This window comes from Papaver somniferum, chromosome 5 (assembly GCF_003573695.1).
Source record: "Papaver somniferum cultivar HN1 chromosome 5, ASM357369v1, whole genome shotgun sequence".
Classification (NCBI taxonomy): domain Eukaryota; kingdom Viridiplantae; phylum Streptophyta; class Magnoliopsida; order Ranunculales; family Papaveraceae; genus Papaver; species Papaver somniferum.
Window position 1 is genome coordinate 134,254,576 of NC_039362.1, and position 61,802 is coordinate 134,316,377.

The 61,802-nt window shown below is 35.8% G+C and overlaps 3 protein-coding genes across 3 annotated transcripts; 2 read left to right on the top strand and 1 right to left on the bottom strand.

Moving 5' to 3' along the window:
- The first annotated feature begins 29,730 nt into the window (after positions 1 to 29,730).
- Positions 29,731 to 41,210, top strand: LOC113282795 (pre-mRNA-processing-splicing factor 8A-like). Its single transcript, XM_026531894.1, has 24 exons — positions 29,731 to 30,002; positions 30,428 to 30,551; positions 30,665 to 30,757; positions 30,966 to 31,356; positions 32,036 to 32,519; positions 32,621 to 33,411; positions 33,494 to 33,762; positions 33,866 to 34,180; positions 34,266 to 34,570; positions 34,660 to 35,114; positions 35,229 to 35,355; positions 35,732 to 35,973; positions 36,080 to 36,203; positions 36,315 to 36,504; positions 36,595 to 36,702; positions 36,844 to 37,097; positions 37,390 to 38,006; positions 38,103 to 38,209; positions 38,348 to 38,602; positions 38,698 to 39,171; positions 39,280 to 39,639; positions 39,765 to 40,043; positions 40,178 to 40,420; positions 40,663 to 41,210. Exons 1-24 carry the CDS (start codon positions 29,731 to 29,733, stop codon positions 40,855 to 40,857), a joined length of 7,074 nt encoding a protein of 2,357 aa, XP_026387679.1. The 3' UTR covers positions 40,858 to 41,210.
- Positions 41,211 to 42,460: 1,250 nt separating this feature from the next.
- LOC113282796 (PTI1-like tyrosine-protein kinase At3g15890) lies at positions 42,461 to 46,160 on the top strand. Its single transcript, XM_026531895.1, has 4 exons — positions 42,461 to 42,717; positions 43,008 to 43,155; positions 44,901 to 45,163; positions 45,268 to 46,160. Exons 1-4 carry the CDS (start codon positions 42,671 to 42,673, stop codon positions 45,905 to 45,907), a joined length of 1,098 nt encoding a protein of 365 aa, XP_026387680.1. The 5' UTR covers positions 42,461 to 42,670; the 3' UTR covers positions 45,908 to 46,160.
- Positions 46,161 to 46,630: 470 nt separating this feature from the next.
- LOC113277834 (transcription factor MYB23-like) lies at positions 46,631 to 47,890 on the bottom strand. The gene is made up of 3 exons (XM_026526817.1): positions 47,652 to 47,890; positions 47,419 to 47,548; positions 46,631 to 47,331 (listed from the first exon to the last, which is right to left on the bottom strand). Exons 1-3 carry the CDS (start codon positions 47,785 to 47,787, stop codon positions 46,830 to 46,832), a joined length of 768 nt encoding a protein of 255 aa, XP_026382602.1. The 5' UTR covers positions 47,788 to 47,890; the 3' UTR covers positions 46,631 to 46,829.
- Between the last annotated feature and the right edge of the window lie 13,912 nt (positions 47,891 to 61,802).

Here is a 61,802-nt window from a genome sequence, read left to right on the forward strand (position 1 = left end):
CAAGCTTGTTACATGAAACGCGCCAAACCCAAAACAAGCGGTCCCTGAGAGAAATAATTGAATTCCATGTATCTTGGGAAAATCCAAAGAAGGTTTGTACAAACTCGACACATACATAAGAACTTTTCATAAAGCTTTTGTATTCTACAAATTGAAAACCATATTGTGTTCTACATAAGCATTTGTTTGTAACACGTCCCATAGGATTTGGTTGCAGAAATCTTTACAATGGTAAAACAACTCTTGGCAGCGGATTCTGATAGGTTATTCACATGCGTTGACCAAATTATTTGATTGGCAGACATGTTATAGCTTTAAAGATTTAGAGGACAAAAAGTAAGTTTCCTGCTTCCTCTTCAGAACCATCTAGATCAAGGTATTGAAAACGAGAAGCTAGCAGAGCGTGATTCGTTTTCTATTTTTGAGAAGCGATGCGTAGGTGAATCGTAGAATATAAAATTTAATATATTATAAATAGGTATGAAAATATTTATAAATATAAAATATAGCCAAATATTATCCTAAATAACCATGTAAAAAAGTGGTTGAGCATTCACATACGACACATGAGGTGGTAGGTTAGAATTCCACCATTCTTTTTATAATTTTTGGAACATTATTCTTGAAGTCTGACCATTTTGCGCTTCTAACTTTGGTCAAAATCATTGACTACGCGCTTCACAATCAGAACGCTTCATAGGTACGCTTCAGAGCCTTTCTGGAAAAAAAAATGAAGCGAAGCGTAAAGCATACGCTTTTAAAAACCCTAATCTAGATATATTAGAGTGTCACATCTGCAAATATTACAGATATGACACTCTAATATCGTTGCGAATTGATAAGCCTGAAATCATATTCAACTCTATAGCTTTTTAATTAGTTTTGATGTTTTTTTTTTTTTTTTTGCAGTTGGAATTAACAACAAAGTTGATAATGAATCTCCATATCTCAAACCTTTTTGAATCTTGAATCTCTCAGTAGAGCTTATACTTCTAATGAGATAATGCCAGTAGATGAGGCACACCACATTAACTAGTTGATCCATTTTTGTCCAACGCACATGTTTGACAGTGAACCAACTAACATTATCAAATGTTTTTTGTATATGAAAAAGCGGGAGTATAACAACCACACCCAATAATTCGCTCGACAATCTGTATGGACAACCTATAATATAATTCCGAGAGCACCAACTTAACACTGAGCTCAGTCAAGAGATATATCAAAGAGCTTTATCTCTATTTCTCAATCCAATCAGCAAATCAAACAGATAGAAATCCGTGGGCCTGATTGATAAAAGAAATAACTTGGACGGTACCAAAGACCAATGCCCAAGTTTCAATCAAGTTATATCCAACGAACAAGGTCGGATTTACCAACTGATTGAACTACGCACAACCTGTGATATTTCAATTATATAAACAAATATAATGCGGAAAATAAATAACACAGACACAAGAAATTTGTTAAAGAGGAAACCGCTAAGGCAGAAAAACCCCGGGACCTGGTCCAGATTAAACACCATACTATATTAAGGCACTACAGACACTAGCCTACTACAGGTTAACTTCAGAATGGAATGTAGTTGAGCCCTGACCAAGTCTCACACTGATTAAGGTACAGTCGTGTATCTTACGCCTCTAGAACCATGCCGAATTCTACGCACTTGATTTCGTTAGCTGATTTCACCCACAACTAAGAGTTGCTATGACCCAAAGTCGAAGACTTATAAACAACTCTGTTTCCCACAGATATGTCTATTCTCTATTTGATTTTTGTTCCGCCTTTTGATAAATCAAGGTGAACATGAACCAATTGATAATTCGGTCTTATACTACTCCTAAGGAGTAGCTTAGAAATATCAATCACCTCACAATAACCCAATTGATTAACAGAAAAAGATATTGCGGAATCACAAGAGTCTGAGACGAAAAATTATTGTGATTACTTTTTATATCTTACCTATCGGAGATAAATCTTGAGCAAATCTTAGAGAAGATAATACTCAACACGATAGAACAAGTAAGATCAGAATACACAACTACATAGAAAATAGTTGGATCTGGCTTCACGAATCCCAAATGAAGTCTTCAAGTCGTTAACCTAATATGGTTTTGGAAAAAAAATAGGTTTAAGGAGAATCGGCTCTAGTTTGCAACTAGGACACAAGAAAGTGTCGGGATTAGGTTTTCCAGTTTCTAGAGTTCTCTCTTATTTAGTCTTTCAAATCATGGTTTGCTTACAATCAAAGCTAAGATAGCTTAGTAACAAATAATTCAATATTCACCGTTAGATGAACTCCTGAATTAATATCCAAGCTATGTTTGCTTTAATATAAAGCAATCAATCTCCATCGTTAGATGGTCTTAGCTTGTTACACACAAATGAATATACCTTCATTTAGATATGGGTAACCATACCTAAACGTGTATATTGAGTTGGCTCAGTAACAGTTAACCGAAGTTAGCCATATAAACACTTTTGTCTTAACCACATTCATCTAACATTTCTAGATCAAGTATGATGATCAATCAATCATGAAAGATAATCAAATGCATCTAATTGTGTTCCAAATAGAGTTGTCCAATTGTTCACTATCTCATAAAAATATACTAGGGTATCACCCAGGCCTTCGACCTGGGCTCAACCTCTCGTGCGCCGGACTCATGGCGTTGTATACAATGAAGAGTTTTGATGGACTTCTTGACTTCCTTAACAATTAAGGTCAATTCTTCCACTACTTAAACTTGGGTTCAATGTATTTCTGGCCGCCTTTCCAAATCATTCCGGCCCTTAGGATATTCCACAAGATATGAACCCGCATTTTGCTAAATACTAAAAGGGAATAACAGAATATTTAGTGTTTTCAACCTCAAAAAAAAAAAAAAAAAACTAAACTACGTGTACTATAGGCATTAGTTTCTTCTGAAAACAAGAAAAAAAACATTATCCATAACTGCCAAACACAAAAACTGAACAGAGAAGGAATCGTGGTTTCAGTTGGAAGTACATTTCCCAGGTCACAATGATAACAACATTAATATGGGCAAGTACACCTAGTGGATAATAGATTTGAAATATACATGTATATCAAACAGGCTAGCATAATCCTTAGAAATTACATGTGAAGGCATGAAATTTCAAAATTACATTCAAAGGCAAGGCCATGAAAGGCATAAAAGTGCTAAGCAGTAGTGCTTTAAGGTCTGATACAGTTTTTTGTTTCATTAAACGATCGTCGGAAAAGACATCAAAGTGCAACAGTACATAGTCCACATTAAAGGCAAAAGTGTGAAAAGAAGAAAAAACATCAAAAATGATTGGTGTACCGCAGCTGTGTACCGTGCGACTGTGTGAGAGAGAAAAAAAGGTCGTGGACCCCACCATTAACCTCAACCCCTGCAAATCTCTCCCAGGGGTGCCCTACGAGCCGTTAGATCATTTCACGGTGCATATCACGGTATATAGTTGTGGTACGTGTATCATTGCTCAAAAAACATAATAAAACAGACTTCATGAAAATCTCTGCCCCTCATGTCAAAGCTACAATGGGTCCACCTCCTTTCCAATTAGATGGCATTGGCGGTGATTGGTGTAACAACAAAAATAGGTATCAATTATTGATACTGCATCTTCCTGCATGAAACATGCAGTCTCGTGTAAATTATTCACATACCATAAAAAGCTCAACTACCCCTGAAGCCATCAATCTATTTACCTGTCCAAGCACAAAGTAGACACTTTTAGGAAGGGACACATCCGACATCATATTGAGAAAGAACAATATAAATGGGAAAGTCACAATAAACAGGAAGGACTATAAATTCCCATAACAAAATAAGATGGACTATATAAACTACTGGATATTCCCTAACTATAAATTCGGTTCACCTTCAAATTTGCAATACACAAAGATCCCAAACAATTTAGCCAACAACCTCAGACTACATGACTTGAAAGTTTCAAAGGACATTAGGCAAAACCGTTCACGTAGCACATTATTCCATCTTATTTAGACATATCAGTTTAGACTCTGAACTGAAGTAGATTTCCTTTTTTGTTGCACTTCTTAATTAGAAAGTGCATTCTAATAATTCACGATCATTCACTTTTGAATAAGAAGATTTTGAAAATGACATCATGTAGGATGTTTGCGAAAATTATAAAAATATTTCTATACATAGGAATATTCCTCTGGGCCATGTAATAATTGTGTTAATTATAGAATATTGTTAAACTATGTCGTTTACCATTTCTGGGATTATTTCCTTTATATCTCTTATTTGATGGACAGTCGAGATCTAATGACATAACTAAAACCCTAGGAACATGGTCCTCTCTCTACCTGTGAAAGGTAAACAATAACCATTACTATTGTATCCAAGGATTTCACTCATTACGGCGAAGGTCAAGAGAGAGAAACCATGACCTCCACAAGGTATTACACTGCTACAAAGATGATGGGTATCGTAATACTGATTAGCGCTATCAGGTATGCTTCATTAACAATTCTTACATTTTTTATCTTGTGATTATCATGAAGTTCAACGATCCTAATAAACGATCTATAAATTAAAACTTATAGTTGGTATCAGAGCTTGTGTTTAGAACTCATGATCGTCCGCCAATCATATGCAATAATAAAATAAAATTGGGTTTGATATTTTTTTTTTCCTTCTGTGAACATAATCGTTCTTATGGAATTGCATTACTTTTCGCATCTAACTATCATGACCCATATCATGCTCAAACTTCATGTTCATGTGTGATATTCTATTATCTCATCAAAAGCAAATCAATTGAAAATCATGGTATATTGTACAATTTAAGATCCTGTGGCCATTATTGCTTATGATTTTCTTTTATATTACTCTTTCTTAATTTTGGAAGAAAATATATTTCATCATTAATAACCTACTTAATTTTGGAGGAAAATATATTTTAATTTAGTACTAATGTCCTACCCTTTATTTCATGTAAATAAATTAATATTTCTTGCTTAATGAGTTTATTTTTGGCCTAATGATTTTATTTTTGGCATGTAAATAAAAGAAAAATCATTGTAAAAATATTATTTTTAAAATAATGGTATATAATGAGCATATGAGGTAATAATGAACGTAATAATGATGATAAATGAAATGAAATAATGTCGACATCATGTAGTCATAAACATGCAGAATTGTTCCACTAAAGGCCATATATTCTACTTGTCTCGTATGTGAAAGGAAGGTAAATTGGAGATATGATATAAATGAGAAAATATTTATTAGACATTATATCTTTATGGCATGAATCAATAAGTGCTCCAAAGCAAATGAAGATAAAGAGAATATTTTCATCACATGAATGGTTATTAGGACATTAAAAATTTTTTTGGAAACTTTAATATTTTCTTGTTGGCATGTATACGTGTTACTTAATATTAAGATAACGATACAATATTAACTTTAAAACTTATCGAAACACCAAAACGATTTTTTTATTGAGTTTCATTATAAATTTTATGATCAAAACTATTTTTTGACACCATTAAATTTGTGTGTGCATTATGATATGGTTTGTGTGCTTGTGCGTTATGGTATAGTTTCTCTCAAATTATTGTTTTTCTTTAAATTTTATGGCATTATACTTAAAATTATTATGGACTCTTTAGTCATCACCACAGTGATACTAGAGTGTTATATCTCAGTATAATCATAATGTTATTATAAGCATGAATTGCAAACCGTAAAGTGTAGGTTTTGCAGTTATCGACATCATGTGATAATGATATTATTTTAGCTGATTGGCTATCACCCAGTGATGTCAAATCACTTTTGGTCATGATCACAATTTTTTCAAATGCTTGTAATCTTGCTTTTCTTACATATATCAGAACAAAATTTACCCACAGGGAATTGGAGTTCACATATTTAAGAAAACATTGACTGATATGATTGTTGATCATACATTATGGATATGAACTGATTTGAATCTTGAAGGTGTCTTGTGTCATTATGTTTCACTTTTCTCCCAATGTTGATGATAATTTCATTGTACGTATAAAATTATCGTGCTTAAGATTCTTAGGTCATAATTCTTTAGTTATCACCACAGTGATACTAGAGTGTTTTATCTTAGCAATAATAATTTTATTGTAAGCACGAATACGCCAAGCCTTAAAGGCAAGGTTTAGTAGTTATTATGGCATTATTTTTGAGTTGTTTGGCTATCACCACAGTGATGTCAAATAATTTTTCCAGTCATAATCGTTATCATGTCAAGTGCTTATAATATTATTTTTCTTAAATTATTAGAATAACAATTACCCACAAGTAATTTGAGGTCACATGTTTAAGATAACATTGAAGTGTACAATATCTGATCATACATTATGGTAATTAAATAATCAACACATGATTTTACGTTATTTCTTAAAAGTGCATGAAAGAAAATTTACATAAATTAACTCATTACCGAGTTGAGTAACCTATTACGAATTTTTCATATTTTCATGAATATTTTTATTATGTTGTCCAAATTTTATTGCATCCTCTATGAAATTGAGGTTTTATTTTTGATATATTTCTCCATATTTCTGAAAATGATATTCATTGACTATTTAACACCTTTCATATTAATTCATCATATATCCCCTATTTATCATGATCTTTAAGTTTGTATCATATTTAAATGAGCGACGCATCAAAGAATTTTTCTTCAACGAAATTTCATTATTGAATTATATTTATAGACTTGCTTCATGCTCGATTTTGGTTTAAGAAAAAAAGTTCATTATGTTTGGATATTTTTCGATTATAGGGTGTTGATATTTTTTGACAATTTATGTATGGCATGCTTTTGAATAAATGTTCGTGATTGATGTTTTAGGGTCACTCATTATTGTTTATAATCGACTAAATTTACGATCAGATCAAGTATGTCCATATCATTGAGTGGGACTGTGCAATATCACAAGAAAAGTTAGTGTGATATTTGCAATTGTACATGTTTGTTGGATAGTTTAGTTATCACCACAATGATGCTATGCTCTTATCTGGTAAGTGTTGTATATTTTGAGTCATCTTAGCTTGATTTAACGATTAGAACAATGCTGCTCACACGTAGTTTTGGTTCACACTTTTAAACAAGCATTAAGTTTATCTAAATGTTTATATACATGTAAAATAATAGCTACCCACAGGTGACTATTATTCTGATGTATTAGGTTGAACATTAGAATTATTTGAGTTTTTTAATACATGATAGGACGAGATTCTCCCACATGAGATTCTAGTTGTGGTATTAAACAAACATAATGTTGTGTATGAGAAGGTAAAATATGTACTGATGTTTTTCATGTCTCACATTGTTCCTTGATAAGGTTTTACCCACAGGAGAATCTTATTGAAGGTATGTAACTATTGTAAGCTTAATTGTCATTTATCTCTATTATAAATTTCAGCTTTTGTTCTTATTAGTTGTAGATTATGATTATTTTGTAGACTTTTAACGGTCCAATCTCTGGAAGATAAAATTGTTTATCACCTAATGATTTTTCGTATTACTGTATAAATTTATCGATTGCATTATGAATCTCAATCCATGGATGTTTTATCGAACGTTCATTATTGAAATTGAGAGGCAATTATAGATTAAATGAAAAATCATATAGTCTGACAAAGGTGGTGAATATGGTGAAAGGTATGACAAAACAAGATAATATCCTAAATCTTTTGCATAGTATCTTAAAAAGTTTGGAATTGTTGCTCAATACACAAGACCAACTTATCCTTGGCATAATGGTGTAATTAAAAGGCTAAATTATACTTTTATGAAAATGGTAAGAAGCATGATGAGCCATGCATAATGGTTATACATTTGTGAATGTTTGTTCTTTCTGCAACTGTGTAATTTAAATAGATTTCCAGTAAAGCAGCTTCAAAGACACACTTTGGACTAGAAAAGATGGAAACCTAGTTTAAATCACCTTTAAGTTATGGTTGTTCAGTTGGAGGTGAGGGATTACATTCCAAAGAATGAAAATTGGATTTGGAAACTATTATTGGTTCATTGGTTTTCCTAAAAAATCCAAATGGTATTCTTAAACGTTCTAGCCGTAGTATAAGACTTATTGAAACCGAAAGTATAAATTCGTTAATGGTGGCATAATCAGTGGGAGTACGTGGATATATTTGTTCAAGAAATCATGATAATGATCCCTTTATTTAAGATTTCTACAGATATTGTGAATCTTTTCATTATCAGAATGTTAGATAATGAAAGACCACAAATTACTGAACCAATACTCCATAATATAACTACTGCCAATAAAGAAATTTTTTGATAACAACATGAACCAGCATTAAGAAGGTCTCAACAGAGATTGAAAGAAAGTTATTCATGTTGTTTCGGTGATTTTATTACAAGAATTTATTACATTTTGAAATGGAATGGCAAAGACTCGGTTTCCGATTCACAAATATTATTTGTAATAATTTTGATTAATTGATTGATGCTACGTGAGCAAAATCATTGGTTGAAAGTCAAGTCTCGGATATTGTTTAATTGCTCGAGAGGCACAAATCAGTTGTATGAAAGTGGGTCTTTCTGACCTAATACGACTGTAATAGCAATTTTAAACGGTATAAAGCAAGAATTATTACCAAAGATTTTACTCTGAAACGATGCACTGATTATAAATAAGTTTTTCTCTCGTGTCAAAGAAAGACCTATTCAGAATTATCATAGTATTATTAGTAGCTCAGTATGACCTAAGAGTTGCATAACTAAATGTGAAAATAGCCTTTATTAATGATAAATTTTAGTCTACAAATTTTAGAAATCAAAGTATGAAATTTAAGCAGGCTCCCGTAATGGTATATGAAATTCAACAAAACTATAAATGTTTCAAGTTTTGGATGAAATCATTACAGATTTATGCATATACTTCAAGATCAGTGGGAGAAATTCATACTCTTGGTTTTGTATGTTAAGACATACTACCTACGAGTAGTGATCTTTACTTTATGCATATCTCTATATTTTTTGAAATAAAGAATATCAATGAAGCTTACCATGTGATAGTAATATCATATGAATTACTAAAGCTCTCATATAAGGCATATATCAAATATTCAAGGAATTTTGAGATAATAACATATTTAACAGATTTTATTTCATGTTGGATAGAAGATATAAATTTAATCTTCATCATGTCTTAATTCTGATATGAAACTTATAACAAGTTGTTGATATGTTAACTAAATGCCTAAAGAATCGAAGAACAAATTACAGGAAAGCTATCAAGAATTTTGAGATACTATTTTAACTTATGTCTTATAATTAGTTAACAAACCCAACAAGAGTTGATTGGGTTTTCAGACTTCAATGTTTGTGGATGTATGGATTCTATAAAGGAAGAATCCATTATTACTAGTCCCACAATTGAGTTTGAATATTTATGACAGCAAAACTTAGAGAATTAAAGTTTATCTGTACATTGCTGAAATTTATCGTCTTAGCTTCGCAACATCAAAGTACGATATGATACAAAAGGAACAAAATACATGAAGCTTGAGTATATATGCGTGAATTAAGCAATTCAGAAACAATAGTTGTTCATGTATCACTAAAGCACAATTGCATTCGGAGTTGCACTTAATGAACAATTACCTTTTAAGACCTCTTAAGAAAAGATTAAAATCTTAGGTCTGTGGAAGTAATTGATTACTGAATCAGCTAATTTATGTGCTTCAGTTTGAACACTTATTGAGCTCTTATTAATGTCATTCTGAATTATTTTTGTATCCATGTTTTGTATACATTTATGTGAATGGATGAATGTAAACAGAAATTGTCTTTCTTTTGAAGACATCAGTGGACCATTATGATATCCCAACTTAAGGCCTAGTTAAGTAAGTTATTTTTGTTGTGGTGCATGGAAGGGGGCATGTTGATAACAGGACAATGTGCGACCGCCATGACTCGCATAAGTGATTTACTTGGTTGAGGTATTATGTTTGAACCATTAAATTTTATTTATCAATTATGCGCGCTTATGTTTTTCTACGATTAACCGTTAAATAATTATCACATGGACCAGTGGGAGAATGGAAGAATATTTCTATAGATAGGAATATTCCTCTGGGCCATGTAATAATTGTATTAATTATAGAATATTGCTAAACTATGTCGGTTACCATTTCTGGGATTATTTCCTTTATATCTCTTTTTTGATGGACGGTCGAGATCTAATGGCATAACTAAAACCCTAAGAAATTGGTCCTCTCTCTACCTATGAAAGGGAAACAATAACCATTAATATTGTATCCAAGGATTTCACTCATTACGGCGAGGGTCAAGAGAGAGAAACCATGACCTCCACAAGGTATTACACTACTACAAAGATGATGGGTATCGTAATACTGATTAGCGCTATAAGGTATTCTTCATTAACAATTCTTACATATTTTATCTTCTGATTATCATGAAGTTCAACGATCTTAATAAACGATCTATAAATTAAACTTATAAAAATACAATAGCCAAACTGAGAATTGAAAATGAAATCAATAATTGGAAAATACACACCTTTATTTATACATTTTTCTGGAACAACATAGTCTCATGATATTTTCAAAGAGACCGAGAATCAGCCATAAGAAGAGAAAGAAGAATTAGAGAGTCTGAATAAAAGTTCCAGTCAACAGCAATTTGGTTTGCATAACACATTTTCTCCTTCTCTAATTTCTTATTCAAGTTAGTTTGAATCAATCACAAACAACAATAAGAAGATTATAAAGGCCTCAGATTAGGGGGAGTACATTTCTTCACTTGAACACCATAGAAACCACACATAATCGATTGAAGATCCTAAGAAGAAGCATCACCAACTCCAGCAGACCACCATTGAATCCAGAGAAGAAAAAAAACAATGCATAATAGAGACTTGAGAGGTAAGAATCCAACATAGAATACATGGATCCTCAACAAAGAATATGTAGATAATTGGATCAGATGAAAATATATTCATTCACACTATTGCTTAACCTTGGCCATGGCCACACACAATCGATTGAAGATCTGATGGTTTTCCAAAAGTTGTTGTAATAGTGGTAAATAATAGGTTCTTTTCAGACTTGTGAAGGAAAGAATTTTTAGATTTAAATAAATATTGCAGATTTGATTCAAAAAGTGATGTCAAGATTTTGGAGAAACTGGGGCTAAGGGTTCCACTATTCTATCAATTCCAAAGTGATATTATTATTATTATTATTATGCAATTTCCCATTTAAAATTATTGCAAAAATAGATTTTATAAAAGAGCAATTGTAAGTTGAAAGCATGGAATATCAAGAACTCAAAGTTAAGCATATACCATCAATTAAAATAACAATTGCTTAATAAAAATCATTGGAAAAACTCTTTTGTTCTAGGCAAAAAATCATAGTTTAAATTGCATAAATTATTTAAAATAGAAATTACCACTTTTTCATTGTCATAATAACTTCCTCCGTCGCCCCAGAGGATGGGTTTAGCTCCTCATATCAATCATGGTCTCAAAAGATTGGTCTATGGCTCAAAAGATGATCAAAAGAGTGAAAAGGTATGAAACTGTGAGTTTGTAACAGTTATAATTGTTACAAAACTCGCTGTAACGGAAGAACGAAAGTGAACTGTTGCAAACTTTATTAATTGTTGGAATAATTGTTACAAAACTGTTACAAAGAGTTTGGATTTGAAAGTTTAGGCCACGGTTTCTGCGACTGTTTTCAACTATCGAGTTCACTATTCACCTTCTTCCCCGGCTGCAACTCGGCAGTTTCTCTGTAAAAAATTTTCTTTGTTTCTGAGCTTCCCTAAACCTCCCTAAGTCTCGACAGACCCTCTCTGAGTTCCCAATACCCTATATATACTCCACATGGCCAAAATATCTCGCCATAACTTCATATAATCTTCCATTATTCTTCACTGTCTGTTTAGGAAATAATTTAGATATTTGATTTCTCCACGAGTTCTGAAGCTGGCAAATTACTATATTTATCTCCTTCACACTCCAGATGGTTGTTAAAGTCATCCTAACATACGCAAACTCATTCCAACTCATGCAAATCCCGTGACAGTCTCCATACAATGACGTGCTCCCTGTTTTGCTCCACAATTTGATTCAGCCAATTCTGGCCCGAGATAACACCTGAAATAGCTTAATATGGTTATATCACATCTTTCCACAAAGTTTCAGCGATTGAATCGCACAAAATCACGTCCAAAAATCGATCGAAACATCTGCCAGTTGAAGAAGAAAATTTCCTGCCAAAATGAAAATTCAAATTTTTGAAGATGGTCCCCCCTATCCGATCCCTGGGTGCGAATAGCATCTGCCTTTTTTGGGTGACCTGGGTTGCCCCTTAGTAACTGAGTTCCCCTTAACCAATGATGAAAGTCCGAATAACAAATGTCCTCCGGGGGTGCTCCGTGCAACTTTTCGAGCCGAATTTTCCAACAATAATTATTTTCCAAAAATACCTACAAACACACAAAACACCATAATAAGGACGAAAACAAGTACTAACAATACGAAACATTGAGGACAAATTAGACACATAAATGCGTCTATCAAGATCCTAAGAAGAAGCATCACCAACTCCAGCAGACCACCATTGAATCCAGAAAAAAAAAAGCAAAAAAAAAGCAATGCATAATAGATACTTGAGAGGTAAGAATCCAACATAGAATACATGGATCCTCAACAAAGAATACGTAGATAATTGGATCGGATGAAAATATATTCATTCACACTATTGCTTAACCTTGGCCATGGCATCCTGAAAATAAAATCGAAAAAAAGGGTTAAATCCGTTAACTTAGGATGACGAACACTTTTAAAAGAGTTTGAACAACATGATTTTGAACGAAACAAAATACAAAAAGATTTCACAATATTAACAATCTAGTAGTCTAATCTCAATTTCGAAAATGGGTAAACGTACCTGAAGAGAATCGTCTTTTTTGGATGGTACCCAAAATCAACACTGCACACAACGTGTTCTAAGATTTATAAGAAAGACAAGAGTGCGGTTAGATAAGTTATTAGTTGGTTTCGGAGGAAGTTAGATAAACACCGACAGGTTTCACTTCTGCAGATGGAAAAAAGTAGAAAGTCACATTACACAAAAGAACGGCGGATCAATGCATACCATTGGAAAAGAACCGAGGACACCTTCTCCTTGTTGGGTTACACAATCACGATCACTGTTTGTCTTTTCCAGAATTCATCCCCACCGCTCTTTGAACCATACCAAGATCACCATTAAAAATGCTTAGATGTGTTAAAACAAAATCAAAAGCAACCATTCATAAGTGCAAACAAATTTAAAAACCATAGAATGGAAAAAGAATTCATACTGATCGAAACAGAGATGAAAATGAAAAATACTCAAAGAAACACGATTTGGAATAATTAGGGAGTGAAACTAACATGTTGGAAGAACAAACTAATTAGGGGGAAACTAATTGGACCTGATTTGCAGTTTTGGTCTGTCTCGTTTGGGAAGTTATACGGAGTTATGATTTACAAACAACTTGTATAAGAGACACATAAGGAAGATAGGGAGGAACAAACGGATGTTGTGCCACATACCCGCAAACTGCATTGCAGCGGTATTAGAAACACAAAGGACGGTGGATTAGTGTATAATTTTGGTAACGGACGGTGTAAATCTTTTCCTATCACACTACCAAACCTATCACACTACCAAATCCTGACCACCAGTTAGCTTTCCCAAAATCCATCCCGACCACTCTTTGTATCCCCCAAAAAGGCAACTGTGTCATAGTTAATTGATATAAACAAATCAAAATAAAATCGGATTGATTTGTAATTGCACAAAGTACTTAAACAAAAATCAATTCATGAACATTAAGCCATGGTTTGCAAAGACTTCATTCCTTAATTCATAAATGTTTAGTTCATGAGTATGAGAATCATACTTAACCGATTTTAGAACTTAACCACTCTTTTCGCAAACCAGGTAAACAACAGCTATGGACCTTGGTCTTGTCTAGTCGTTCCCAAACCAGGTATGCAAACAGCCATCCAGGACCTAACTCAGGTGAAATTGTTCGCATACTAGGTACGCAAACAAGGTTCTCAGACCTTTACAGGTAAAACCGTTCGCAAACTAGGTATACAAACAACATTCTCGGACCTGAATTATAACAATACAGTTCGCATACTAGGTATGCATACCGTGTTGTATCCAGACATGGTTAATTGTTCTAAACTCCCATTTCAATGATTGAAACATCTTCAGAAGACTACATCCAAGTCGACATTGTCTCACACAAATCATGTAAGATGTTTCAAGGAAATTTTCACATGATCATATTTTGACTTAATATTTAGTTTCCAACAAATAAATTTGTATCCAACTAAACTCGTCAAGAATAATGATGAACATAGTTGAAGCAAAAAGCTTCCAACACATATTTCGAGAAATAGATAAGCGAGATAAACTCAGCTCGAAATATCAAATGTGTATAATGTAAAAGTATATATAGTTATATAACTTAGTCTCATTAGAAGATAAAATATAATAAACTTCTGAGTGATATATAAGTTTTAGTCTCCATATACCTTTTGTTGATGAAGTTACTCCAAGATCTCCTTAGTAGATCTTCATCTTCAATCGATGAACGCAGTGAAGTCTAAAGCTCAACTACACATTCTATCATAATCCGAGACATAGCTATAAGTATACTAGAAATAAAGTATATAGTTTTGATCAACTAAACTTGACAAACAAACTTGAGATAGCAACGCTTGCGAGTTCGACCGAGCACTGCTCTAATAGTATGTACAACTTACAAATAATACCAAGTACCCCACTATTGAGTCTTGAATTAATCAATTTTCATGCACATAGGATTACATATAGTATTTGATTATCTTTGATAAATACACCTTGAATTTCACTTATTAACTTATTTAGGGAGCATTGTCTTCAATCTTTATGTGAAAACCTTTGATAAAATCTCGTACACACTGCTGACTAGATTGGTTGTCATAAAGTTTCGAGGACTGCCAACATGTTCCTTCTTTGGTATTAAAATTATGAAAGAATAGTTTTTTCTTCGATCCATTTCCCCTTTTAATGAAATTTCTTGACTACTTTCATGAACATTTTGTATAAATCCATATTTTACCCATTTGGACCTGGAGATTTGTTGTTCTTGGAAGATTTGTACATTCAAAACTTCCTCTTCTTCGATTTCTCTTCCCAACCAACCACTTTCTTCTTTTAAGATTGTTGAAAAAAGCTCCCCAGTCATTTAAGGTATCACTTTGTGTTTATCTTAAAAAAAATGAAAGAATTAGCTGGATATTTCTCCACTTATGTCTGCCAGCCAAAAATCATCCTCCCCATTTATCATAATATTTTGTATTTGTACTTCTTTACTTAGTCTTGTGAAATTCACAATCTCAATTTGATGATGTTGGTAGTGCCAGATTTAAATGAAATTAAGTTAAAAAAACAAATAATCCTAAAGTGGCGAAAGAAAAGTGGAAGAAAAATAGTGGAGATGCATTTAAATTCAAATATGTTTTATTAAGAGAAACAAAGGGGTTATAATTAATAAAAACCTTAAACCGAAACAGAGGAGACAAGGTTTTCTTTGATTTTGAACAGACGAGTTATAATTAAGAAAGGCTTTAAACTGAAACAAAGGGGACATGGTTTTATTTAATCGTTTCCGGAACTAAAGATAGCATCCGGAGATTACTAATCAAAATTAATCCTGAAAATCTACCATTACAATAGTGTATAACTCCATTGTAGAATTAAAATATTAAGAGCATATACATTAATCACACTGATTCAAAACAAAAAATTAATAATCAAACAAATGGTAGTTTGCGGTTTTTATGTATTGAAGTGGTCGAAGCCATAATTTTTCTTGGGCTTTTATGTTGGTTGATTGAGAAATTTTGCATTCATTTATTGGATTGCTACTAAAAACCCTTTATATTAGCAGAAGTTATGATTTGCGCGACAAAGACAGTTGCGTCTTCGTCAAACTAAATAAATAATAACAAGTTAATTTATGTAGTTTCATACTGTTTGGCGCCATTAACTATTAGTGTTACATTTTTATAGCAAAACAGTTAGCATATTTTAATTGGTTGTATTTCGTATTGTTTATCAACAATATTTTGCTTCAATATGATTTTATAGATATTGTTTTGTTTGCTTTTGTTCAAAACTTGAAATTATGTCCCACGGTTAGCTTCGTCTAGAGTTGTTCCTTGTGTTCTTAATTTTATTGAGTATGTTGTTTTGTTCCATTGTGTTATATTTACTAAATTCGATCAATCAGTAAATTGCAATACAAAGTTGTTATCCTGGAAAGTTCAGGGGATTGGAAAACCTCTCACTAGAAATCACTTGAAAAGTGAAATTAATACAAATTCTCCAGTCCCTATATTTTTTTCTGAAACTAAGCATGGTTATAATAAAATTAAAGTAATTTAAAGGAACTTCGTTATCCCAATTTACTAGAGACAAATTTTTGTATGGCTAGATGGAGGCTTATGCGTGTTGTGGAAAGATGGATTTCAAATACAGGTTATCCATGAAGGGAAAAAATTAGTTCTGTTTCTGCTTCAAAATGATGTCTCGGTAGGAAACTGGTTATTAACTTGCACGTATGGGGCCATCAAAGATAATGGAAAATAGATTAATGGCAAGCCATTCGAGATCTTGCTAATAATTATTGTTTGTTGTGGCTTATGGTGGGTGGTTAAATACCATTTTATCTATTGAAGAAAAGGTTGGGGGTTCTTGTTTTGTAGCTAAAAAACATTCTTATGTTGCTCAACATATTATATTTTTGGTTTTTTTTGATGTAGTCTAGTCAGGAGATCCTTATACTTGGTCCAACCATAAGAAAGGGGAACATTGATTCGTGTTCATTTAGATCAAGTTAGCTAATAATCAGTTATTGATGCTAAGTTAACTAGGCTAAGTTAACTAATTTGTTACCAGTTGGATCAGATCATGCCCTATATTGGTGGAAACTAATCCTAAAATCCATAAGGTTCATAAACCTTTTAGAGTTTTTGAATATTTTCTTGGTTGTGAAAATATAAGTGTTATTGAGGATGCTTGGAATTCCCTAATGATTTTTATTGATGCAGACTATTTAGAGTGTAAGTAGCTTATAGTTACTCAACAAGCTTTATCAAGTTGGAGTACTACTACATTTGGCAGTATTCATAAGAAAATTAAGCAGCTCAAATCACCGCTTCAACGTCTAGTTCAATGTAATCATCAGGCTGAATTGTTGCATCAATCAATATCAATAATTTAAGGTAGAATTATCTAGATGGTATAATTTGTATGATCAACATAATAGACAAATATCTACAGTTTTTTTTTCTTTCTTTTTTTGCATATGGAGATAGAAATACTAAATATTCATGTTAGGGCTAATTTTCATCGTAGACGAAACCATATTGCATTTATTCAGTATTCTTTAGGCTTGTGTTGTAAGCAAACAGAGGAAATTGAGGAGACGTTAAATACTCATTTCAAGCATGTTACCACCTTTTCGAATCCAGGTAAAGATTGTTGAGTGTAATTACTCCTTGTATATCTGATTAGGATAATGTTAATCTTTTGAAAATGCATATTGTATATGAAATTGGAAACAAGATAGCACAAATGTCATCTTGAAAATCAGGTGACTTGATGGATTTCAAATAGATTCATGTAGGGTTTGTTGGGATACAATTGAGAAAGATATAGTGAAATTAGTTTAAGACTTTCTTAGAACACAAACTTTTAATTCTAAATTGAACTTCATATATCATACCCTAATTCCAGAAGTGGGTTGTCCTTCCTTACCTAGTGATTTTTAATCGACTAGTTTGTGTAATGCTACATATAAGAAAATTTCTAAATTGTTGGTTACTAGGATGAAGCCTATCATGTCAAAAATAATACATATTAAGCAACTTTTGTGTCAAGGAGATGTATACAAGATACCACCATAATAGCTTATGACACCATGAAGGAAAAAAAAAATATAGAGTAGGAGATATTGTTGCAAAACTTTATATGTCGAAAGCATTTGATCGACTTGAATGGTATTTCGTGTATGACATATATATAGTAACGTCAAAAAAACGTTGGAAATATGTCGTTATTATTAGTGTTACAATATATTTCGTCAACTATTAAGACCGTTATAATAAAAAAAATATATTAAATAACTGTGACGAACCATAAATTTTTTGTTCCCAACGGATCGGGATGGTGTTGCATGATTTATCATTGTATTTCTACTTTTTTCATATATCTATTGTTAAAGGTTTCACCTTGTCGTCAATTTATTTTCTCAAAAGGCTTACAACAAGGTGATAGCTTATTTCCTATCTTTTTATAATTTGTATGGATGCTTTGTCTCGTCTGCTACATATATCTGAATCTCTAGAAAAAAATCCATGGAGTCAAGCCAGCTAGAAAAAGTCTTGAAGTAACATATTTTTTTTTTGCTGCTGATGTAATTCTTTTTTATTAAAGCTAAAATTTCTGAATCAAAATATGTTCAAGATGTTTTGAACATATATAGTTGTGCTTCAGGGAAACTCATAAACCATGTTAAAAGTGGGATATCTTTTAATAAGAAAATAACTAGGTATAGGCAATCTGAAATACCTATTTTTTTTTTATTTTTTTTGCAAATGAAGCTTATGAAGTTTACAAATAAATATCAAGGAATTCTTTTATTTATCAATAGATCTAAAGTTTAAGTTTTCAACCCTTCTAGAAGGGCCTTAACCCCAAAGTCATGGAGAAGCTTATGTCTCCCTAAGAGGTATGGAAATTTAGGATTTAAGAACTTAAGAAAATTTAATTTAGCATTCGTTGATAAAAAGCCACGGAAATTGGTGAATAATCCAAATGACCTTTGTACTAAGGTATTAAAATCTAATATTTTCTAAAACATTTTCCTTTTCATTGTAAATCTAAGAAACAACGCAGTTGGATTTGGATGGGCATTGGTAAAGGACTTGACATTGTTAAACGATATGTGTGGGAAGTAGGGAATGAGGAAGAATAGGCATTTGGCATGCACAATTGGATATATATGAATGAACAAACTTTAGAAAGGCCCACTGACTTTCATTTGCAGGATTATAATGAAGTGTCACAACTTATAAATCAGTCAACTCATGAATGGGAAGAATCAACGTTAAATGAGTTTTTCAATGCTTTTTAAATTTGAAAAAACCTTGCAAATTAGATTACCTGTCAGTGTTAAAGATCACATTAAATGGTATTTGACGTTCCCAGGTAAGTTCACTAGTAAATTTGTTTATGCTCAATTGATTAGTAGCCAATGTACATCTAATTCTCAAAAGAAAAAACAATGGCTTAGCAAAATTACTAATCATCCTGATTGTGATGACTTTCTCTGTGATATTTTACCTTGTATTTCTTAGGAAGAGAATGATATGCTTATTAAAATACCCACTAGTGAGGAGATTAGGAATGTCATGTTTCAAATGTAATCATGGACTTCTCCTGGCCCTGATGGTTACCCTCCGGGGTTTTATAAAAAAATTTGGACTGTTGTTGGGGATGACACTGTTAAGATGGTTCAAGCCTTTTTTCATTCTAAACACCTATTAAAATAGCTAAATCATAGATTCATAAGTCTTATTCCTAAAACTAATGCCCCTAAACATCCTCAAGACTTTAGGCCCATTAGTTTAAGCAGTGCTGCTTATAAACTTATTAGTAAGTTATTAGCTATTAGTCTTAAGAAAGTTATGGAAAAATTTATAAGCCCTTATCAAGCAGTTTTTTTATCCTCAGGCAGATTACTGACAATATAGTTGTGGCCCATGAATTAGTTCATTCTATGAGGAAATGTAAATCTACTAAGGGTCTAATGGCTGTTAAATTGGACATGTCAAAAGCCTTTGATAGAATTTAATGGAAGTTTTTATTAGCTATTCTTAAGAAACTTGGGTTTCATGATGATTGGTGTTCTATGATTAAGGAATGTATCTCTACTGTCTCTCCCTCTGTTCTCCTAAACGGCTCTCCAGGTGATGTTTTCTATCCTACAAGGGGTCTCAGAAAGGGAGACCCTTTGTCTCCTTACCTTTTTTTTGTCATAGTTATGGATTGTCTTTCAAAACTTTTAATTAAATCTGAAAATGAAAGCATGTTACAAGGAATAAAAGTCACTAATTCTAGTCATTCTGTTAGTCATCTGTTTTTTGCAGATGACTGTCTCATTTTTGCAAAGGCTAATATTCAAGGAGCTAGGCAACTGTATAAAATTATTAAAAGTTTCAGTAAGTATAGTGGTCAATCTATTAACTATGAGAAGTCAGGTATGGCCTTTCCCCCTAAGATGGATAGTCAAGTTTAAGAGTCAAATTGCTAGTATCTTGAATATTAAAACTCTTGGTCTTAAGGACAAATACCTAGGAGTTCCCATCCTAATTCAACATAACAAAATGGAAACATTTGGGCACTTACTAGATAGATTTCTAGATAGACTGTCTAGCTGGAAAGGTAAGCATACGAATCAACCTACTAGGACTGTGATGGTTCAGTCTGTCTTAGGTACTTTAGCATCTCATCATTTGGCTGTTTTTCCCATGCCAAAAAAGCTCACAGACAAACTTGATGGAATTCAAAGAAACTTTTGGTGGAACAAAAAACATGGTGGCAAAGGCCTATTTGTTAAAAAGTGGGAGTCTGTAGCTAAGTCCAAAGACTTAGGAGGTCTAAATATTAAAAAAAAACTGAGATAAATAGTGCTCTCCTTGCAAAACTTGCCTGGAGAATGCTAACTGAAACTGATGTTGAATGGGTAAAAATTTTGAGTTCCAAATATTTCCCAAACAACAACCTCCATGCTAGCAGTGCAGATGGGAGTTGGATTTGGAAAGGAATTGTTAGAGGCCTGGACATCATCAAAAAGTACTATTGTTGGGAGGTAGGTGATGGTAAAAAGATTTCTATTTGGAAGGATTTTTGGGTTCCAACTATAGCCACTCCCCTCTCTTCTAGATTTATGTCCAGTAATATGTTAACTGTGGATCAACTTATGATACCTAATAGTAACAGATGGAATGTAGAAGTTCTAGAAGCTCTGTTTGATAGTAATATTGTTACTGAAATATGTAAAATTAGAATTCCTTTAAGTGGTGAGGATAGATTGATCTGGAATCCTACTGACAATGGTCTTTTTACTATGAAAAGTGCTTACAGGGTTGTTGATGTAGCAGGTAATATACAGACTCCAGCTGATGGGCCCATTAATTTTCCATGGAAAATGTTTTGGAAACTGAATATTCCCCAAAGAATTCTGCATTTTCTTTGGAAATGTGTCCATAGCTGCTTACCAGTTAGGGAGAGACTAGCAAGACATATGCACAACATAGATCCTAAGTGTCCCTTATGTAACATTGAAACTGAAACTGTGGACCACCTATTTTTGGAATGCCATGTGACCAAGGAAGTTTGGGATGCTATGGAAGTAACAAATAGTAACATAACTTTAGGACACAATTTGTTGGACAAGATAACTAGCTGGTTCACTACTGGTAGTAGTGCCAATGCAACCTTATGTCATACCAAGTTGATCTGTATTACTCATGTGTTTATGGCATGTTTGGAAAATGAGGTGTGCAGTTGCTTTTGATAATGTTCAGGTGCAGGTAAATGTAACAGCTCAGCAGATAAAGAAATCCATCTTGGAATGGAATGAAAATGTGGCTAAATTAGCTGCTAAACAAAGTCAAGTAATAAGGAACAGGCTTACTGTGCCATGGACAGTTCCAGCTGTGGGCTATCATAAAATTAATTTTGATGATTCTTTCATCAAAGAAAATAAAAGTATGGGATCTGGACTAATCATGATCAATGATGCAGGTATCTTTAAAGGAGCCTGGTGCATCCCAGCAGTAGCAGAAGATGTAGAGCAAGCAGAAGCATTGGCATTATTGGAGGCAGTACAAACACCAATAGGGAGTGGAATCACAAATATTCATCTGGAAGGAGACTGCACTAATGTTATCAATGCTCTGAATGGAAAAATTGGAGTTGTTAAATGGCAAAATAATGTTATCATTAGGGATTGTGCTGAGTTATTAAAGTTTTTTAATAATTGGGTGATTACATGTGTACCCAGAGAAACAAATTGTGCAGCAGACTTGCTTGCAAGAGATGCAGTTAAAATGGCATCTTCATCTTTTTGGATTAGTGGAGCCCCTGAGTGGCTAAATTCTCTTATTGCAGAAAAACTTCATGTACCAGAAATTTGATTATGAATTAAATCTATCTTTCCTATTAAAAAAACAAAAAAACTTTGGCATTCAAATTAATTTCCTAAGTTGAAGTTATTTGTGTGGAAATGCATGTTTACACAATATTTACCATTAAAATCCAACTTGTTTAAAATTGAAATAACTGAAGATTCTTTATGTTCATTATGTGGTGCTTCTGATGAGTTTATGAGACATCTATTTATTCAATATGCTTTCACAAAAGTTGTCTGGTTTGATAGCTTTCTTCAACCCTTCTCTATTTTAGCTAACCATAATATAGCATTCATGAATGGAATGATTAGTTGTTTAAATGTTCAACAAACTCATAATTTATTAGCTGATGAACATAAGTATGTTGTTGTGCTTTGGCAGATATGGAAACCTAGGTGTAAGGCTAGTATAGAATGCTTGGCACAAAATCATGTATTTGTCATACAAGATATTAAAATTTAACTAGATTATCTTCATCAAATTCGGCCTTTGTATAAGACACTTCAAAAGACTTCAGCCACTGCTCAACCATTTCAGTCAGAATGCAGATTGACTAATGAATTTCTTAACAGTAATGCTGATTGTAATATCATGTTTGTAGATGCTTCAATGACTAAAAAATTCGATATTTCGGTTTTGGAATCATCTGGTATAAAATAGAATTCATAGTTCTGGTTTGATTTGTTAATCGTTATCGACTTAAGGGTGAGGCAAATGTTGATGTTGTATTTGCAAGCTCGAGAGGAATGGCGAAGATGAAAAAGAAGAATTTTCACTTATGATCATCTCGTTGCGCAATCTTAAAGGGTTTTTTGGTATCACGTTTTGGGTATTGGGAAGTACACATACTACTCGAGCAAGATACCGATGTAGTTGTTTTAAATTTTAATCATTATGAACGTCTCATATTAAGTTTTAATTTACTTTATAGATAAATTAGTAGTAGTAGTAATAATTACATGTAACAGTTACATTTATAAATTCAATTCACAAATATTAAAAAATAAAGCATAATTTTTGTCCTCTACTTATACATGCATCCTTGCAAATCCTTGATTTGATCCTGCAACTTGAGATCCTTCAACAACATGTCCTCTTTGATTTCCAAACCATGGAATGTAGCATCAACTGGAGAGCCATCGAAGTTTAATTATCTCCTATAATCTTGATAACCTTGGGGAGATTGTTCACAGGCCTGACGATATGGATATTGTTGCACTAGACGAATTGGAAAATGTTGCATTGGATGATATGGAGATTGTTTCCCAAGAGGTACTTGCGTTTCTCGCACTACTTCCTGGGAATATGAAGTTGTTGTACACTGAGAAAAAATAGGATTGAAGTTCATGGTCTCCCCACATGTGTGCAACTGTTGTAGGTATATACGTCAAGTTTAAATATCTCTTGACTCCATTTGATTCAATTGTTCTTGAATTGCCGATGTGCATGTATAAGAATTACGACAATCGAGATGTTGTGAGATAATGTGAAGCATCTGACGCTCTTCGGCAAGATTTAAAGTTTATAGCTCCCAACTCAAAACTAGCAAATCAGACCCAGCCGATGAAGAAGAAGATCCGGTTCGTCGTCTTGAAAGGGTCGACGAAGATGAATCTCCTAGTGTAGGATAACTAGTGAAAGTTGGAATGATTGATGGTAAATGTGATTGAGCATCCAATTTCGTTAATGCTCTATCCAATGTGATAAAATCTAGCCCATAGATGTTTAAAAATTCTCTATGAATTAACGGCTCTGTAACACTCTTGTACCATCGATCGTAATGGTTTTCATCACAAGGGGTGAATTTAGTCTCCTAACTTACCCAACCTGTTTCTTTTACCTCTATGTATCTCGACCCGTACATGGTAGTTATACGTATAGGTTTATGTGGCTCTCCAACTTGTCTAACTAATTGTTTAACATATATCTCCCCAAAAAATAAACACAAATATCACCGACAGGACTGTACAACACCATGCGCTGGAGTGAAAATTCTATGATCCTTCAGATAATATCGGTGTCATATTCTTCAAAATTCACACATGACCTCCAAATAGCATTATATTTGTTCCTAATCGACATTTGGTATCTCCACATGAATGTTATCTCGCTCATACATTTTTTTTTTATCTTGGCCCCCAATTATCACCTTCATACCTCACTATCATTGGCCAATATTTCTTCGTGTAGTCATAAAGTTTGGGTACACTAATGTTGAAATATGCATACCATCAAAACTGAAGTAAAAAACATATAAAGGAAAGTAAACTGTATTTAAACTAACTTGCTAGATAGTTGTACATTGATTTAAGCCAAAGGAATGTATTATCGTATTTACCTCAAGGATGCCCCATAAACCTTCGATGCTTGACGCCCCACAACAGGCGATATCAATACAAATGCACAGTTCATCTAATATAGCGGACCCCCAATCATAATTGGCAATCTTTTCCATATATTTCAACGCCTCTAGCCATCCCACTTGAGTACATGAGTTTGAATTAGGGAAAAAACATGAACCAAGTATTGTTAAAGCACTGCTTGGTCGAACTCGCAAGCGTTGATATCTCACGCTTGTTTGTCAAGTTTAGTTGCCAAAACTATAAGTCTTGATTTCTAGTCTACTTATAGCTAAGTCTTGGACTAGGACAGAAAGTGTAGTTGAGCTCTAGACTCCACGCCGTTCATCATACAAAGACGAAGAACTACTCAAGGAACTGGTGGAACTTCATCGACTAAAAGGTATGTGGAGACTTGAACTTATCTATCACTCAACTATCTACTCCATCTCTTATCTTGAGACAAAAGTCGTATTGCTATATAGACTTCGATTATACACATTTGTTATTTCGAGCCGAGTTTATCTCGCTTATCTATTTCTCGAAATATGTATTGGTAAGCTTCCGCTTTGGACATTAGGCAAAGTCTATAATAAGGCTGATTTTCAACTTCCATACTGTGTAAGAATGGTGGTCTTCCTGTGAAGAGTAAATTTTCTCCTCTTTCCATATTTGCTCCTTTTTTAGCCATAGAATCTGCAGAGAAATTCACTTCTCTGTAGCTGTGAATAAAGCTCCAGGACTGCAATTTTTCAATAATTTTACTCCATCTTGTGATTGCAAACCATGGAATATGCCCCGATGTAAATGCTGTAATAACTGCTTTGGAATCTATTATGAATATAACCTCCATTTTACCATTCTTGATAGCCTATTCACCAGCACACAGTAAAGCCATAACTTCTGCAAAGTAGTTTGTAGCCACTCTCAGACCTCCTGCCATGGAAACTATACATTCACCATCTGAAGTTCTCCCTACAAAACCATACCCTGACATTCCTGGGTTCCCTTTTGATGCACCGTCACAGCAAAGTAAAATCTGATTGTTCACTGGAAGGAAAAAATAGATTTCTTGAATTCTTGTTGAGACAGTTCTTCTACAGCTCATGTTAAAAAGTTTCAAAATCTGCAAGTCATATGCTGAGTTCCACATTTTGCCTTTCATTCTTACTTCACTCTCAGTAGTAAGTTTAAGAATTCCAGTCTTGATAATTTGTTCATTGAATCCTTCATTTTCAAATACACATTTATTCCTCAAAAACCAGAGTTCTCTCAATGTAATGAATGCAGCGGTCATCCATATTTCTTTAACTGCAGATCTCTTTTGCTTAGCAAAATTAAAAATCTCCTCAAATGATCTTGGATTTTTAAAACAGAACATGTCACCTAGCCATCTCCACACAATCTCACTGTGATTACAGTTCCACATTATATGTTCTAAGTTTTCTTCATCATTTCTACAAAAGGGACATCTAGAAGCAAGACTGAAATTTGTCTTTTTCATGTTACTGAGCAAAAAAAAAAAAAAAAACTTTCGCTTTGGCCAAGTTCATCTTTACAAGTCATGAAAGTCATGTTGATTATTTCAATATCTTGAAAATCGCTTTGATGAAGAATAGTGTGTGAGTAACCTTTGTTTAACATCCTCTAAGAATGTTTCAATGATTGAAATGAGAGTTTAGAATATGTAACCATCTTTGGATATAAGCATATAGTGTGTTAGCACATTAGTGTATAAGTCCAAAACCGGGAACCAGATGTATGCATACTTGTGTGTGTACTAAATGGTTGATGGAGACTGGGTAAGTATGCATACCTGTACACATACTGGCGAAAGTTCACGACCGTGAATTTCTGCTGAGCTTGGATTTCAAAACCAACTCAATCTGGTTACCAAAGTATGCGTACCTATACGCATACTGGCGGAAAATTCATGTCCGTGAATTTCTGCTGAGTTTGAAAACCAAAACAAACTCAAATCCGGTCACTTAAGTACGCATACCCGTACGCATACTTAAGTGTGTTACTTTCTAAAATTGATTTGTTCATGAACTAAAACATTTATATAATAAGAAATGAAATTTGTAAATTGTGGCTATAATGTTCATGAATCGATTCGAGTGAATCAAAACCAATTTTGCTTCGATTGTGTCTTATATACTTCTATAAGATCTAAGCAATTGAACAACTCTCTAACTAGTTCATTTGAGTCATTTGAACTAGTTATCGTGAAGATGAATATGGTTGATATGAAAGTGCTTGTATGGCTAACCATTTGGTTAACTACTGTTGAACCAACTAGGTGTACACGTTTAGGTACGGTTACACAAACCTAAATGAACGTGCATTTCATTTGTGTATAACAAGCTAAGTTCGATCTAACAGTTGAAAGATATTAGCTTGAATCTAATCAGGTTTTCATCTAACGGTGAATATTGAATGTTTTGTTACCAAGGTAGCATTGATTGCAAACCCTGATTTGAAGACTGGGAAACCTAATCCCCACACCTCCTGTGTGATACTAGTTGTAAAAGCTAGAGTCAATTCTCCTTTAACCTTAGGTTTCTACCGAGACCTTGCAGGATAACGACTTGAATACTTCATTGGGATTGTAAAGCCAGACCCAACTATTTTCTCTGTAGTTGCGTGGTCTGATCTCGCTGTTTCTATCGTATTTGAGTACAATAGTAAGATTGGCTTGAGATTAATTTCTCCGATAGGTAAGATAGAAAAGTAGTCACAAACACCTCCGTCCCATTGTTTGTGATTCCACAATATCTAGTTTCACCATCATACGATTTAGATTATTGTTAGGTGATTGCTATTTCTAAGATGTTCTTCGGGAATATAAGTCTGGTATATCAATTGGTTCATGTTCACCGTGATTTATCAAAAGACGGAACACAACTCGTAGGTATTTCTGTGGGAGACAGACTTATCTATTCCCGTAGACTTTTCCGTGTGATACAAAATTTGTTTATCAAAGTCTTCGACTTTGGGTCGTAGCAACTCTTAGTTGTGGGTGAGATCAGCTAAGGGAATCAAGTGCATAGTATGCTGCTGGGATCAGAGACGTAAGGAGCGTAATTGTACCTTGGATCAGTGTGAGATTGATTGGGGTTCAACTACAGTCCAGATCGAAGTTAGTTTGTAGTAGGCTAGTGTCTGTAGCGGCTTAATACAGTGTGTGTTCAATCTGGACTAGGTCCCAGGGTTTTTCTGCATTTGCGGTTTCCTCGTCAAAAAAACTTCTGGTGTCTGTGTTATTTCTTTCCGCATTATATTTTGTTATATAATTTAAATATCACAGGTTGTGCGTTGAATCGATCAATTGGTAAATCCAATCTTTGGTTGTTGATTGAAATTGATTGATACTTGAACATCGGTCTTTGGTACCTTTCAAGTTAGTTTCTCTTGTGTTCAATTAGACTCGCAGATTTCTATTTGCTTGAGTAAATATTGAATTGAGAAATTGAGATATAACTCCTTGATATACTTTTTATAAGATTGAGTCTGTCTGTCTAGTTGATTCTCTTAAAAGTATGTTGGAGTTTGTCCATATAGATTGCTAAGCGAAATATTGGTTGTGGTTGTTAGACCCCACTTTTCAAGTATCCATAAAATAAATACCTTAGCAATTTTTGTATCTTTAGCAGGGACATACTCCGTCAAATGGGGATTCTTACCACCATGTAATTTGTTGAATATAAATATCTTTAATCCGGAATTAGGAATTCCACCACTTCATAAACCTCTATGATTTGTTGTGTTGTTACCTGAAAGTACAACAGAAGTGCATATTTGTATCTCTCTTTTGCCAACCAACTTTGATGGCCAAATGGAACATCATCTCCCACCCCAGAAGGTATTCCAAGTAGGAAATACAATTTTATGGTGTTATGCCTGTAAAAAATTCAAATTGTTTTTCATTTGTAATCCTCGTTTTGATTGCATAGAAAATATAAATCAAACTATGACATACCTATTTCGAAGTCATGAAAATGAAACGTGTGTGCAATAAGCCACTAACGCTCCATCAATACACCCACTAGTTTGGGCGAATTTTTATGCGCTTGTATATGGTACAAAGTAATCTAACGAAATTGATCAACAATAGTTTTAACACCATGAGGAAGTTTTTCATAAACTTTTTGAATTTCGTACCAACCACCTCTTGCTTTTTGTAGAGTACTGTCCCGCTTTGTTTGTGTGGACATATAACCTTCATTAACTGCTCATTCTGGACATGACAGTAGCGAGGCATTGTTATCATCTGAATCTTCTTGTCTCTCGGTAGATATTGACTTATTTATTCTAAGGTGTTTTTTTACTTCTTTATCGTCTAGTATCTTGAGCTCGATGCATGGTAATTAAACGAGTGCTGAATTTGTGTTGAAAAAAGATGTAGAGAAGATTGAATTTGTGTTGAAAATATGTAGAAAAGATTGAATTTGTGCTGAAATTATGTAGGGAAGAAAATAATTTTATATAAAAATGTGTAAAGAAGAATGAAGTTGAGTTGAATTTATAGGGGTGAGGAAATGTGGCCGTTTTTTTTTGCTGTTGGAATGTTACCGTTGTCGAGCAAGTTTGAGCCGACGCTCGAATCAATTGGAACCGATGCTTCGTTCAGTTGCAGCCGAGCCTCGAGCCTGTTTGGGCCGGTCGCTTCACACTGCAACAGTCGAATATGGTTGTCTCAAAGATCCCCTTGTCCACTGCACGAAATCAACTTTGTCCGTCCACCTGGCCTGCCAAACAATCAGATTAAGATATGGACCATTTAAGTTGCTCTTAGTATGAGAACCGTCAGTAAAAGCCCGTATCCAAGTCTATAGACACAAGGCGGTCATAATCACCGCCTCAGTCCCAACTCTATTCATAAAACCCTCGCTTCCACACTCTCCCCTTCGATCTTTCTCTCTCACTTCTTCTATCCCTCGTTATTCTCAGAGGGTCGAGATTCGAAAACCCTAAAAACTCCATTAAACCTTCTTCTCCAAAGAATTAGTAGAAAGACTGTAAATCCGTCTGGTTGAATAGGGTTCGAGGTGATACAAGATGTGGAACAACAACGTGGGAGGAGCTAGTAGCTCCTCTTCACAACCTGTTGCACCACCTGGTACTGGTGGTTCTTCAATTCCTCCACCACCAGCGATGCAACCATTATATAGTATACCGCCAACTCCAGCTGAAACTGAAGCGATTTTAGAAGAGAAAGCACGTAAGTGGATGCAACTTAACTCTAAAAGATATGGTGATAAGAGGAAGTTCGGTTTTGTTGAGACTCAGAAAGAAGATATGCCTCCTGAACATGTTCGTAAAATCATCAGGTTAGTGAATAAGATTCTGATCTATGGATTTTACTTCAAGTGTAGTTTGGATTTGTATTTTTCTTTTGTATAGTGATTTAGGGTTTTGGTTTAGATGTTTTGTATATGGAGTTTAAATTTCATTGGTATTATTTTCAGCATATTGGAATGTTAAAAATCTTACCCCAAGATATTAGGGTTTGAGGTAATAGATGAAGAAATTTACACAGGGCTAGGTATTAAGGTTCTACCATTAGAAGTTAGTGACCATGGTTTGAATTGTTTTATTCAAGAAATTCTGAAAGAGATGCTTGGTTAGGTCCCAAATTTTGAGAAAAGACCAGATAATCTTGGCAATTCCTTGGTACTAGGAGGTCCTGGTTTGTTTTATATGATATTTATATTGATTGTTCTAAATCTATCCATCTAACTGTGGTAATTTACAGAGACCATGGAGACATGTCGTCCAAGAAATATCGGCACGATAAAAGAGTTTATCTCGGAGCTCTTAAATTTATCCCTCATGCAGTCTACAAGCTGCTTGAGAACATGCCAATGCCTTGGGAGCAGGTAATTTAACTTCGGCTGCCTTTTGTGTTATTTGAACAATTTAGTTTTGATTAGCACTTAAAAGGTTGGATTCATCGTATCTCCTCCTTAGGTTCCAATTTCTGTGGTTGTAGGTGCGGGATGTGAAGATTTTATATCACATTACTGGAGCAATCACATTCGTGAACGAGATACCATGGGTTGTTGAACCTATATATTTGGCACAGGTACCCTCTCCCTCTCACTCTTGCATACACTTTTACTCTTCCCAACCTTTAGCTAGTGGAGGTTGAAGTTCCTTATCATTTGGATTTAACTTGTGCCTGAAATAAATTACCTATTAATTAATAGGATGCTGGATGGATGAGTAATTTTAGGTAATTCTGAGCTTATTGCTGTCTCTGTCATGCCACTAATGTTTATGAAATCTTTCAGTGGGGTACAATGTGGATTATGATGCGAAGGGAGAAAAGGGATCGCCGACATTTCAAGAGGATGCGGTTTCCACCTTTTGATGATGAGGAACCACCATTAGACTATGCTGACAATCTGTTAGATGTGGATCCCCTGGAGCCAATCCAATTAGAGATGGATGAAGAGGAAGATTCTGCAGTTTATACATGGTTTTATGACCATAAGCCTCTTGTCAAGACAAAGCTCATCAATGGACCTAGTTACAGGAGGTGGCATCTGTCTCTTCCAATAATGGCAACTCTACATCGTCTTGCTGGACAGCTTCTTTCTGATTTGATCGACAGAAACTATTTCTACTTATTTGATATGGAATCCTTCTTTACGGCTAAAGCATTAAACATGTGCATTCCTGGTAAGCTTCTTGCTTTTCCTCGTACAGTTTACATTACTGAATAAGCAATCAGATGTTTGGCCTGTAAGTTAGTGGCTCATTTTAATTTGCTTGCTGCCGTCTAAGTTATTTTCTCATTGTAAGTTGCTTGCATTGTGGAAATATGGGAAAACCAAGCCTTTTTGATATAAAACTTGGTTCATGATAATTCAGTCGTATGCATTATTTATGAGGTCTTAGCCTCAAGTATGAGCTCTTCTCTTCTGTTTGAACCAGCATATGTTGATTGCTCACTGAGTACGTCAATTGAAAGTTTTGGGGTTGGGATGCCATGCTCTTTTTCTGATGACATGGAAAATTAAATTTAACAATCTTTAGGAACTCTAGTGAAATCTCGTTTTACTTTTTCACTTTTTAACAATAGTTGTATTGTTTTACTTTTTAACAATCGTTGTATTGTTTATTGCGCGTCTGGGAAGTTTGGTGTGGGGTTGAGTTCGATGATAATCATCTTTTGTCATTAATTAGGAGGTTCTGTTCATGTATGTTGTGTTCACACAATTGTTGGTTTTCCTTGTGGTCCCAAGTGGTTACTTGCATCATATTCCCTTGTGAAGTCCATTTGCTGCAACTGTCATATGCTGAGTGTATCTTTGAAATCCATTGTTCTAACTGCCATTGTTCATTTGTTCTAATCCAGGTGGTCCCAAATTTGAGCCTTTGTATCGTGATATGGAGAAAGGGGATGAGGACTGGAATGAGTTTAATGACATCAATAAACTTATCATCCGGTCTCCTCTCAGGACGGAGTATAGAATTGCGTTTCCTCATCTATACAACAATAGGCCCAGGAAAGTGAAGCTCTGTGTTTATCACACACCGATGATTATGTATATTAAAACTGAGGATCCTGATTTACCTGCATTCTACTATGATCCTTTGATCCACCCCATACTTTCCATTAACAAAGACAAGAAAGAAAAGAAAGATGACGAAGAAGAGGACGATGAGTTTGTTATGCCGGAAGGGGTGGAGCCTTTGCTTCAAAACACTCAGCTATACACTGATACTACCGCTGCAGGTATTTCATTACTGTTTGCCCCACGCCCTTTCAACATGAGATCTGGTAGGATGCGACGTGCTGAAGATATTCCTCTTGTCTCAGAGTGGTACAAGGAGCACTGGTATGCTTTTTCTCCACTTCTGTCTGCTTGCTAGATGCATTTATCCAGTTGCAGAATCCGCTAATTTGTTTGATATTTTTGTTATCCTTTTTATCTTGCAGTCCTCCATCGTATCCTGTTAAAGTCCGGGTGAGTTACCAGAAATTGTTGAAATGTTTTGTGCTGAATGAGTTGCATCACCGACCACCCAAGGCTCAGAAGAAGAAGCACTTGTTCCGTTCACTCCAAGCTACCAAGTTTTTCCAGAGTACTGAGTTGGATTGGGCTGAAGCCGGTCTTCAAGTTTGTAAGCAAGGATACAACATGTTGAATCTTTTGATTCACAGAAAAAATTTGAATTATCTCCATCTTGATTACAATTTTAATCTGAAACCCGTGAAGACTCTTACTACGAAGGAACGTAAGAAGTCACGTTTTGGTAATGCGTTTCATCTGTGTCGTGAAATCTTGCGTCTGACGAAACTTGTGGTGGATGCCAACATCCAATTCCGTTTGGGGAATGTTGATGCATTCCAATTGGCAGATGGACTTCAGTACACATTCTCACACGTTGGTCAGCTGACTGGTATGTATCGGTACAAATACAGACTTATGCGGCAGATCAGAATGTGTAAAGACTTGAAGCACTTAATATATTACCGCTTCAATACTGGACCTGTTGGGAAAGGACCTGGCTGTGGTTTCTGGGCGCCTATGTGGAGGGTATGGCTGTTCTTCCTTCGTGGAATTGTGCCTCTGTTGGAAAGATGGCTTGGAAATTTATTAGCTAGGCAATTTGAAGGACGTCATTCTAAGGGAGTTGCCAAGACCGTAACTAAGCAACGTGTTGAGAGTCACTTCGACTTGGAACTTCGAGCTGCTGTTATGCATGATGTGCTTGATGCAATGCCAGGTAATTATCTTTTTCTCTGGCACATACCCTTTTTCAAATTATTTTATTGTCACCTTTTACTTATGGAAAATTTTATTTGCAGAGGGTATTAAGCAAAATAAAGCCAGGACTATCTTGCAGCACCTTAGTGAAGCATGGCGTTGCTGGAAAGCTAACATTCCTTGGAAGGTTCCTGGTCTACCTGTTCCAATTGAGAATATGATTCTTCGTTATGTCAAGTCAAAAGCAGATTGGTGGACAAATGTTGCCCACTACAATCGTGAGCGTATTAGAAGAGGTGCCACAGTCGACAAGACTGTTTGTAGAAAGAATTTAGGAAGATTGACTCGTCTGTGGTTAAAGGCTGAACAGGTATTTGATTTATTTTAGTTATTCAATGCTGGTTATTTTTGCTTATAGTGAAGTCATTTTTACTGCAAGTTTCTGTTTATTTACTTGTTCCCTCCAATTACAGGAGCGACAACACAATTATTTGAAGGATGGTCCATATGTCACACCAGAAGAAGCTGTTGCTATTTACACCACGACTGTGCATTGGCTAGAATCAAGGAAGTTCTCACCAATACCTTTCCCTCCTTTGTCCTACAAGCATGACACAAAGCTCCTCATTCTTGCATTAGAGAGGCTGAAGGAATCATATAGTGTGGCGGTGAGGTTAAACCAGTCACAAAGAGAGGAATTAGGTCTCATCGAACAAGCCTATGACAATCCTCATGAGGCGTTGTCACGAATAAAACGTCACCTTCTTACACAGCGTGCTTTTAAAGAGGTGAGTTTGTTTTCTATCTGCATAATTTCGTAATTTGTGTGCTTAATATATAGAAGGCTTATGTGTTCTTTCTTTTGTGTGACAGGTTGGCATTGAGTTCATGGACTTGTACAGTTACCTGATTCCGGTGTACGAGATTGAGCCACTGGAAAAGATTACAGATGCATACCTTGACCAATATCTTTGGTATGAAGGGGACAAACGTCATCTATTTCCCAATTGGATTAAGCCTGCCGACTCTGAACCACCTCCACTTTTAGTGTATAAATGGTGTCAAGGTATCAATAACTTGCAAGGTATATGGGACACCGGTGATGGGCAGTGTGTGGTGATGCTGCAGACGAAGTTTGAGAAGTTCTTTGAAAAGATCGACTTGACTATGCTTAATAGGTAATAAACTGTCGTGCTCCAAACTCATTACGGATGTGCACCATAGTTTTTGGTTGATGTTGATGTGTATTGCTGTGTTTTTTTTGCAGGCTTTTGCGTTTGGTTCTGGACCACAATATTGCTGATTACGTTACTGCTAAGAATAATGTCGTGTTATCTTACAAGGATATGAGCCACACTAACTCATATGGTCTGATTCGTGGTCTTCAATTTGCCTCGTTTGTTGTTCAGTATTATGGACTCGTGCTGGATCTCTTGCTCCTTGGTTTGACCCGGGCGAGCGAAATCGCAGGCCCTCCTCAGATGCCAAATGAATTCATTACTTTCTGGGATACAAAAGTTGAAACACGGCATCCAATCCGATTATATTCCCGATATATAGATAGAGTGCACATTTTGTTCCGATTTACTCATGAAGAGGCACGAGATCTTATCCAGCGGTATCTTACTGAACATCCTGATCCCAACAATGAAAACATGGTTGGGTATAACAACAAGAAGTGTTGGCCAAGAGATGCAAGAATGAGGCTCATGAAACATGATGGTAAGTGTTTTTTCCCTTGGATGTTTGATCTTCATTGTTTCCTTGATCTGCATTGTTTCCCTCGCAAGACTGTTCGTGATATTCATCTTTGTTTTTTTCGTTTGTTGTTTTTAGTTAACCTTGGGCGAAGTGTTTTCTGGGATATGAAAAATCGGCTTCCTCGAAGTATCACCACTTTGGAGTGGGAGAACAGTTTTGTTTCTGTATTCAGCAAGGACAATCCCAATTTGCTCTTCAGCATGTAAGAGTTCTTTCCTTTGTTACTTCTCTCTTACGTATTTGTAATATTATCATCAGTTACTCATTTTGATAGTCTGTGATAACATTGATCATATCTATTTGCACATGATGTCATGTTAACCTTCTCAAGCTTAAGAATGCACTCAAGTGTTGTGCATTACAACTTTGTCAATTCATAAGACAGCTACATGGTTAGATAAGTCTCATTTGTTAGATTCAAGATCTGAATCTCAGAATAGAAATATATCATGTTACTCAGTTATATTACCTGCTTGGTGACTTGCTTATTCAGTTTGTATATGTTTGTTGGCCATATGACCAGTCTTACTTCACTTTTAGCTATATTATCAAATAATTCATTACCTTCTTTGGTGTAGGTGTGGATTTGAAGTGCGGATACTGCCGAAGATAAGAATGACTCAAGAGGCTTTCAGCAATACAAAGGACGGAGTCTGGAATCTGCAGAATGAACAAACTAAAGAACGAACTGCAGTTGCATTTTTACGTGTGGATGATGAGCATATGAAAGTATTTGAAAATCGTGTTAGGCAGATCCTTATGTCGTCAGGGTCAACGACATTCACAAAAATTGTTAACAAGTGGAATACAGCTCTTATAGGTACGTTTATTTGTTTCCTGATGTCCATTGCACGTGTTGCTTTATCCTGCCAGTTGATATAATTTGCAAGCTCGTGTAACCTTGGTGTCCAACTTCGCTTTGGCAGGTCTTATGACATATTTCCGAGAAGCAACTGTGCATACCCAGGAACTACTAGATTTGCTGGTCAAGTGTGAGAATAAAATTCAAACTCGTATCAAGATTGGGCTAAATTCAAAAATGCCTAGCAGGTAAAACACCCTGTTATTACACTCATCAAAGTAATTTACCTTTTTTTAACTGTATACAAAGTTTTGGATTAATAGTAACTTAATATAGAACGTTTTTCTATATCTGTTCAGATTTCCACCTGTCATTTTCTACACGCCGAAAGAAATAGGAGGCCTTGGTATGTTATCGATGGGTCACATATTGATTCCACAAAGTGACCTTAGATACAGTCAACAAACAGATGTTGGGGTAACTCATTTCAGGAGTGGTATGAGTCATGAAGAGGACCAGCTAATTCCAAATCTTTATCGTTACATACAGGTATGATCTTCAAACCTAATTTTTCCTATGGATGTTGCCTGTTTGCATATAGATCTCAGATGTATAAACCTAATATCTATGTTTCGACAGCCATGGGAGAGTGAGTTCATAGATTCACAACGTGTTTGGGCCGAGTATGCATTGAAGAGGCAGGAGGCACAGTCCCAGAACAGGCGCTTAACTCTCGAGGATCTTGAGGTGAGGTTTTTCATTGTTACTTTCGGAGCTTAAGATGGTTTATTTTTGTTGTTGCCTTGTTGTAGGTAAAACCTGCACTGGCAGCATTTCACCGCACTATACATGATTCTTGACGTTAAATTCTTTTCTCGAACAATGCAGGATTCTTGGGATAGGGGAATACCTCGAATCAATACTCTGTTTCAAAAGGATCGGCACACTCTTGCATATGACAAGGGATGGAGAGTGCGTACTGACTTTAAGCAGTATCAAGTTCTAAAGCAGAATCCTTTCTGGTGGACTCACCAGCGACACGATGGGAAATTGTGGAATTTGAATAACTACAGGACGGATGTCATCCAGGCACTTGGAGGAGTAGAGGGTATTCTGGAGCATACCTTGTTCAAGGGAACATAGTAAGTCCCAGTTACTTTCTGTTCCATTTTGATCTACTATTATGTTAAAGGGAACTGATTAAGCATGTAGTATTGCCTTTCGTAGGACAATCTATTTTAAAATGCCCGAGTCTTATTAGTCTCAATTCTGTGAGTTGTGTGAGGGTGTCCCATTGTCGTCTAAACCTTTTAGAAATAGTTGTGCCATTTACGATATTAGTGATCTTCTTTTGCAGTTCTCCATACTATAAAATCACAAGGGGCAGTCTCTCTCGATCTTGTGACTAACTTGAATTGTTGTTGTGTGTTTCAGCTTTCCAACTTGGGAAGGTCTTTTTTGGGAGAAAGCATCTGGTTTTGAGGAGTCTATGAAATACAAGAAGCTGACCAATGCACAGAGATCTGGGCTTAACCAAATACCCAACCGTAGGTTTACCCTTTGGTGGTCACCTACCATAAATCGTGCTAATGTGTATGTTGGTTTCCAAGTTCAATTAGACCTGACGGGTATATTCATGCATGGAAAGATTCCCACTTTGAAGATATCTTTGATTCAGATATTCCGTGCTCATTTGTGGCAAAAGGTACACGAGAGTGTAGTTATGGATCTGTGCCAAGTTTTAGATCAAGAGTTAGATGCACTGGAAATAGAAACTGTGCAGAAGGAGACAATTCATCCAAGGAAGAGTTATAAGATGAATAGTTCCTGTGCTGATATTCTTCTTTTTGCTGCCCATCGGTGGCCTATGTCAAAGCCTAGTCTGGTTGCCGAGTCAAAGGATGTGTTCGACCAGAAAGCAAGCAATAAATACTGGATAGATGTACAGCTTCGCTGGGGTGACTATGATTCCCATGATATAGAACGTTACACTCGAGCAAAGTTTATGGATTATACAACTGACAACATGTCTATCTATCCTTCACCGACTGGTATGTCTCTGTTTCTGTTATATTCTTATTCACCCATCTTTGTGTTGCTTCTGTGGAGTTATATTACTATATTTCTAATTGGATTATGTGTTACAGGAGTGATGATTGGTATTGATTTGGCATACAATTTGCATTCTGCATTTGGTAACTGGTTCCCCGGATCGAAGCCACTTCTTGCTCAAGCCATGAATAAGATCATGAAGGTAAGTTTACAAGTCATTTCAGAATGTCCCATAATGATTTGACGTATTTTTTAGCTGTTAATAGAGGCCAATAATCTAGTCGATTAGGTTAAAAATACCCCCCCTAGGTCTAACTGATGGTTCCTGTTTCATCTGCAGTCAAATCCAGCTTTGTATGTTTTGAGGGAGCGTATCAGGAAGGGGTTACAGTTGTATTCTTCTGAGCCTACAGAGCCATATCTGTCATCTCAAAACTATGGAGAGATTTTCAGCAATCAAATAATATGGTTTGTGGATGACACCAATGTGTATCGTGTAACTATCCACAAAACATTTGAAGGGAATCTCACGACTAAGCCCATCAATGGTGCTATTTTTATATTCAACCCAAGGACTGGGCAATTGTTTCTGAAGGTACAGTTTCAGGACTGTTTGCTGATTTGTTGTGTTTGCTTTTGATCTCAGTGTTTATACCTCATGGTCTTAACATACATATGTGGTGTCTATAGGTCATCCATACAAGTGTGTGGGCAGGGCAGAAACGTCTCGGACAGCTGGCCAAGTGGAAAACTGCCGAGGAAGTAGCTGCTCTTGTGCGGTCCTTGCCAGTTGAAGAGCAGCCAAAGCAGATTATCGTCACTCGTAAGGGAATGCTTGACCCTCTGGAGGTCCACTTGCTTGATTTCCCCAATGTGGTTATCAAAGGCAGTGAGTTGCAGCTTCCATTCCAGGCTTGCTTGAAGATTGAGAAATTTGGTGATTTGATTCTAAAGGCGACTGAGCCACAAATGCTTCTGTTCAATCTCTATGATGATTGGCTGAAGAGCATATCGTCTTACACGGCTTTCTCGCGTTTGATTTTAATCTTGCGTGCCTTGCATGTGAATAACGAGAAGGCAAAGATGTTGCTAAAGCCGGATACAACGGTTGTCACTGAACCACATCACATTTGGCCTTCTCTCACTGACGATCAATGGATGAAGGTAATTCCTGTTTTACCGTGTTCAACCAATGGGAATATTATGTGGTCAAATGTGTGCGTGTTTTGTATTCGAGCAAACAAGGGCTGACTAAGAATTTCCTTAACGCAGGTAGAGGTTGCTTTGAGGGATCTTATACTCTCAGATTATGCAAAGAAGAATAATGTGAACACATCGGCACTCACCCAGTCCGAGATTCGTGATATTATTCTTGGTGCTGAGATTACTCCACCCTCGCAACAACGTCAGCAGATACAAGAGATTGAAAAGCAGCAGAAGGAATCAAGCCAGCTGACAGCAGTCACAACAAAGACGACAAATGTGCATGGTGAAGAACTCATTGTCACCACGACGAGTCCTTTTGAGACCCAACAGCATGTATCGAAAACCGATTGGCGTGTGAGAGCAATTTCAGCCACCAACCTTTATCTCCGTGTTAATCACATTTATGTTAATTCGGAGGACATTAAGGTACAATTCAATTCATCTGGTTGATGTTTTCGTTCTTTGTTTTTCTCTTCCTTTTTTTCCTTCTTTTTTTTTTCCTGGTTAAAGAGAGTTTTCTGATTCTGGATTAATGTGGTTCTTGTGAGCAGGAGACAGGATACACTTATATCATGCCCAAGAACATTTTGAAGAAGTTCATCTGTGTAGCAGATCTCCGAACACAAATTGCAGGTTACCTGTATGGTGTAAGCCCCCCTGACAACCCTCAAGTGAAAGAGATTCGCTGTATTGTCATGGTTCCTCAGTTGGGTACACATCAAGATGTCAAACTTCCATTGGCTCTGCCAGAGCATGATTTCCTGAACGACCTGGAGCCGCTTGGGTGGATGCATACTCAACCAAACGAGCTTCCTCAGCTGTCCCCACAGGTACTTGATGTTTTTTTTTTTCTTTGATCATCATCATTGTTGTTGTAAAGATCCTTGTTTGTGTCGACTCTTCTTGTGCGATGTTCGAAGTTACTGAGACGAACTTTGAAAGTTGAGTTACTGACTATGTGCAGGATCTGACTGGCCATGCTCAAATTCTTGAAAGTAACAAGCAGTGGGATGGAGAAAAGTGTATCATCTTGACCTGCAGTTTCACTCCAGGTTCATGCTCATTAACTGCCTACAAACTTACCCCTTCAGGGTACGAGTGGGGGCGTGCCAACAAGGTCTCCGGAAGCAATCCTCATGGTTACCTTCCAACTTTCTATGAGAAGGTTCAGATGCTCCTCAGTGATCGCTTCCTAGGGTTTTACATGGTAAAGATTAACACACTTCTTGATGCTAAATATGTCCATGTATAGTCTATATGTTTCCTTCTCTGACACTCTCTTGGTCCCTTTGGAAAATGTTCACAGTGATTAGCTTTCTCTATTGTAGATCTCTCCACTCTTATGGATGATCTAGAACTTAAAACCTATTTGAAAGAATTTTCCTTGTTTCTTATTTTTTTTTTTTATATCTGATGAACTAGAGGCTTACTGGTGCTTTGTATTTTCAGGTTCCCGACAGTGGATCGTGGAATTTCAACTTCAATGGAGTGAAGCATAACCCTAATCTGAAGTACGGGATAAAGCTTGGAACACCTCGTGAGTATTATCACGAAGATCACAGGCCAACTCATTTTCTTGAGTTCAGTAATATAGAAGAGGGAGACAACATGGCTGAAGGAGACCGGGAGGACAAGTTTACCTAGTCAGGTGGCTTTTATTAATACTTGCATGAACCCCAAGGATATTGTAGTTTGGTAATGTGACAACACTTGGAGGAGAGGGTACTAGTAATTTTGGTCTGGCTTCTGTATTTTCCTTCAGGAGAAGCTGATGATATAGAATTTCCAGATGATCCCTTTTTCTTCTTCTTTGGGTGTTCAAAACCCCCTTGAAACATTAGCTAAAAGAACACCATTCGAGGCTCCCATGTAAATACTCGACAAATATGTAGAATCCAGATCTTTCTATGCTACTGTAATGTATTTTTATGTATTCAACTGTAGTAAAGGTATGACCAGTACCAAGTTCTTATTTGTGTCCCTATTTTCTTTCTTTATTTGCTTATTTAGTTTGAGAAGAAGCAAAGCCATTTAGAGAGATACTTCTGAAATCGTACCTTCTGTGATTTGACACCTGCTTGATATGTTCTCTACAATGTCTACATCATAATACCAAAACCGCTACTTGACACTTGTTTCTTTTTCTTTTTTGGGAACTGTTTGTGCTCTGGTTCAACCTTGTAGTGTCCAAGGAAACCTCTTCTCTGTTCCTTCGAAGAAACACGCAGAATTTATCATGTTGCGATCCTACTAGATATACCCTTAATTCCTCTCGATGTTGAGCTCACAAAAAAATCAGTTGAGCGTTTTTCACTCGGACATAATTGTATACATGGTGGTCCTGGTGCGTGTAATTCTGATTTTTTTTGTAAAAAAAGACTTTCTTAATTAAAAAGTTCTAATGTGTATATACAATTGTGATTTCGAATTTATCATTTTTTCTTTTGTTGCTTAGGATTCTCCTATCATTGGTATTCTGTGTATTTGAGTCTATTGATTATGCGGTCCAGGTTAGTTGTTGCTTACCTGGTATGCACACAACACAAGCTGCTGCCTTTGCCTTTGTGTGAGATTTCAAAATCCAAAGAACAAATCAATACAACGACTATTACCTGTGTCTTCCCCTGTGACATAACCACCGGTAAGAAACAGAAGATAAAACTCTAAATGCACACTCTGCAAATGACGTGCATAAACGGTGACAAAAGTAAATTGTTTGGGTCTCATTTGAATCTGACTTGGCATTTGACTTCGTCCCGAGTCAAATATTTTGTTTTCTTTTTCTTCTTCACTTTTCAGATGTCTGATTCAAGATCTGACCCGAGACTATTGGAGTAAGGTATTATTTTGTATTTGATTGGTTGGGCATATATTTTTTGTATTCAAAAGTTTTCTATAATTGTACTAGTTAATAATTTTTTGAGTCAAACCTAATAGATTAAATTCAGATGTAATAAGTCAAATCCAGATGAGTCATTTTAGTCAGACAAAAAACTAATTACCGGTCCGCTAACTACTAATTCCTCGTATACTGAGTATTCGGCCATGCATAACCAAAATCATGGTCTCTTGTTTGACCGGTGAAATGGTCGAATACCATAGTGCTTTGCTCTAATTTTCATTTGTTTGACCGGTGAAATGGTCTCTTGTTTATTAGTTCTTGGTGACCTGTTGTGCACACCCAACCAAGCAAGTGTAAGAATAAAGCAAAGGCGCACGTTGAAACGAATAAAAACAATAACTACTGTGTTGAACTGAAAAACTACCCGGAGAGACTCTGGTTGGCTCTCTCTTCTCTCTCTCTTCTTTCTGCCATCACTTTCGCCACCCCTAATATGTCTGCTTCCATTGTAACCGTTACGATTCCCCTCTAAAGAAAGTCTCCTTCATCTCTCTCAACACTCAACTACAAGAAGAAGAGGAAAAAACCCGATTTGAATCAGTAAGACTAAGAGATATGGCTTCATTTGCTAAGTTGTGTTGTGGGAAAAGTACATCAAATCGGTAAGTTTAAAGCTCTGAAGATCACTTCGATCTGTTTTAAGTTGTTGTTTGTTTTTAGGTTTGATTATTGATAAAATAGTTCTTTGTTTTGCTTGTAGTTAAGCTGGAGTTTTTGAAATAAAATTAACCCTAATTAAGTTGAGATTTCTGTAGCGATTAGTACTGTTAAGTGTTAACTGAGAAATGGGTTTAGTTCAAAAATTAGAATTGGAAATTTTTTGGGGGATTTTGTTTAGGTACTTTTGAGAGTGAAGTTAAAGTTGTTATTGGGTTTTTGATTTGATTTGCAGGAAAGACAAGGGAAAGAAAACAGTAAGGTGGAGGATATTTTCTTTGAAGGAATTACATTCAGCTACAAACAATTTTAATTATGATAATAAGCTTGGAGAAGGTGGATTTGGCAGTGTTTATTGGGGACAATTATGGGATGGATCTCAGGTATTTTTTTTCTGTGTGAATTCTCTCTATTTATTAATACTTAAATGCTTTTGGAAATGAATGATTATTGATAGTTTTATTATAAGAGGAATTATGTGTGCAAGAGGAAATTCTAGTTATCCTTATGGAGGTGTATCATGTGTAGTGCGTCAAAGGTAGTAGTACTGTCATTATCCACCCTTGCAATGTGATTGATACCTCACAAAGAAATGAACATGAGTGGTCCTAGCACTGTTTGTACGCTATCATGATTTGCACAATAGACTTAGAAAATGATGCTTCGCTTTTGTGTTTGTGTATGAATATAGGTGAAAATAAAAAATGGTAGGGGCATGTGCCCTGCAACTGTTTCATTAAGACAATCAGCATGATGTACTTGATCAGATAACATACGATGGCTGACTACGTACTGATTACATATTTGTTCTCTTAATACAATGGTTAACAGACGTAATTAAGAGCTGAAACAGAGAAGGTTTAACTTGCATTGGTTTGGAAAATAATAATAATTTCCAATACCTTTCTGCTTTATGTGACTTGAGTATAAGAGTTCATCCTGTCAATGGTCTAAATATGATATTACTAAGTTCTTCTATTTAATTAGCTTTGTACTGGAGACGTATTAGCGATTTTCTTCTTACTGTGTAGCTTCTTATGTGTAACATTTTAAATCAGAGTTCTGATTATGTTTTATGAGCTAATGAATAGAACTGCTGGTAGGATTCGTTTGATTGTGGGCACCATTTGTCCATCTTTGTGCTGGTTAAAGTAATAATAGAGTTTTGTGTCATCATCTATCTTTCTAGAACGACTTCTCTTGCACATTGCCTCTAAAGTATTGATTTGAGGGTTCTAGTCTACTCCCTTTCAGTGTCTTTTAACTCTTTAATATAATTGCATTCAGGCCAGGTAGAGATCTTAGTGTGTAGAGTCTTCTTAGAAGTATTGTCAGAATGGGGAAGTGATAATAGATTAGTCATTGATGGCTTTGATGTGGGTACCGGCCAGGGGATCATGGGCAAACCATGACAGCTTGATTTTTAATGGATTCAGGACCTTGATAACATCATTCCACTTATGTGGTTCTAGGAAATTTTCTTCGCGAGATGGTTTGCTTTGTTTTAAACGTCTGACTTGGTTCCTAAGTTTGTAGAAGTACAATGAACAGTGCCACAATAAGTATGTCGAAGTGGTTTTTTATTCTAGAATTTTGCTATTCTTAGTTTATATTCATTTTTTCCTGAGACTTGCTGTTGTTAAACTTATTTGATTATTCTGGCTGTCTTCATACTTTCGCTTATTTTATAATTAGGCTTTACAATTTATGCGCTGTCACGACTAGCTGAGAGAAGTTACAATACTGAGTGTGGTAAAGTAAAGCTAGTACTCGTTCCTAGGGTTGCACAAATATCCGTCGAGCTCAAGCTCAGAATGAGCGTTCTGTAGCTTAATTGTAGATAGCATGTTTGATAAGACTAGCCTATCTGTAGCGTTAATCCTTCTTGACTGTTGAGTCTTTGACTAGTAAAGAAGTATGCCGTTGCAGAGTCTTTGGCGGGTTTGGGTGCTCCTTAAAATGAAATTCGTCATTTTCTTTTGCCGTATATTTTTGTGTGTACTTGGTACTGTAAAATAAAGTTAGATGGTTACTTTAATCTTTGTGGGCTTCACCAAATCTGGCTTTATCTTGCTGTTTATTTTTCCTGTTACCTTAGTGTTAGGTTCACATCCAATGTCTTCTGCAGATTGCTGTGAAAAGGCTAAAGGTCTGGAGCACCAAAGCCGATATGGAATTCTCTGTCGAGGTTGAGATATTGGGCAGAGTCAGGCACAAGAATCTATTGAGTTTAAGGGGTTACTGTGCTGAAGGGCAGGAGCGGCTTATTGTGTATGATTACATGCCTAACTTGAGTTTACTCTCCCATCTTCATGGGCAGCACTCTGCAGAATACTTACTTGACTGGGAGCGGCGTATGAATATCATAATTGGGTCTGCAGAGGGCATTGCGTAAGTCTTTTCCCTTGATATCTCTCGATGTTCATTTATTTCTTGTTGTTGATTCTGACAAGTCCTTAACTGTTTGCTCAAATGTGCCACTTTATTGGTTTCAGCTATCTTCACCACCATGCTGTGCCACACATAATTCACAGGGACATCAAAGCAAGCAACGTGTTACTTGATTCAGACTTCAATGCCCAAGTTGCTGATTTCGGATTTGCAAAGCTCATTCCTGATGGAGCAACTCATGTGACCACAAGGGTGAAGGGTACCCTTGGCTACCTCGCACCTGAATACGCAATGCTGGGGAAGGCATCAGAGAGCTGTGATGTTTACAGCTTTGGAATACTATTGCTAGAGCTTGCTAGTGGGAAAAAACCAATAGAGAAGCTTAATCCAACAACCAAACGAACAATCATTGATTGGGCCCTACCTTTGGTTCGCCAGCGGAAATTCGATGAAGTTGCTGACCCAAAACTGAACGGGAACTATGTGGAAGAGGAACTCAAGCGTGTGGCCATTGTTGCACTTGTGTGTACTCAAAATCAACCTGAGAAAAGACCGAATATGCTCGAAGTTGTAGATCTTCTAAAAGGAGAATCTGAAGAGAAATTATCTGATTTGCAAAATGAACAGATATTCAAGGAAGAAGTACCTTTGGCTGGTTTCCAAGATGGGTTATCAAGTGTTGACGATAAATCGGATTTAATCTCTGAGGAACAGGATTCGAAAGAAGTGGCTCACTCTGCATAGGATGGCATCAAATATTGTTGAAACCAAAAGCTCAGTAAATATTTAGTGTTTGGACAAGGAGGCATTGTTTATGACTCTTTGTTTGTTTGATTTTCCTTCTTTCTTTTTTTGTGATTTTGAGTGGTATTTTACAGTTTCGCCCTACTTAACCAAACAGGGGTTTTAGTTATGTAAAATGTAGTCATTGTGAGATCAATACTGTTTCACTTCAAATTATGATTCCAGTTGAAAAAGGCTTCTCTGCTTGTGTTAAGGTACTGATCTTATTTGCATCTTGCTTTCTGCTTTCCTTTTCCTATTTTCGAATTAGACTAGTAGTAGGGCACACTTTTGGTGGTCCTCTTATCCCTGGTACCTGACCCTTAAAAACTGGCAGTTGTTTTCAGCATGTACCCATGAAGCCTGTTCATCGGTTCCTTCGATTAAGCAAGCGTGTGCATTGCACTACATGTTGCTATCAGCAGTCGGTGATCTGGTAAATAGAGGGATCTGTGATCCTCCAAATCATTCTCTCAATTTACATACACCACAGTTGCAGCCTCGCTATTAAAGGGTAGAGCCAGGTATGTGCAAGATGCATTTACCAACTGGCTCTCAAAGTTTACCTTTTCTTTTTGCCTTTGCCCTTTATGCATTATTAGTGCTGCGCAATAGAATTGTTTGTCACCTCTTACTTTTAATCCTGACTCTGTAATTGTACAACATTATGACTTTCCCCGCTGGTGTCAAAATGAAAAGTTGAGATTCTTCTTTATTACATCTAATCACCATCTTAGTTCATGACTAAAGACAGTTACGTACACAAACAATCTAGATTCGAAGACATGATCATGAACTCTAAAAAAGCCATAATTAAACAAATTGACACTAGGAAGACCTTTGCAAGAAAGTAAAAAACACCAACCAAGAACATACCTAGAATCTAACTATATGAAATCGGGTACAGATCGTCCAAACCGTACGTAAAAGATTCAGTCCAAGAATAGTTATCCACACCAACTCCGTAATATGAATCGAGAAAATACATCGAGTCAAGAGATGTCAAGTACGGTTCATCGAAGAATTTCCCATCCATTGGAAACCAATGAGATTGCATATCATTATTGCTGCTGCACTTCATATGATCATCCATCCAAGAATGAGAAACCACTTCACTCATTGCAACTTTGCTTTCATCTTCTGTTACTCCATTTATGGTGCTTCTTTCTGTTTCATTATTTGACTCGTCATTAGTTTTGCAGTCAGGACTTCGGTCCTCGCAGGTAGATTCAGTACTCTCCTTGTCTGCTAAATGATCAATTAGCTTCCTTCTCTTGGACATGGGTACTTCTGGTTTAGCATCCCTCTTGGTTAAATGCGTGTTCCAATAATTCTTAACTTCATTATCTGTTCTACCCGGCAACCGGCCTGCTATCAGTGACCACCTTCATTCATAACAAATCAATTAGCTAGGCTCCATTAGAGCTACATAAGTTTAGGCCAGAGTGCAGTAGAATTTGTGAGAAACTAACCTGTTGCCAAGAAGTTTGTGCATGCGAATGATAAGGTCTTCTTCTGCCTCTGACATATCGCCTCGTTTTAGATTTGGTCTAAGATAATTCTTCCATCTTAATCTGCAACTCTTTCCACCTCTCATAAGACCTACAAACAGAAGAAACACATTCAGAATGACGCTAAGAGTACAAAATGCACTCACTAAATAGCCACAACTGACGAATCGCGTTAGCGAGAAAGAGAGAGTTACCTGATCTCTTAGAAACAGTAGCCCATTTTCCTTCGCCATAGGTCTCAATGTATCTAGTAAGAAGTAAATCTTCTTCTGGTTTCCATGGACCTCTATTAAGAAGTTCTTGTTCCTTTGTGATTCCTTCACTCTCCATTGATAACTCCGTTTTGTTTGAATCTTTTTCGGAATATGCCTAGTGGTTTTATATACGAGCAAGAAAAGAGATTCTTAATAATGTGAGGGAGTGAAAATGTGGAGGTGATGATGGCTGGATCCTAATCGATCCTGCATGGATTGCGATACATTGGACTAGTTTTCAGTGACAATGATATAGACATGAGGGAAACTGGGAAAGGTCCTACAATTTTTGCTTTGCTCAGTTATCTTTTTCTTTTAGCTTGGTTTTAAGCTTTTCTCTGTAAAGCAAAGTTACATGTCTTTCCCTATGTGCAATAGGGAATACCACATTGCACAATTTCAGCAAACACAGAGAGCAATAAAGAAAAAGCTCTTGTATATTAAACATGATCCACGTTATTTGTTGCAGGGATTTTGTTTAATTGAAAATGATATAAAGTCTGTTGTTGTCCAGCCACTTGTATATATGGTTCCCAAAACTGAAATTCTGCTCCCGAGAGAAAAAAAAAGGGTTTTCAAGGCATTAGGAGGAGGCACAAAGGGATCAACAAGGAGACGCGGCAGGGTGCACGTTATTTTCATGCACGCCAATGCAACAGTGCACGGAACTTATATGGACACTGTAATCACTCTGAACGAGAAATCTGTTTCGCTTAATGCGTGCTAACTAGGAAAATGAACAGCATGTTGCCGCAAGCAAGCAAGTGGCAAACTAACGACGTATTTTCTATCATTATTTTATTAACAAAAAGACTGCATTATTGAGTTGAAACAGCAACGCAATGGGAAGATGGCCAAGATCTCTCCTTCCCCCACCATATTTATTTGTTGCTCATACTCTGGGTGGCATTATACTATTGTAGTGGCCGCAGCCTGCAGCATAATTGTTTGAATGCCGACTAATCTTATTGGTCCCATTAATCTCTTAAAACAGTAGTCTCTTGTTTTTATAAATTATCTCGAAATATCTTTCATTCTTTATGGCATTTGATAATGAAAACTGAGACAATTTGATTAAAGATGATTGAAACTAAAGAGTCCTTTTGTGGTCCTTTGTTGGACATTATCGAAGAACTCTGCAAAAAAGCTTGTTGCCAAAGTAACATTTCCGGGTATCTATAATTTGACTGAAAATGTTGATTGGTTTTCGTCAAAATACTAAGATAAAAAATGTAGATTGATCTTATCTTTTGCCGAAGACCTCTAGATTTGGTCCCTCTGGAACGTATGCCTGGACTCTGATACTTTTAGCCATTAATTTTAGGGGCAGAGCCAATTGCCTTCAGTTGGGAACTAGCTTCCAGAGCCAATATATGTTGTACAAAAGACTCCTAAATTTGCACTTTTATTCATTGTTTTCCTGCATAATGTGCATTATTCTTTCTGCATTCTCCTTCACTCAATCATGGCTCCGCCAGTGATTGGTTTGGAAACAATCCGGCATACTACATCTAGCCTAAGCTCTTTGAAGTCATAATTGGCATGACTAACCCAAACATAACAAGATTTGCCAAAAAAATTAAGAAAATAGTTACATGGTTACAAAATTCCATTGAGAATACCAATAAATTGGAGTGAGAATCGTTTTATGTGGTATATGGGATTTGGTAACCTCCCGTAGTAGTCACTCGGAAATGTACACTGTAATCTTTGTCAGTCAACACTCATTGACTTGGGTCAAATCCCCACAGGAATCATATAACATCTCTTTGAACTTTAATCCCAAGACCAACAGCGTCCCAGTAAAGAGAAAGTTGATAACAAAGTCAAAAAATGTAGGTTTACACCTTTAAGGATTATGACATTAATACTCAACTTTGTCATGGCAAATCTTTAGGGATGATATCTTTGGTACTATTGACCTATGAACTTACACTTTCTGCTAAAACTAGTGAAGAGAAATAGGGAATAACGTACAATCAAATTTCCAAAGTAAAGAAAAGAGGAAGGAGAAATAGAGACCATTGAGTAGAATGACAAAGCAGATATCTTTAAACTGTTATGCATTGTAGACTTCTTTTTTGTATACCAAGAAAAAAAGAACACTTCTTTTTTGATATACTTCAGATAACATTTTATTTCTGTATGTCTAAAAGATTCAAACATAAAAATTAACTTTCTTTAAAGTAGTAGCAACAGATTAATGATCCAAAAGAAAACCAGAGACAGAGTCAGAGACACTCTTTTTCTTAAAGGAGATGGAGATTCAGTTAGACTGTTACAGTGGCATGACCCTCTCTTTTCTTAAAAGGAGATGTGATTCAATTACATTTTACATAAAGTATGCTAGTATATGTTATATCAGGGGCCGATCGTTGATATTATAATCCATTCACAAGTTTATTCTCATACTATCTAACATTTTTGACATAATTTCTCCGTACATTCCAACATAAATGATTTGAAGTTTTTTATCTTATAAAACTCTATACTCCCACCAAAAATTAGTTCGCACCAAGAATTCGAATTTTTTAGTTTATCATTTTGAGTATTAGCTGTTAAAAACTGTTATTCTTCAAAGACGTACTTTCATAATGGTAGATGACAGTGTTATACGTTCTTAATTGTATTAATTCTATGTATAAATATGGAACTCCACGAAAACATGTTAGTAAAATATTAGTTTCAGATATGCTGTCGTTTGGGATTTATAAAGAAAATAACGTCAAAAATACCAAAAAGGATGAAAACAAGCCTGTGAGTGTATGGATCCTCCCCAATTATTAAATTGATATTTTTTTGTACTTTCATAATAACCATTTTATCTTTTTTTATGATTCAAGAAAACAATAAATAAATTAATATATGTTTTTCCATACAATATTATCTTTAATATGCACTATACTCTTCGACTATTTTTTATCTTTACCATTTTAGAGCAACTGCAGTGGACGACTAAACCCAAATATTTGATCCAGTGGACAGGCGTAGTGGGACGGACTATCGATCAAAATTTGATCAAAGACTAAAACCCAGACCAAATTTGGTCGACGACCAAGACCAAACCCAAATATAGTCGGGCGTTGATATAATCTGATCCTACACAACGGGCGTTGATATAATGTCCGCCAGTCATCGCGCGTTCGTAAAGTTAACGCCTGATGCAGGGGCGTTGGTAAAGAATTCGCCTGTAACGGACGTAGATAAAGCTTACGCCTGGCATGGGGCGTTTGTATAGATTACGCCTGGCATGGGGCGTTTGTATAGATTACGCCTGGCATGGGGCGTTTATATAGGTTACGCCTGATTTGGGACGTTTATATAGATTACGCCTGATTTGGGGCGTTTATATAAAATTCGCCTGATGCAGGGGCGTTCATATACTTAACGCCTGTTTATATAAATTTTGAATAAGATTTGCTTGGGGCGGGCTTTATACCTCCGCCCCATTTTTTTCTTTCTTTTTTCTTTTTTTTTGGAATCTCACTGACCAGGCGTAATCTATATAAACGCCCCATACCAGACGTAATCTATATAAACGTCCCATGCCAGGCGTAATCTATATAAACGCCCCATGCCAGGCGTAGGCTTTATCAACGCTTGACGTTCAGGCGAACATTATACTAACGCCCGATCAAATTTACTCTTTTCCCACTACGCCACATGATGGACTAAACCCAAATTTGATCTTTTTTTTTAGTCTTTGGTCTTTGGTTATACTCGTACCATTGTGGACGCTCTTATGCATGTAATTTCTTTCATTATCGGCTTGAATTTCAACGGTTGATGATGAATTATTTAATTTTTAATACATGTCGTGGAATACAGTAACCTATATTGAGAGAGGAAAATAAGAACCCAAAATGGAATCCAAGAAAACATTTTGACAACAAATATACATCTATTGTCATCATAGATGGACAGACTCATTGGTGTACCCAAGCTTCCGGCATGGATTTACCAAAGAAATGATTCGGGGATCATAAGCTTGGGAGCCACCAGAATAAGGTTAGTGCCTTGAGCACTGATAGCCTAAACCTGCAAATTAAAAACCCATCATCTTTTGTGTACTTCGAGATCCAGACAAATTCAACGTGCACTACAGAGATGATAATGATGATGATATTACTCATTAAACAAAGAAAATTAATCAGGATCTATGATCATCATTCCTGTTATATTGTTATCTAAATAAAAAGGAGCTTTTGTAATAGACTACGTATTATATTCAGAAGATTCCTTGTGTTTAAAGTTGTGTGCCAGTATAGAATCCTAAGAACAAAGAATCCCATCTACTAAGATGATGTACTTAACTATTTGTTTCCCATGCAATTTTGGCTGGCAGGAGACTCGCATTTCCTTTCGTAAATCACCTACGAATAGAGTGGTGACGTTGTGGGCTTAACTCGATCAAGCTCGTCTACCACTCTATGAAGTATGGACAAGTTGTGATGGCCATACGCCCATGCCATAAACCAGGAAAATGTTTTCCTTTAGACAGGCCAAAAACGACCCGCAGTTGGAGCATCCATATATGCTTTAATATTGCCTAATACACGTATTATGCTGGATTTTGATAACACAGCATTGCTGACGATGAACTTGTTTGTGGATGGATCATTAATTCCAGGGAATCACCCGAACACCCGGAACATGATGGATCATGCCGAACACCCAGAACATGATGGATCATGCTTAGTTGCATCTCCAACTTGTTGCCAAAGTAACATTTACGGGTATCTATACTTTTGGTTGAAAATGTTTGATTGGTTTTCACGAAAATCCAGCATAATGTTGATGATGGATCATGAAAATGTTGATTGTTTGTGGATGGATCATTACAAAAAAAGAGAGTTACCGCAATCCCCAAAAACTTGTACAGTAAACTATTTAAACCGAATATAAGCTATTCCGGACCATTCCATGGAGTGAATGAAATCTGGCCTTCCAAAGTACCAATAAAACTGCCAATAATACCATTCGCAAGCAAATAACTTGGCTTTGTCACAGTATCAACCGGAAAACCAACTTCCCCAAAAACATGTTCATAAATAATAAAATCATATTTACCACAAGCTAGACTCTTTTTTTTAGATAACAGAGAAATTTTATTTAATTAATGACAGGAAAAAAGAGTTTCTAAACGATTAGGAACGCTATGAAGTTTTTCTAGACATAGTTTTCCTTTCTCACCATCTTAGCTATACTATCAACTAAGTTATTAACCTCTCTGTTTACATGTTTAACATTCCAAAAACTGGAAGACCTCATGAGTGAGATGATTGAATGAAGCATTTATAAACAATGTGTAAGCATCATCAGTATGCATATTATGGATAGAAGAACTGCATTCTAAACTAGAAGTTATGCCTGATATTTCCTTAGCATGCATGTTTTGACTAAAACTAAGCAGCTGATAATTAATTCTAGAAGTAGTATGATTAGGGTTGAGAGTTTTATCCTGAAAGATGCATTCACATCTTTCTTTCCAGATTATCCAGCAAGCAACCATAAGTGTTTTTCTCCAGGTGTCTTGTTCTTCCATGCTTGTATTGTTAACATTTAAGAACCATGAGATTATCCGTTCTCCAATACTCTGACAGTGAAGAATAACTTAATCAATGTTAATATTTAGATATCTTCACACAGCTTTTGCATGGTTGCAAGTAAGGAGAAGATGAAAGAATGACTCTTCTTCATGCTGATAAATACTACAATGATGTTCTGTTGTGCTATTGAACTGAGATAATCTTGCTCTGGTCGGCACTGCATCCTTGAGACACTTCCAAATAAATAGCTTTACTCTGTGAGGGAGCTTCATTTTCCACACACTTTTGGTCATATTACCAGTAGTAATCTGATATTGGACTCTTAATTCAGTAAGCTTATTATAAGAACTTTTGACAAAAAAGTTACCATCTCTAGATGGAATTCATCTTATAATATCACCTTCGGATTTAGAGATTTGCATTCTCTTAATTTTCTCAACAATATCTGGTATAAGAAGCTGATGCAGTAATGAGATATTCCAGTTATTAGTGTCAGGAAGAATAAGTTCACCAACAAAGACATATTGTAGATGAGCAGGATCAAATGGTTCAACCATGTGATGTAAACCCAAAAGCCATATATCTTTCCATATTTTAGCTGAAAAATCATGGGTCTAACAACCACACCCGATATTTCATTCGGAAATCTGTATGGACTAACTCCAATATAATTCCAAGAGAATCAACTAGATAGTCAGACTCAATCAAGGAAAGATATCCAAGATTTATATCTCTTTCTCAAATCAATCAGCAAATCAACATAATGGAAGTCGTGAACTGATTGGTATGAGAATAACTTGGACGGTATCGAAGACCAATGCCCAAGTGTCAATCAATTTATATCAACAAACAAAGGTCGGATTTACCAATTGATTGAACTACGCACAAACTGTGATATTTCAATTATATAAAAAAATATAATGCAGAAAAGAAATAACACAGACACCAGAAGTTTTGTTAATGAGGAAAGCACAAATGCAGAAAAACCCCGGGACCTAGTCCAGTTTTGAACATCACATTGTATTAAGCCACTACAAACACTAGCCTACTACAAGTTAACTTCGGACTGGTATGTAGTTGATCCCTAACCAAGTCTCACACCGATTAAGGTACACTCGCGTTCCTTACGCCTCTGAATCCCAGCAGGACTCTACGCGCTTGATTCCCTTAGATGATTTCACCCATAACTAAGAGTTTCTACGACCCAAAGTCGAAAACTTATAAAAAAATCTGTTTCCTACAGAAAAGTCTATTCTGATAGATAAATATGTTTCAAACAGAAGTACCTATGAAGTTTTTGTTCCGTCTTTTGATAAATCAAGGTGAACAAGAACCAATTGATAATACGGTCTTATATTCCCGAAGAACAGCCTAGAAATATCAATCACCTCACAATAACCTAATTATATGGTAGTAGAATAAGTTATTGTGGAATCACAAAGAATGAGACGAAGAGCTTTGTGATTACTTTTTATATCTTACCTATCGGAGATAAATCTCGAGCAAATCTTAGAGAATATAGTACTCAATACGATCGAACAAGTAAGATCAGAACACGCAACTACAGAGAAAATAGTTGGGTCTGGCTTCACGAATCCCAAATGAAGTCTTCAAGTCGTTAACCTGTAATGATTTTGGAAAAACCTAGGTTAAAGGAGAATCGACTCTAGTCGCAATTATATTGGGCAGTCTTATCCTGGACACATCTTCGCACGTCGGGGTTTAACATTGCTCATCTAGAATATACCCGCGAACTAATGTGTTAAGGACAACTTATTGAACCTGTGATTCTGCCCTTGTCAAGTTGTTACGGTAAAGTTGTTTTGATTCAGTTCTTTATATATTATTTTTTATAATCTAACGTTTTTTTCATTGTTGCAAGATTCCAACAATTATTTCCCATGCAATTTTGGCTGGCAAGAGACTCGCATTTCCTTTTGTAAATCACTTACGAATAGATTGATGAAGCTGTTGTATTGACTCGATCAAGCTCGTCTACCGTGGTTTGGCATGTTATTATTTTGTATCACTGTATATAAGATATGGATAAGTTGTGATGGCCATACGCCTATGCCACAAAACAACAAAATATTTTCCTTTAAATAGGCCCAGAACGACCCGCAGTTGGAGCATCCATATGCTTCAATATACCTAATACACACTATATTGTGCTGGATTTTAATAACACAGGATTTCTGACGATGAACTTGTCTGTGGATGGATCATTAGTTCCAGGGAATCACTTGAATACCACTAACAAGTACACAGGCATTCAAACCAGCTATATGAGGAAGGTTTATATTGTTGTTTTTCGCCTTGAGTGGACTGACAGATGGAACAACCATATTATTAGGGCCAGGTCAGATTCTGCTAGTGTGGTACAAGTCTTTATTACCGGAAACCTGTCTTGGAGAGTGAAACAAAGACGGATTCTAGCTTGTGCTAAATATGAATCTATTATTTATGAACATGTTTTTAGACAAGTTAGTTTTTCCGCGGATACTTTGGCAAAGCGAGGTTATTTGCTTGCGAATGGTATTTTTGATAGTTTTAATATTAGGACAAATTTTCATTCGCTTTGTGGAATGTTCCGGAATAACTTATTTTTGGTTTAAATAATTTACTATACAAGTTTTTGGGGATTGCCGTGACTCTCTTTTCTTGTACTCTGTCTTTTATTAAAATAAAATTAATACAAAAGAAAATATATTGAATAGGAATAAGTTACATTTCATTATCCCTATAGATACATTGTGTTATCCAAGCACGAATATTGTTCGTCAGTTCTTCAACTGAAACACCAGTTATACCATGTTTAGCCAGCGAGTGAGCAACATGATTTGCATCTTTATGCATATGAGTGCACTTCCAAGTTACAAAAGAATTCAAAATACTGTCGTAGTCGACAATTAAATTTCTTGTTGTCCACTTAATTGCATCTAATCAACCATAAAAGCGAGATAATATTTTGGCAATCACTTTCCAAATGCAATGCTTGTATTTCCTATACTTTTTGCGAAGAGTGCCGCTTCCGAGAGTGCTTCAGCCTGTTCAAGGTCTATTGCTTTGGTCCTACAACAACTAACTCCATCTTATTACCTGCAAAATTTCTTAAAATTAGATCAACACCAATATTTGCTCACCTCTATATATTGCATCAAAATTCAGTTTAGTGTAAGAATTTTTAGGCCGTTCCTAAGCTCGATTAGTCTACATAATTAGTTCTCCCATCTTTATGCAAAAATTTCACATCTCTCCTTCTCCGGTTCTTGATTGCTTTGCTCCATCGGGTTGATTCTTCATCTCAATATACATAGCTTTCTTACAAGCATCGTCAACGCCGGTTGCTGAAAATAACGCAAGTACTGTCCGTATAGCAAAAGACAAACCTCCTTTATATTTATCAATAGTATGGGAATATCTCATATTCGCGTCTAATGTTATAACTTGCTTGCCAAAATCAGTAGTGTATTCATATACGTTATGCTATTTCACTTGTCGTAAGAATTGCCATTCGCGCGGTCATTCTTTATAACCAATTGGTAAAACTGATTTTGGATAACAATTGTGAATTGCTTCCAAGTAGTCACTGGTCCTTCATTGCTAAGGTACAAACCTGATGTATACGCTTCCCACCAAATTAGGGCATGTCCATCAAGTCTTAATCTATCGAAACTTATCTGTTGCTCTTTAGTAAATCCCTTGGTGCTGAAATAAACCTCCAAGGACTTGAGCCAACCACCTAACTTCTCTTTGAATGGCGAATCATCTATGAATTATGATACAAGTATTCACTCTAGTCCAATCTGTATAGTTTAACTGTATCCAATGGACCACTTGGTTTATGCAAAGGTTGAAGGTTATCAAAAACTTTCCTACGTCTAGTATTTTGACAAAGCCTAGCTAATTTATCACCCATAGGCAGGAAATTCTGGAGATATTTTCATATAAAATTGAGTATATTGTTAGGAAGATTTGTTCTTTAGAAATCCTTCCATGAAATAAAACAATATTAGTATTAGAGCATTGCTCGGTTGAACCCACAAGTTTTGGCATCTCAAGCTTGTTGTCAGTGTTAGGTGATCAAAACTATATCTTGATTTCTAGTATACTAAGTCAAGTTTTGTATAGATTAGAATTGTAGTTGAGTATCAGAGATCACCCTTGAAGACTGAAGATCGATGACGACATTTTGGAGAACTTCTGTATCAGGCATGTGAAGACTGAACCATTCTATTTTACTCACTATACCATCATTCTATTTATTGAGACGACTATGTCTTATGACTTATAGTAGATTAAAAAAGAAGATGTTTCGATTCAAGCTTGTGTTGTGAAAAATCTCGAAATATGATTTAGCGATTGGATGTTCAAAAGTCCTTAACAATATAGTTTTATGAATTGATTTGTGGATCAATTGAAAATTTCCCATGCAAATGATTATATCACTTGGAAATGTTTCAAACATCAAAAGAGAGAAATATGAACTTACTGGATTTCTACTCAGGGTAGGTTGTCTGATAAGTGCATAATTCATATGACTTTAGTGTCCATTCCATACCTGTTTTAGCTATTATTCTTGCATCTATTCTTATTATTACTCTTGTTTTCTCTTATTTGTCTCTAATAGGTGAATCATACAAAAAATATCTACAAAGTTCTGAAAAGAGCTATTAACATAAGTATTCCAAGTATCCAAGTGCCCAAGTCCAAGAGAAGTGGAAGAAATGCGACGAAAAGGAGCAAAACGCTCAAAATCAAGAGAAGGGCCAAAGAACGATCTTAACTCATTAAAATTAAGGATTTATCATCATAATCTTGAATATAATTGAAAGATAAAAAGAATTTAAAAAGAATGAGGTCATTCCGAATTCAGACGAAGAAGTTGTGGCCAAAACGAGTTTTTATTGAATACCGAAGACACTAGGGTACGCGTACGGGTACGCATACCCTAGTTCCGAAAGATTCTGCTGGAATTTGAGGTATGCGTACGTGTACGCATACCTAGCAAGTAGGAAAACATGTATAAACTCCTTGGAAGGCCTAAGGGCATGTTTGGGAACGTTATTTTGTTATTTTTGGGTCGGGTTCTTGAACCGAACTAAATACTTGATGGACAAGCAATGTAAACCTATAAAAAGGTATTAGGTCATGTAAAATCGATCAATCTCATATTATACTTTTGTTCTTCATTAATATTTTAAGGTTTACCCCTTTAGGGGGAAACCGGGTAATTGTGTAATCATGAGGGATGTTATGTCAGAAATCGGAATTTTCGGTTTTGAACATTGAGGACAATGTTGAATTTAAGTGTGGGGGAGTAGTTAAGCATGTTTGGTTCGCGTATAAAGAAATAAAAAAAATAAAATAATACTTTTTGATTTCTTGCATTTTTGAGACTTCATATTTTGGAGTTAATTATGAGCTATTTAGGATGACACTCTAAACATTTTTAGGTTGAAACAGTTCTTACAGCTATAGATGAGTTCCCCTTTATCATTCTACAATCCTTAATTATATATACGTTCATAATTGAATGCGAAACTAAGCTATGGTAGTCGTTTGAAAGATTTATCCTCGCAATTAATTATTACTGAATCATATTTTTTTATCTTTGAAGTTTTATGTTTCTCTAAAGTGATTTGGTGGGATCCTGATACTACCGTGGATGTTGTAGTAAGGTAATCATTGGTTGAGTATTTGAAAGCCCCATAGACAATTGTCTTACACTCATAAAGAGTAAGCCGGAAAAAAAATAAGAAAAAAAAATATATAAGGCTCCTCTTCATTTATCGACATTAATAAATGATAGGTATGGAATTGAAGACTAATCATGCAATCGATGAAAACAAAAACCTATCATCATTATATAGCAAGTCAAAAGACCATTGATGAGGTTCTTGACACTTGGATAACAGTATGTGTGAAACGTTATCCCTGTCTCCCTCGCCTAAACAAGCTGGAACGCAGGATCCAAGGCACATACTTGTTGAAAAGGAAACATGCGCTTAAAGTATCTAATCATGTGGTCGAGTTAAATGGGTGCTTCTCTCAACTATTGTGCTATAAATAAGAATCCTTTGACGACATTTATACAAGTATTGTGGGTAACATCTTTCACTTTAGTCAACATTTGCACACTTCACTTTTCTATTTCCATTCTCTTATCTATCCATGTGATTTCAGTATGCTAGTGTTTTGGCAAACGTTGCAACAAGTACGATGACTATCTTAGTAGAGTTTTGCAATCAGGTTGAATGTCACACGCAAGTAATTGCTTATGTGTGATAATTGGAATGTATGTGGAATGTTTGCAGCTAAAGAACATGTGAAAGCTAATTATTTAGCTACTACTTTGTGTCTATCCTTAGTGGTTATTCCAAGGAGAGAAATTGGAGTAGGTTTTGTGGGTATATCTCTTGTAAGCCCTCACGTGACTATAACTCGTCCACTAGGGACACATAGGGGTTTAAAGGCATGTTATTCATGCTAAGAGTAACCGTATCCTCACGACATGGAGTTGTTGGATTTCGGATTAGTTTTATTTAGTTTGCTCGAGGACTATTAAAATCTAAGTGTGGCGGAATTTGATAAGTGCATAATTCATATGATTTTAGTGTCCATTCCATACTTTTTTTAGCTATTATTCTTGCATCTATTCGTATTATTACTCTTGTTTTCTCTTATTTGTCTCTAATAGGTGAATCACCCAAAAAGGATCTACAAAGTTCTGAAAATAGCTATGAAGATAAGCATTCCAAGTATCCAAGTGCCCAAGTCCAAGAGAAGCGGAAGAAATGCGACGAAAAGAAGCAAAACGCTCAAAATCAAGAGAAGGACCAAAGACCAATATTAAATCATTCAAATTAAGGATTTATCATCATCATCTTTAAGAGAATTGAAATATAAAAATAATTCAAAAAGAATGAGGTCATTCCGAGTTTGGACGAAGAAGTTGTGGCCAAAACGAGTTTTTATTGAATACCGAAGACACTAGGGTATGCATACCCTAGTTCCGAAAATTTCTGCTGGAATTTGAGGTACGCGTACGGGTACGCACACCTAGCAAGTAGGAAAACGTTTATAAGCTCCTTGGAAGGCCTAAGGGCACGTTTGGGAACGTTATTTCGTTATTTTTGGGTCGGGTTCTTGAACCGAACTAAATACTTGATGGCCAAGCAATGCAAACCTATAAAAAGGTATTAGGTCATGTAAAGTCGATCAATCTCTATTTTAGGGTTTACCCCTTTAGGGGGAAACCGGGTAATTGTGTAATCATGAGAAACTAAATCTTTGTTGATTAAGGATGAATTCAATGTTCCAAGCGTGAAGCTTTATTAATAATAAAAATCTATTGAGAGTTGTTATCATCATCGTTTGTCTTTACCATATCTAGGGTTTATGAGTGATTCTTAGATTGATTTTGGATGCATACTAGATTAGTCTATTGATTGTTCTATTGCTAGTAGAAGTTATGAGATAAGTAATTGTCGATTAACTCTCTACACAAGTAGAAACGCGAGACCTTACAGAGGGATTCTGTGGAGCAATCGTGTGTGAAGACAACACCAGAAAGTAAACCTTGATCTAAGAGTTTAACTACTGGGATCAACCTAAATTCACAAAGCTTAAGGCATTCGATTGGATTACACCTTGAGCGATCTACTACTTGGTGGTTCGTTGTATAGAATCTGGTAGTCGAGAACTTCCGTATCCAGTGATTGAAGGAGTTTTGGGGATAACACTGATCTAACTGTTATTCTAGGGTTGGTGATGAATGGTTCTTACGAACAATAGATAAGTATTCTAATTCTGTTAACGCTTGGTAAGAGCGAAGGATTTCTTGATCATCTCTTTTCTTCATTGTATTTCTATTTATCTTACAACCAAAACCCCCTTTTGTTATTTACTTTATTTTGCTGATCAAATAACCTATCAATTACACAGCTCTCCGTGGGAACAATCTCTTACTACCGCTATATTACCAGATAATTAGTGGGAAATATATTTATTAATTTGTTGTGCCTACGACAGCCCATCATTGGCGAACTCAGTTTACAAACCATGGATATCTGAGATTCAGAAATACATGAAGATTAGCAAACCAGTTCACAAACCACAAGTTCAGTTGGGATCAGTTCACGAACCTGGTTGGCGAACTGTGGTGAACTGGATTTTATATGTTGGATTAATCGGCTAGCAGTTGGCGAACCCAGTTCACGAACTTTGGACAACTGAGTTCCGGAGTCTAGTAGGGTCGGTGATCTCGGTTCACGAACCGTAGCACCCTGTCTCGTGAACAAGCCTTACGGTTGGCGAACCATTGTACCAACTGTCCTGATACTGTTTAGCAGATGCTCAAAGACTTATTATTTTAATATGTTTAGCATTGCTAGAACTCTCTTAAACACTGAAAAAGCAGGGGTTAACAACCACACCCAATATTTCGTTTAGGCAATCTGTATGGACAAACTCCAATATATTACCAAGAGAATCAACTAGACATCCAGACTCAATTAAGGAAAATACATCCAAGAGTTAT

Coding starts and splice junctions, on each gene's coding strand:
- LOC113282795 (XM_026531894.1), top strand. CDS start 29,731: ATGTGGAACAACAACGTGGGAGGAGCTAGTAGCTCCTCTTCACAACCT. Junction 33,763..33,865: donor TGTGGTTAAAGGCTGAACAG/GTATTTGATTTA, acceptor CTCCAATTACAG/GAGCGACAACACAATTATTT. Junction 38,007..38,102: donor TATCTATCCTTCACCGACTG/GTATGTCTCTGT, acceptor TATGTGTTACAG/GAGTGATGATTGGTATTGAT.
- LOC113282796 (XM_026531895.1), top strand. CDS start 42,671: ATGGCTTCATTTGCTAAGTTGTGTTGTGGGAAAAGTACATCAAATCG. Junction 42,718..43,007: donor GGGAAAAGTACATCAAATCG/GTAAGTTTAAAG, acceptor TTTGATTTGCAG/GAAAGACAAGGGAAAGAAAA. Junction 45,164..45,267: donor GGGTCTGCAGAGGGCATTGC/GTAAGTCTTTTC, acceptor TATTGGTTTCAG/CTATCTTCACCACCATGCTG.
- LOC113277834 (XM_026526817.1), bottom strand. CDS start 47,787: ATGGAGAGTGAAGGAATCACAAAGGAACAAGAACTTCTTAATAGAGGT. Junction 47,549..47,651: donor TACTGTTTCTAAGAGATCAG/GTAACTCTCTCT, acceptor TTCTGTTTGTAG/GTCTTATGAGAGGTGGAAAG. Junction 47,332..47,418: donor CACAAACTTCTTGGCAACAG/GTTAGTTTCTCA, acceptor TTATGAATGAAG/GTGGTCACTGATAGCAGGCC.